General features: G+C 47.4%; 1 protein-coding gene across 1 annotated transcript; it reads left to right on the top strand.

Annotated features, from left to right (window-relative positions):
- The first annotated feature begins 15,710 nt into the window (after positions 1-15,710).
- LOC147737549 (uncharacterized) lies at positions 15,711-37,839 on the top strand. Its single transcript, XM_086936380.1, has 2 exons — positions 15,711-15,736; positions 32,207-37,839. The coding sequence occupies exon 2, from the start codon at positions 33,321-33,323 to the stop codon at positions 35,136-35,138; it is 1,818 nt and encodes a 605-aa protein (XP_086792506.1). The 5' UTR covers positions 15,711-15,736; positions 32,207-33,320; the 3' UTR covers positions 35,139-37,839.
- The last annotated feature ends 34,250 nt before the right edge of the window (positions 37,840-72,089 follow it).

The following is a 72,089-nucleotide window of genomic DNA, read 5'->3' as shown; positions in this document are numbered from 1 at the left end:
GTAGTCAGGAAGACCCTCCAAGCGTAAATTCTGTGCCCTCCAGGCATGGCGTAGCTGGGTGTATTTGAAAAGCTGCGAGTGATGGAGCCCATATTCTGCTTTTAGGTTCGCGAAGGGTTTCAGTTCTCTTTAGCGATCACATCCCCTATCGTGGAAATTCCAATATCGTCCCACCGCTTGAAGCCTGTAAGCTTATGTAGCTCAGGGAGCCACTTGCAGTGCCAGAGTGGTGTCTGCCGGGTGGGCTTCTTATCCCAACCCGTGTGCTTCTTGGCCTTACTCCAGGCCCAGAGTGTGATGATCGTGGCCGGGAGCAATGACTTCTTCGTAGGTCCGCCATACAGATATGACATCAGATTATGTTGGGATAGTTTGTGTCGCTCCAGAGCATATGTAGGGTGATCTGCTGGAGCATGGAGCTATTCGTTAATGGGGGTCCTATAGGCCCATATCATTATTAAACTCAGATAGTAAAATCTACTCTAAGCTTATCGCTAATAGGTTAAATGATATGATGCCAGACTTAGTCTCTTTAAGACAACATGGATTCATACAACATAGAGGTACGGCAGATCACATAAGGCGGATTGTATCCCTTTTGGATTGGTCGCAGAGTACTCGCTCCCCTGTTGGTGTGGTCCTGTTGGATGCTGAAAAAGCGTTCGACAGGGTCTCTTGGAGATTTATGTGGTCTGTTCTTGCTAAAAAGGGGTTTCCAGTGGAATTTGTCAGGGCAATCCAGACACTGTACTCCCACCCGTCTGCTGTCCTCAGGGTTTCCGGGAAAACATCAGGGAAGGTATCGATAGCAATGGGGACGAGACAGGGCTGTCCCTGTTCCCCCCTGCTGTTTGCGTTATATATTGATCTGTTTATTGTCACCCTGGAGAGGAATATCGCAATTATACCCGTGCATATAAACAATCGTGATTTTAAAGTTTGTGCGTATGCAAACCACATTGCTGTACTGACATCAGATATTGCTACCGCATTACCTAATATTATAGTGGAAGCTGAGGCGTTCGGCCGATTCTCCGGTTATAAATTAAACATTGAAAAGACACAGCTTATTCATTCGGAGGCCGGCCGGCCGGCCAGATAATATTAAGTTTGAAAAGGAGGCTATTTATTTAGGTATAAAGATTACTGCTAATATTGAGGATATAATCCCGGCAAACATGGATCCCATTATACCTTCTACTAACAAAATATTAGATAGAATAAACAATTTAAAACTCTCACTTCTTGGGCGCAGCAATGTACTAAAAATGCTCATTTTTCCTAAGTTTTTGTATTTATTTCGGACTATCCCATTTCTTATACCTACTTATTACTTTTCCCGAATGGAGAGAATGTGTTCGCGATTTCTTTCATCGGGCTCGGAGAGCATTTAAAAAATGCACGTTACCCAGAGAGAGAGGAGGCTGGGGGATCCCGAATTTCCAGATGTATCATTGGGTAGCGATATTGTGTGCTTATACTACCGGAAGATCCAACTGAGGATTTCTCTGCTCCGTCTATTTATGAGATGCTTTTGGGGGCCGAGGCAAAGCAATGCTTAAACCGTATTATCGAGCCAAGTTATTATAAAAAAACTAAATTTAAGATCCTTTATACTGCTTATGTTACATGGAGGACGATTAAAAAGAGATTAGGAATAGGCCCGAATATAAATTTTTATACTCCTCTCCTAAACTGCTCTCTTCTCCCAGACATATTTCATGACCGGGTGATGTTCAGGTAGCAAAATTTGGGGATTTGTAAGATAATTGATTTGTTTCAGGGGAATTATTTTGCCTCTTTTGACCATTTAAGGGAGACTTATAAGCTGCAGCGCACGGATTTCTTTAAATTCCTTCAATTGCGCAGCTTCTGTGATCAGAAGATATTTAAAAATGTGATTGTAGTTGGGAAAATAGCAATCATCGAAGTGATTAAGGATAGGCAAAAAATGGGGCCTTTATATCAATTACTTTTGGAGAAGGTAGAGGATGATTTAGAGGTCTGTGAAGCCAAATGGCAAAATAAATTGAGCATAGAGCGTGTTGATTTGGAGAGAAGTATCGAAATGGCCACTAACGTTTTATTGAATGGATCTTTGATTAGTCAACATTTTATGTCAGTTTTTGAACAATACTATACGCCAGGTAAACTGGCTGAATGGAATTCTGGGCGGGGACTAATTGTAACCGATGTGGCCTGTACGCAGCTGATGCTGCTCATGTGTTTTTTCCGTGTCCTAAGTTGTTTCAGTTTATTTCTGATGTAGAGCTTTTTCTAACGAATAGTTTGGGTATCCAAGTAAAGTTAACGGCTCCTCTGGTTATTAAAGGGATGTGAAGAGAGTATGCATTATAAGGCCTCCGCTGTAGAGGAAGGTTTAATTTTTATATGTATGTCTGTGTATCGCTCATGTATCACGTCTCAATGGCTCGATGTGGAATCACCAAATTTTATCAAGTGGCAAACCAAATTACTGTCTATTTATCACCTTGAGACTGCACTGTATAAAATTAAGGGTATTAGGAAGAAAACTTTTGGGTATAAGTTATGGTCTCCAATTACCAACTGGATAGGATGGCGTGGTGGAGTCCTACGGAGTCAGGGTGGTCTCCTATGCTGATGATACCCAGCTAGTGTTTTCCTTTAGAGACCACTCTGACTCCGCGTTCTCCAACTTCCGCCTGTGCCTCAACAACATCAGTGGTTGGATGTCTGAAAACCATCTAAGACTCAATGCAGACAAAACAGAGGTGCTGTTTTTTAACCAGAAAAACTCCATCCCCTCCTCCTGGTGGTGGCCCGCGGCACTTGATCCCGCTCCCTCTCCCGTCCACTCGGCCCGCAACCTGGGTTTCCAGTTTGACGACTCCCTTTCATGCAAGACTCAGATTAAAAAAGTGACCTCTGCATGCTTCCTGAAGTTGCGCATGATTAGAAAAATACTCCCCTATCTCCCTCTGGACTCCCGCCGTACAGTTACCCATGCCCTCATCACGTCCCACCTGGATTATGCTAATAGCCTCTATGCTGGTGCTCCCCAATACCTGATTGACCGGCTGCAGATTGTGCAGAATGCGGCGGCCAGACTGATTGGCAATATTCCCTATCGTCAATCAGTTGCCGCATATCGTAAGGAACTGCACTGGCTGCCTGTGGCCAGCCGTATCCAGTTTAAGATCCTCACTCTGACTCACCGAGCCATCAACGATCGCGGACCAAACTACTTGAAAAAACGTGTTTCAATATCCCGTTCCATCAGATCTCTGAGATCCAATGACCTATGCCTTCTGATCTCTCCCCGTTTCAGACTATCCAGAATGGGTGGCAGAGGGTTCAGTGTCATTGCGGCAAAACTATGGAACGCGCTGCCAGTCGATCTTAGATTCTGTCCCTCCGAATCCATCTTTCGGGCCAGACTCAAAACTTGGCTCTTCTCTGGACTCTGATTACTACGCTACTTCCCCTTCATGCTCCTCTCCTCTCCTCTGGAGGTTCAGGTTCTAGCGCCGGGACACCCCTTCGGTGGTAGCTGTGCGCTCTACAAACTACATAAAATAAATAAAATAAATAAATAGGATCTTAAAGAAGACTGGTGCATTATTGTTATCGCATTCGGTTATTTATTTTTGTATCTTACGTGTGTCATCAGCAATGTTAAAATGGTATGGAGATTTGTCTCTGTCTACAGTGGATCTATGGTGTTAGGTTACAAATGTCTCAAAAGCAAAGTGGGGAAAATGTCTATTGATATGCAAGAACTTCTTTCTTTTTCTATGCTGTCTGTTCGCTGTTATAAAACTCAATAAAAAATAAAAAAAGAGTCTGGGGTCAACACACACAGGGGTCGTGGATACAGGTTTTGTTTAGTATTGCTATTGGTGGCCTGGTCTTACTAAATAGGCCAAGGACTTTCTCCTCAAATGTGACATCTGCCAGCAGAGGAAAGGTTCAACCATAGCACATCCACCTCAGACACCCCTATTGATCTCAGACAAGCCTTTAGCGTCCACTGGGACGCTGCAAGATGATGGAAGTAAGAGAACAACAATGGCCGACCCTCTGTTGTGAGAGACTGGATCTGACTCCCATGGCACCCAGAGGAGCAGCCCTGCCCCCAGTGAATATTAAGAATCTACAAATGTTCACAAGCGAAGGGTTGTGAGAATCTGCGCATTCTATCCTGGAAGTTGGGAGGGATTAGAACACCCACAGCACAAGGGAACCAGAGGAATTATTACTCAAGGATGAAATCTGTCTTGAGAGACACAGCACCTTTGCACACAGTGACGGTTCTCCAATGTACAGGTGCAGAGTTACAACGTAGTGCTTGTAAAGTTCACTGTAGTACTCCTGGAAAGCTGCGCTGGCTTCTGGTCTCCAGATGTACCGCTTGAAATGTTATGTGAAATCACCTGAGGACTTCTAATCCCAGCAGCTCCTTTCAATCAATCAGTAGATTTGTAGATTCAAAGAGCGCTTCTTGTCACCGGTGAGGGACTCCAGGTGCTTCTTGTCACCTGTGGGGGTGTCCAGGTGCTTCTTGCCACCCGTGAGGGTATCCAGGTGCTTCTTGCCACCCGTGAGGGTATCCAGGCGCTTCTTGTCATCGGTGAGGGTATCCAGGTTCTTGTCACCGGTGAGGGTATCCAGGTGCTTCTTGTCACCTGTGAGGGTATCCAGGCGCTTCTTGTCACCGGTGAGGGACTCCAGGTGCTTCTTGTCACCTGTGGGGGTGTCCAGGTGCTTCTTGCCACCCGTGAGGGTATCCAGGTGCTTCTTGCCACCCGTGAGGGTATCCAGGCGCTTCTTGTCACCGGTGAGGGTATCCAGGTTCTTGTCACCGGTGAGGGTATCCAGGTGCTTCTTGTCACCTGTGAGGGTATCCAGGTGCTTCTTGTCACCGGTGAGGGTATCCAGGTGCTTCTTGTCACCGGTGAGGGTATCCAGGCGCTTCTTGTCACCGGTGAGGGTATCCAGGTGCTTGTCACCGGTGAGGGTATCCAGGTGCTTCTTGTCACCCTTGAGGGTATCCAGGAGCTTCTTGCCACACATGAGGGTATCCAGGTGCTTCTTGTCTCCCGTGAGGGTATCCAGGTGCTTCTTGTCTGCCGTGAGGGTATCCAGGTGCTTCTTGTCACCGGTGAGGGTCTCCAGGTGCTTCGTTCCCTTGTCCTCTGGCGGCTGATGCTGGTCCCGGCAGCTTCTTTAAATCAATCAATCAGTTGATTTGTATATTCATAGAGCGCTTCTTGTCACCTGTGAGGGTATCCAGGTGCTTCTTGTCACCCGTGGTGGTGTCCAGGTGCTTCCTGTCACCCGTGAGGGTATCCAGGTGCTTCTTGCCACCCGTGAGGGTATCCAGGTGCTTCTTGTCACCTGTGAGGGTATCCAGGTGCTTCTTGTCACCGGTGAGGGTATCCAGGCGCTTCTTGTCACCGGTGAGGGTATCCAGGTGCTTGTCACCGGTGAGGGTATCCAGGTGCTTCTTGTCACCCTTGAGGGTATCCAGGTGCTTCTTGCCACCGTGAGGGTATCCAGGTGCTTCTTGTCACCCTTGAGGGTATCCAGGTGCTTCTTGTCACCCTTGAGGGTATCCAGGAGCTTCTTGTCACCCTTGAGGGTATCCAGGTGCTTCTTGTCTCCCGTGAGGGTATCCAGGTGCTTCTTGTCTGCCGTGAGGGTATCCAGGTGCTTCTTGTCACCGGTGAGGGTCTCCAGGTGCTTCGTTCCCTTGTCCTCTGGCGGCTGATGCTGGTCCCGGCAGCTTCTTTAAATCAATCAATCAGTTGATTTGTATATTCATAGAGCGCTTCTTGTCACCTGTGAGGGTATCCAGGTGCTTCTTGTCACCCGTGGTGGTGTCCAGGTGCTTCCTGTCACCCGTGAGGGTATCCAGGTGCTTCTTGCCACCCGTGAGGGTATCCAGGTGCTTCTTGTCACCTGTGAGGGTATCCAGGTGCTTCTTGTCACCGGTGAGGGTATCCAGGCGCTTCTTGTCACCGGTGAGGGTATCCAGGCACTTCTTGTCACCGGTGAGGGTATCCAGGTGCTTCTTGTCACCCTTGAGGGTATCCAGGTACTTCTTGTCACCCTTGAGGGTATCCAGGCGCTTCTTGTCACCGGTGAGGGTATCCAGGCGCTTCTTGCCACCCGTGAGGGTATCCAGGTGCTTGTCACCGGTGAGGGTATCCAGGTGCTTCTTGTCACCCTTGAGGGTATCCAGGTACTTCTTGCCACCGTGAGGGTATCCAGGTGCTTCTTGCCACCGTGAGGGTATCCAGGTGCTTCTTGTCTGCCGTGAGGGTATCCAGGTACTTCTTGTCACTGGTGAGAGTATCCAGGTGCTTCTTGTCACCCTTGAGGGTATCCAGGCGCTCCTTGTCACCGGTGAGGGTATCCAGGCGCTTCTTGCCACCCGTGAGGGTATCCAGGTGCTTGTCACCGGTGAGGGTATCCAGGTGCTTCTTGTCACCCTTGAGGGTATCCAGGTGCTTCTTGTCACCCTTGAGGGTATCCAGGTGCTTGTCACCGGTGAGGGTATCCAGGTGCTTCTTGTCACCCTTGAGGGTATCCAGGCGCTTCTTGTCACCGGTGAGGGTATCCAGGTGCTTCTTGTCACCGGTGAGGGTATCCAGGTGCTTCTTGTCACCGGTGAGGGTATCCAGGGCCTCACCGGTGAGGGTATCCAGGCGCTTCTTGTCACCGGTGAGGGTATCCAGGCGCTTCTTGTCACCGGTGAGGGTATCCAGGCGCTTCTTGTCACCGGTGAGGGTATCCAGGTGCTTCTTGTCACCCTTGAGGGTATCCAGGCGCTTCTTGTCACCGGTGAGGGTATCCAGGCGCTTCTTGTCACCGGTGAGGGTATCCAGGTGCTTGTCACCGGTGAGGGTATCCAGGTGCTTCTTGTCACCTGTGAGGGTATCCAGGTGCTTCTTGTCACCGGTGAGGGTATCCAGGCGCTTCTTGTCACCGGTGAGGGTATCCAGGTGCTTCTTGTCACCGGTGAGGGTATCCAGGTGCTTGTCACCCGTGAGGGTATCCAGGTGCTTCTTGTCACCCTTGAGGGTATCCAGGCGCTTCTTGTCACCGGTGAGGGTATCCAGGTGCTTCTTGTCACCCTTGAGGGTATCCAGGCGCTTCTTGTCACCGGTGAGGGTATCCAGGTGCTTCTTGTCACCGGTGAGGGTATCCAGGTGCTTCTTGTCACCGGTGAGGGTATCCAGGGCCTCACCGGTGAGGGTATCCAGGCGCTTCTTGTCACCGGTGAGGGTATCCAGGCGCTTCTTGTCACCGGTGAGGGTATCCAGGCGCTTCTTGTCACCGGTGAGGGTATCCAGGTGCTTCTTGTCACCCTTGAGGGTATCCAGGCGCTTCTTGTCACCGGTGAGGGTATCCAGGCGCTTCTTGTCACCGGTGAGGGTATCCAGGTGCTTGTCACCGGTGAGGGTATCCAGGTGCTTCTTGTCACCTGTGAGGGTATCCAGGTGCTTCTTGTCACCGGTGAGGGTATCCAGGCGCTTCTTGTCACCGGTGAGGGTATCCAGGTGCTTCTTGTCACCGGTGAGGGTATCCAGGTGCTTGTCACCCGTGAGGGTATCCAGGTGCTTCTTGTCACCCTTGAGGGTATCCAGGCGCTTCTTGTCACCGGTGAGGGTATCCAGGTGCTTCTTTCCCTTGTCCTCCGACTCTCCTCCTCCTTGGATCATGGCAGTCACCACAGGTTCTCCTCATCCTTCCTTTATTACAATCGTAAAGTGCGCATCTCATACCCTTGTCATTGCATCTGACGTGTGCACCGAGAGCCTGAGTGACGTCTCACTTCTGAAATGTTTTCTGTGATATTTATTCCATTATCTGGCTCCGTTGTTGGGCGGTTACTGCTCTTCATCTTCGCTCATCTTCCTCTTGCTGCAGTGTGTGCGTCATGATGGAAACATCTGCTTTTCTGAGTCTTCCCCCACCTCGTCTCCTCCTCACTCTGACCCCTCCCTCTGACTCCCAAAGGCACTCTCTTGAATTTCAGTTCATTTATCCACATAATACACTTTCACTGCATAATTATAGGTAACTCAGGAATGGTGCAATGTGGAAGCCGTTAATCTTCTGCTCGTTATATTCTATTATACAACACTGTTCTGGTTTCATTTCATATTTCTTTTTACCAAGAATGTGTTTCCCGGCTTTTTATTGACGTTTCCGTTCCGTCCTTGTGTCTTTGAACAGCAGTGCCTATGAGTGCTTGTTTGTGCCTATGAGTGCTTGTTTGTGCCTGTGCCTATGAGTGCTTGTTTGTGCCTATGAGTGCTTGTTTGTGCCTATGAGTGCTTGTTTGTGCCTATGAGTGCTTGTTTGTGCCTATGAGTGTCTGTATTTCCCATGAGTGCCTGTGCATGCCTCTGAGTGCCTGTGTGTGTCTACCAGTGCCTTTTTGTCTCTGTGTATGCATGTGTATTCATATGTGTGTGCCTATGAGGGCTTGTGTGTGTGTATGAGTGTCCAAGGGTGCCTACATGGGACTGTATGTTCCTATTAATGCCTGTATGTGTGCCCATGTGTGCTTTCGGGTGCTTTTGAGTGCCTGTGGGTGACTGTGTGTTCCTGTGTGTGTCGACCAGTGCCTATTTGTGTTTGTGTATGCCTGTGCATTCATATTTGTGTGCCTATGAGTGCATCTGTGTGCCTGTGAGTGCCTGTGTGTGCTTATGTGTGCATTTCAGTGCATGTATGTGCCTAGGTATGCCTATGTGGGACTGTGTGGTCCTATAAATGCCTGTGAGTGGATGTACGTGCCTAGATGTAACTGTGCATGCCTATGAGGGCTTGTGTGTCCCTATGAGTGCCTGTTTGGTCCTCTGTGTACCTATGAGCGTTTGTACTTAAGTGTTACTGTGCATGCCCATGTCTGCTTGTGTGTGCCTATGACTGCTTGTGTGTGCCTATGTGTGACACTGAGTGCCTGTGTGAGCCTATGAGTGTCTATGAGTGCCTATGTATGCCTATGTGGGACTGTGTGGTTCTATGAATGCCTGTGTGTGTGCCCTTTTGTGTGCCTGTGAGTGCTTGTGTGGGTCTACCAGTTCCTTTTTGTGTCTGTGTATTACTGTGCATTCTAGTGTGTGTGCTTGTGAGTGCTTGTGTTCATCTGTGTGCCTGTGTGTACCTGTGTATGCATGTGAGAGCCTGTATGTGTCTCTTTGTGCATGTGCATGCCTATGAGTTCCTGTGTGTGCCTATGTGTGCCTCTATGTGCCGATGTGTTTTTGAATGCACTTTTGAGTGCCTGTGAGTTTTGTACCTGTGTGTGCCTGTGAGTGCCTCTGTGTGCCTGTGTATGCATGTGAGTGCCTGTGTTTGTCTCTGTGTGCGTGTGCATGCCTATGAGCTCCTGTGTGTGCCTATGTGTGCCTCTATGTGCCCATGAGTGTTTGTATGTGCCTTTGAGTGCCTGTGAGTTTTGTACCTCTGTGTGCCTGTGAGTGCCTGTGTGTGCATATGTGTTCCTGTACGTGCCTATGTGTGCATGTATGCAACTTTGAGTGCCTGTGTGTTTTCTACCTGTGTGTCTCTCTGTGTGCCTGAGTGCCTGTATGTGCCCATGTGTGTTTGTATGTGCCTCTGAGTGCCTGTGAGTTTTGTACCTGTGTGTGCCTATGAGTGCCTGTGTGTCCCTGGAAACAAATGAACAGTGGCATTTGCAAGCTGCGTGAGAATTAATTCAAACACTAGCTTCTGTATTTTAAAGATGTTCTGAGGCGGTGTGGACTGGATACAAACCATAACATTTACTACTGTATGCACATTTATCAGCTCTACACTGCTATATAGTTCTCCCTGTCTGGTGTGTGGTTGTCCCTGTCTGGTATGTGGCTGTCCCTGTTTGGTATGTGTCTGTCCCTGTCTGGTTGTCCCTGTCTGATGTGTGGTTGTCCCTGTCTGGAGTGTGGTTGTCCCTGTCTGGCGTGTGGTTGCCCCTGTCTGGCGTGTGGTTGCCCCTGTCTGGTGTTTGGTCGTCCCTGTCTGGCATGTGGTCGTCCCTGTCTGGCATGTGGTCGTCCCTGTCTGGCATGTGGCTGTCACTGTCTGGTGTGTGGTTGTCCCTGTCTGGTATGTGGTTGCCCCCGTCTGGTGTGTGGTTGCCCCCGTCTGGTGTGTGGTTGCCCCTGTCTGGTGTGTGGTTGCCCCTGTCTGGTGTGTGGTTGCCCCTGTCTGGTGTGTGGTTGCCCCTGTCTGGTGTGTGGTTGCCCCTGTCTGGTGTGTGGTTGCCCCTGTCTGGTGTGTGGTTGCCCCTGTCTGGTGTGTGGTTGCCCCTGTCTGGTGTTTGGTTGTCCCTGTCTGGTATGTGTGGCTGTCCCTGTCTAGTTTGTGGCTGTCCCTGTCTGGTATGTGGTTGCCCCTGTCTGGTGTCTGGTGGTCCCTGTCTGGTGTGTGGCTGTCCCTGTCTGGCATGTCGTTGTCCCTGTCTGGTGTGTGGTTGTCCCTGTCTGGTGTGTGGTTGTACCTGTCTGGTGTGTTTTTGTACCTGTCTGGTGTGTTTTTGTACCTGTCTCGTGTGTGGTTGTCACTGTCTGGCATGTGGTTGTCCCTGTCTGGTGTGTGGCTGTCCCTGTCTGGTGTGTGGTTGTCCCTGTATGGTGTGTGGCTGTCCGTTGGCTGGCGTGTGGTTTTCCCTGTCTGGTGTGTGGTTGTTCCTGTCTGGTGTGTGGTTGTCACTGTCTGGCATGTGGTTGTCCCTGTCTGGTATGTGGCTGTCCCTGTCTGGTGTGTGATTGTCCCTGTCTGGCATGTGGTTCACACTGTCTGGAGTGTGGTTGTCCCTGTCTGGAGGGTGGTTGTGGAGGAGGTATGGGGTGACTGTATAGGAACAACAATCCATAGTTGACGGATCAACAAACCTAGCCTTGGGAAAGTGTTCACTTAATGAGTGGAACACATCCCTGTCTTGAGAAAAGAAAATTCTTTTCTTGAGTCCCCTCACTCACCAAGGGTTACCCCTAGGTGTCATGCTTCATCATTGGGGCCATCCCAAACAGCTACTGTCTGGGGCGTGCTGCGACTTGTGGATTTACGTAGGAGCAGTTTTTTGTTGACATATGTGTGGTGTAGTGTAGGGGAGTGGTGCAGGTGACATTAAAAGTTACCTAGCTAGTGAGCCTATTCTTTATTCTTGCTCCTAGTTGGTAAGGATTCAGAGGAAGGGTGCAGAGGAGGTGAGGTCACATCATCCTTATCAGAGATTTACCCTAAAATAGCTTCACGTTAATGGCTCTCCAAAACTCTGAGCCGCCCACTTCACCACAGCAGGTCTTAAGGTCGCTCAGTGTGTTTACTTTATGTCACCACCAGGAAGATCTGCCGCTTTATTAACTTTCACTTTCCACAATGAGCTGCTTCTGTTCTGTTACTCTGCCTATTCCATATCACCCTGAATAGTGGCCATTGAAGTGAGATTTTCAGATCTGATTTTTGTATCAGAGTCCCACTGTTTTGACTTATTTTGTGTTTTTTTTAAATCATTTTTTTAATTTTGTCTTCTCATTTATTCAGCGTGCTGTCTGCAGCTGTCCATATCATTCTGGTGCTGGGTGCTGAGGATCACTGCCTGGGTGTTCAACCCTTCACCCCGCCATGCCCACCTGCCACACGGACTGCCTGGAGCGGCCCCTCTCCAGGGTCTTCGGCTGCCTGGCGCACTGATTGCCAGGTATCCCTGGTGGTTCCTGCTGGTGCCCGTGGTGCTGGCTGCAGGGCTGGGAGCTGGGTTCTACTTCTTGCCCAAGAGGCTGTCCAATGACATCAATGAGCAATTCACTCCCGTCATGGGGCCCACCAAGAGCGAGAGGGCTGTTATAATAGACAACTTCCCTACCAACGACTCCGGGCTCTTCTCGGCACAGAGGCTGTACACCGAGGTCACTTACGCCTCCCTCACTGCGGTGACCAGAGACAACAATAATATCCTGACCCCTGCCGCCTTCGAGGAGCTGCTGAGGCTGGACCGGATGGTGAGAGCTCTCCATGCGACCAGCATGAACCTGACCTTCGAGCAACTCTGCGCCCGCAACGGGGACTCCTGCGTGCCCCCAACCCGCTGCTGCACGTGGTGCAAGGCAACCCTGCTGCCATCCAGAGCCTCAACATCACTAAAGTAAAATAACAAACTGTTTGGAAAGCATACACGATTTAAAAGACTGTTCTCATCACGTTGGGCAATTTTCAAATCACCTGTCATTCACCCATGCTCACTCGAATAAGGAAGGGACGAGATATTTGTAGTTAAATGGCGACAGGCTAGCAAGAGCGCTCACTTTACAGTACACATTGCTGCATATAACAAACACCAGTACTCCTTTTCGGCGAACAATTTTTTCAACAAAGTGTGTCCCAACACGAGCACACGCAGGTATGATATTTTCATATTCTCATAAAGTTGCAGTACAGTATTAAAGCAGATTTCTTAAATCCTAACTTAGTTGTCAAGAAGACGTTTGATCAAATCACTGTTGCACAGAAGGACACAGAGAAAGGCTATTGTCATGCAGCGTTTCAAACCACACATCTGCAGTTTCAAAACATTGTAAATCACAGGAAGCGCCTTTACTAAGCTAATGGTACTGCGCCCAAATGGTAGATTTGTCTTGATTTCTCTAAAGAAGGAAAATGATGATCTTCAAATGAGTCACTATACACTTACTATTATAAAAGCTTCAATTCTCTTGAGTGCCTTATTTTCCTTTTCTTAGAGCTTAAGAAACACTGTTTATCTCTTCTGAGCACTGCAAATAAAACAAGTGGGAGCGGTGGGGGGAGTGCGGGAGAACACAGCTGATTCCCTTGCGGGAGCGAGCAAACATATGTTGCCAAAGCTCGCACCTGCATGGGAATAGCCAAACGTGCAAGCATTGCCATTGAAAGCAATGCAATGCATGCACGTTTGTAACGATTTCACTAGGTCTTTTTCCTAAGAAGCGCATACGCGCTGCGTAGGCGAGACCTAAAAAGGGTTTAAATAATAGGGAAAAGTAACTGTTATGTGTTTAAGTCCCTAATATTTCGTCGACATGTTTCGAGGTGTCCCCTAAACCTCTTCTTCAGGACCACATGGGGCCCAGTCCCATGTGTACCACACCGTGACAAACCTATAATAAAGAATATTGTAATACAATCAATACAGATGCACACCTACTACGTGGGCATCAAATAAAATACATACAGCTTAATTAGACTTGTAGTACTTATTTTTAGCCAATAATGAGCCTCATGGTCAGCCAGGGTGGAGGGGCCTGTAGTAACCTTGACTCAGCATCCCTCCGTCGCTATGACTTGCTCATTCCCAGGGGTCCCTGCCAGCCCTGCCTGGTCCTTTCAGCCCTGCCCTGCCCAACACTGCTGTGTCAGTCCTGTCCTGCCCAGCTCTGCCCTGTCAGTCCTGGTCCTGCCAGCCCTCTTCTGCCGTGCCAGCCCTGCCCTGTCAGTCCTATCCTGCCAGCCCTGCCCAGCACTGTCCTGCCAGCCCTCTCCTGCCCTGCCAGCCCTGTCCTGCCCTGCCCAGCACTGCCCTGGCCTGACCAGCCCTGCCCAGCACTGCCGGCAATACCCTGACAGTCCTGCCACGGCCTGCTCTGCCAGCCCTTTCCTGCCCTGTCAATCCTGCCTTTCCCTTTCCTGCCCTACCAGCCCTATCCTGCCCTGTCAATCCTGCCTTTCCCTTTCCTGCCCTGCCAGCCCTTTCCTGCCCTGTCAGTCCTGCCACGGCCTGCTCTGCCAGCCCTTTCCTGCCCTGCCAGCCCTTTCCTCCCCTGTCAATCCTGCCTTTCCCTTTCCTGCCCTGCCAGCCCTTTCCTGCCCTGTCAATCCTGCCTTTCCCTTTCCTGCCCTGCCCAGCACTGCCCTGCCCTGACCGGCCCAGCACTGCCGGCAATGCCCTGACAGTCCTGCCACGGCCTGCTCTGCCAGCCCTTTCCTGCCCGGACAGTCCTGCCACGGCTGCTCTGCCAGCCCTTTCCTGCCCTGTCAGTCCTGCCACGGCCTGCTTTGCCAGCCCTTTCCTGCCCTGTCAGTCCTGCCACGACCTGCTCTGCCAGCCCTTTCCTGCCCTGTCAGTCCTGCCACGGCCTGCTCTGTCAGCCCTTTCCTGCCCTGCCAGCCCTTTCCTGCCCTGTCAATCCTGCCTTTCCCTTTCCTGCCCTACCCAGCACTGCCCTGCCCTGACCTGCCCAGCACTGCCGGCAATGCCCTGACAGTCCTGCCACGGCCTGCTCTGCCAGCCCTTTCCTGCCCTGTCAATCCTGCCTTTCCCTTTCCCGCCCTGCCAGCCCTTTCCTGTCCTGTCAGTCCTGCCACGGCCTTCTCTGCCATCCCTTTCCTGCCCTGCCAGCCCTTTCCTGCCCTGTCAATCCTGCCTTTCCCTTTCCTGCCCTGCCAGCCCTTTCCTATCCTGCCTTTCCCGTTCCTGCCCTGCCAGCCCTTTCCTGCCCTGTCAGTCCTGCCATGGCCTGCTCTGCCAGCCCTTTCCTGCCCTGCCAGCCCTTTGCTGCCCTGTCAATCCTGCCTTTCCCTTTCCTGCCCTGTCAGTACTGCCACGGCCTGCTCTGTCAGCCCTTTCCTGCCCTGTCAATCCTGCCTTTCCCTTTCCTGCTCTGCCAGCCCTTTCCTGCCCTGCCCAGCTCTGCCCTGTCAGTCCTACCCTGCCCAGGTCTGCCCTGCCCAGCTCTACCCTGTCAGTCCTGCCCTGCCAGCCCTTTCCTGCCCGCAGACGCCAGCGTTTGGAGCCAGGGCCGGGACAGGGCAGAATGACACGCCCATTACCGTGTTTATCCACAAAAGCGTTCACTGCCGAGTTGACTTTTTAATATTAGGGTCTCTTTTGGAACATTTGTGCCAGAGCTTAATATTTTTAATTAGGTTAAACCGGGCTTGAGAGAGAAAACTCGTGTGAAGCAGAGATGGTGAATTGTGACAAGTTGTTTGCGATAATTACATGGCCTGATTGTTGTCCTGATTATGAATATCTGGGCAGCATATTGTCTTTACGTTTGTGAAAGTTCGGACGGGGCCTTGAAACGCCACATGATGACGTGTAGCTGCATAGTGTGACTCGGCAGCAGTGGAGAGTCACCTTCTCAAGTGACGTATTCTATACATTAAAGGGACAGAAATGGATCAGGACATTTCCCTCATTCTGAGGGATGAACACGAGCCTCGTGTGTAGCGCCTCGTGTCTGGTGTGTGGTATTAAAGCGCCTCGGTCCGAGCCACAGTCCTGACCCGGGGGGGGGAAGGGGGGGGGGGGGGGGGTAGTAGGGTAGGGAGGGCACCTCTGGGCAGGTCCAGGGGAGCAGTGTCTCTCTTCGGGGCCTGTGCATAGCGCCCCGAGGCTCAGGGCGGAGTCAAAGGCGCTGGATGGGGTGGAATGAACTCTGGGCTCCTCTGTCCTTAATGAGAATCCATCACCGAGAGACCTGTCCAGGGGAGGGGCAGAGGAGGCGAGGCCTGTCCAGAGGAGGAGAGTCCTGTCCAGAGGAGGAGAGGCCTGTCCAGAGGAGGGTCAGCGGAGGAGAGGCCTGTCCAGAGGAGGAGAGGCCTGTCCAGAGGAGGAGAGGCCTGTCCAGAGGTGCAGAGGAGGAGACGCCTGTCCAGGGGGGCAGAGGAGGAGAGGCCTGTCCAGGGTTGCAGAGGAGGAGAAGCCTGTCCAGGGGTGCAGAGGAGGAGAGGCCTGTCCAGGGCTGCAGAGGAGGTGAGGCCTGTCCAGGGGTGCAGAGGAGGAGAGGCCTGTCCAGGGGTGCAGAGGAGGAGAGGCCAGGTGAGGCCTGTCCATAGGGGTGCAGAGGAGGTGAGGCCTGTCCAGGGGTGCAGAGAAGGTGAGGCCTGTCCAGGGGTGCAGAGGAGGAGAGGCCAGTCCAGGGGTCAGAGGAGCAGAGGCCTGTCCAGGGGGCAGAGGAGATGAAGCCAGTCCAGGGGTGCAGAGGAGGAGAGGCCTGTCCAGAGGAGGAGAGGCCTGTCCAGAGGAGGGTCAGAGGAGGAGAGGCCAGTCCAGAAGAGGAGGGTCCTGTCCAGAGGTGCAGAGGAGGAGACGCCTGTCCAGGGGAGCAGAGGAGGAGAGGCCTGTCCAGGGGTGCAGAGGAGGTGAGGCCTGTCCAGGGGTGCAGAGGAGGTGAGACCTGTCCAGGGAAGGCATAGCTTGGCAGTTCGGGCTGGACTGTTCCCATGAGGCACAGGGTCAGACTGATTTGCATATGGCTATGTCTGAACTGGGGTGGCAGAGTGGGCTAAAGAACGGTGATGGATTAAACCCAGATCTGTTGACTGGGTGTGAGTGTTTGATTGGTTCAGATGCTCCGTCCATCACCACCCCCTGTTTGTACCACAATGTATTACATAGCACTATTACTACTCTAATAGATAAGTGAAACTATCGCAATCTAGTTCATGGTTGGAATCAAAATGAAGAAAACATGCGAGATAGAATCCCAGCACTTTTTTTTACATAGAGCTTAATCGGATGACAATCCTGTCTTATCCAAGTTAAAAATGCGCTTAAAAGAGGAATAATAGTGTTGATCTCATAATTTCTCTGGGAACTTGGATTGTGAACTCAAGATGTCTGTCACGATTAAACAAACGCAGTTCAGCCTTTCCTGTCACTTTACTGTTGTATAACATGGGTACTCAGCAAAGGATGGTATCTTCTGTTCTCTAAAGCGTTATCCTCGCTGACCAAAAGAGAAGCAACACTAATTATCAAATTCAACACAGCAGTAGATGGACTTAATGAACTTTCAGAAGTGTACCATCTTTAATCGATATCACAATTACCACACACAGTTTCTGCAAGCATAGTGAGCGAGTACCAACCATCGCTGGTTAGTGCAGATTTACACAATATAGCAAAGTCAGAGACCGGGCAGAAGAGGGTACGTGGGGTCTGCCTGTCTTTTAGCGTTGCATCCAGAAATGTTTTTTCCTCAAAGTATTGGTTTTACTAACCATGACAATATAAATACCTAAAATATTAATAATATGCAGAATAAGACTCACCCCTTGCCATGCTTGCATCAAACTAGGAAACGAGAACATGAATCAGATGGCACAGAATGGGATGTCACAGCCAATGGTCCCAGCCCAACTGGCCTCTGTGACGCGCATTCACAATCAAAGGCAGTTAAATCGGAACACGCCTTCAGTCCCGATGGCCCCACAGCCCCATACAGAATAGAACGCCTAATTCTTAACGAATTCAGGATTTCAACAAAATTCTTCAGTGATTAACAATGATTTTCCACAACTTCCACCTACACTAGGAGTTTCTACTGGACTGAATCAGACACATTGACTGTGCCTGAGATGGTAGATAGGTTGCATGCTTGGTGCAGTCCTAGAGGTCACCCATAGTGGCCCTTATGTAGAAGAAGTAAATGGGAATCCGGCATCTCTTTTAATCAATAAATGTGCCTCCCGTTCCACGGTCAGACTGACGGGAGCGCCCAACCCACCCCTCTTGGGAAAGGAGTCCAAGTTGTAGGCATTTCTAATAAACAACTGATGAGCTGTCAGCAAATGTTCCCGTACAAATTGTGTCAATGATGAATGGACACAAACTTAAACTGTGATTAAGATCCAGTTAATGTTAGGGAATAACCTTGTGAAATGACTTGTGTAATTTACTGTACACCGGATGGTGTTGGAATTCAAACACAATGTGAAGACTAAATTACATTCGGCAACTCGAGAGTTAATTTGTTTCCAGGCTTTACATAAGAGTATTTAACTCCAGATTTAAATTGCACAGTAAATCAAGAGGCTTGGAATTTTACAGGAAAGAAATGTGAATTGATTGAAAGTGCTGAGCCAGCTTAAATCACGGTGAAACCGAATACAGTGTGTCCACACACTCCTCAGTACAACCATACATGTGAAGCAGAGGAGGGCATATACCTGTCATTGATAACATTTTTAAGCAAGGCATTCTAAAAGAAGAGATATGGAGCCCATGTAACTCTACTATCACGGGAATTAAATAAACAGGTAGAAAAAGGAATATAGTAAAGGACCTGAGAAGAATTAATACTATTGTTGTCCCATGTCCCATGCAAGGTCCAATGCCAATCTCCTGCTTTAAGGTGAAGAGTCATAATTAATTACTCATTTTGTAGGTCTGTTTTATAAAATTATATTTTGTTGTGCTATGTTTTCATGAACATTCATTGATTGCTGTCATTTTTACCTCATCATGAACATGTCAATAATGTGTTCTCTCTGTCTAAAAACTTATCAAATGTACTGTTTTGGGATATTTGTTGCAATTGTTTTATTTTACCCTTTAAAAAAATGCAGACTACATGTCACTCCTCTTACTGATTTTGTACGTAAGAACTTTTCCTTGATTTTGAACTAAGCAGATTCTATGTCAGTTTGCTATTTGATATTATTGAAAAAGGTTTTCTTATTTCTTAGCACACATTTGTTGTGGTGGTCTGTCTATTGACTTTACATCTAGAGTTATATCTGAGTCTGGCTTTTGATATAATTTAAAGGTTAACTGTATGTGATCCTTCTGCAAATATTATGATGATTATTTCTCTGACTAAGTAACCATTATTTTAAATCTTTAATTTGACCGTACTGCTTGCTGTAACTCCAAAGCTAAATGCAAGTGCCTTTACCAAGGGAACGGTCCTTTAAAGGCAGTATTGCCTGCTACGGCTGACTATAAGGTCATTACACTGTTTGCCCCATGAGGGCAGAATGTGTTAATTAATAAAACAAAGGTGTCCCAGAGACTGAGGGGGTTGAAACACCTCCGGTACTCTGAAACCTTTGTTTCACAGTTGTTGCTGTGAATGTTAAACAGTTAACAGCCGCATGCTGGACCACAGCGGTTAAGCTGTGAAAGGAGGCTGAAGTCAGACCCTGGTTCTGCCTGGGCTCGGCTAAGCTGCTTTTCATCATTCAGTTGAGCCGGGAGATGAGCAGAACCCCCCCTCCTTCTTAGATACCAGTGACACTGCGAACTATGGGAGGAGGAAGGGGGGGTGGCTCCTGTGCCCTGCTGCAGGCTCTGTCTTCTCCTGTCCAATCCATATATTTCAGAGAGGCAGAGGCTGTGTATTAGGACATTGTAATGTTGAGAGCAGCGGGCCTATATCAGGTTGTTACATTGCTCAGCATTCGAACTCTGCATCAGCTTGAACTTGAATTGTTGTTACTCAGAGACCATGGTTTGTATAAATCTAAGAGTCTGGTTGACTGATTTATGAACGGTGGGCAGAATTATGTACAAAGACTTTAACGTACCCATGCAAACCAGATTGTTTTGATCTGCAAGTTTCATGGTCTGTAAATGGAAAGATGGGGGTTATGAAGATGTGGACTGGGTTGTTAGGGTTTGTTCTCTGAGAATCTGGGTGCACTCTATATTCACAGTGACCTATTCCAGCAAAGGATCATGGTTCTTGAACCCAAAAAAATATGTATTCATAACCAGAGTTGCTTCGCAATGGCATCCAGAGAACAAGAGATTATTTTGTTTTGGAAGTTCAGGACGGATATTTGTAAAATGTGATGAAGTGTGTTTGTCGTCTGACGCAAAACTATTTCTTTACTTTCTTTCAAGATATTCTGGGATGACCAGGCAGTGCAGCGTGGCTGCCACCCTCGGATGAAATAAATATAATATAACTGTCAGGTAAGGATTCCTATTACTCTAAGTTTCCTTTTCCCCTGTTTCTTCTTTCTCTATTCCCTTTCTTGATTTGTTTTTATTGTCACTTCAGCTTCAACATTTGACTCCCTCTGTGCACTATTCTTGTTGTTATCAAACTTCTGATAATCACCTGATGGAGCCACATTCCTCCTGGAAATGTTGGGAGTGTAGTACAGGTCCAATTCTTTTTAGGTCAGTTTTGCCCAGCAGTTCCTTAACAATTGGCATATTTGACTCCTCTTCCAGACCACATGATACCATCCTCCCTCTGTCTGTTCTTTCTGCGTATTTTCTCTCTGGATTTGACTTCCATCTCTTTGCGTCCTCCTATTCTGCCCTTTTTTGTCCTGTCTACTACAAGCAAAAGACACAGTACATGTGTGTGGACACACATGCACACAGGGCTTGCTTTAGGGTGGTGTCAGGATTCACAGAGTCGCCTCTATTAGCCTTCCAAGACGACGATTTGGCTCTTTGGCAATGCCCCGTTTTACTCGGGCTAATGTCTGGTTTCCCTGCCCCACAGGAAGACAACAGCAATAATTAGGAAATGTCCCAGTGAACAGAAAAAGAAACTGCCTAATATCTGTATTAAGAAACTGCCCAATATCTGTATATAGTTTGGGTGGTGCGCCCTCTAGTGATTGTAAAGAAGCTGCGTGCTTCAAACTGCGCACTTCAACGCAGATTTTGAACCAGCAGCTGTTCCTTGCCGCCGCTCCGTGTCAGGAATCCATGACGGGGGCTGTCGGAGTTTAGGAGCAGATTAGTGTTAGGTAAACACTACCGGAGGTTTCCTGGAAACGCAATTCATGAGAGAATTTCGTGTTTAGCTGAGCGCTCTCGTTGGTCCTGAGAGGCTTCAGCAGGAGAAGGAGTTCACAGAGCTACAGCGGCATTACGGCTAACCAGGGATTACAAAGGTCGTATTGACATCTCTTTATACTGTGCCTAGCTGTACGTCGAGGATACTTTGAACACTGGAGAGTCCGACTGCAGTGAGGAAAAGGCTTCCCTTTCGAGAGACATTCTGCAGGAAAGACAGTAAGGTCGCAGCACTCAATGTAAATTGTTGCAGTTGTGGTAAATAAAATTACCTGGTAAAGTTCAATAAAATAGCTTAATCAAAATAAGAGACACAGAGTCCGTGGCATCTGAGTTTTAAGGGGTTTTATTCCATAAAATGGAATTGTATGGTCCGGACCAGGATATCATGTTCCTTTCACCACTGGGGTTCAGGAAGGGACAGAGCAATGCTTTATTAACAAGGTACAATATTTATAGTTCATTCATGCAGAAGGCGTAACAGCTGAGAGAAGCAAGATAGGAAACATGTGCGTAGCAATACGTAATCAGAAGGCGTGCACTAGGGCGTACACGGGGGTGTGTACTAGAAACGTCACATAAAAGTGTCACAAGTGGGTGGATACATAGCAGAATCTTGCAGTGTCAGCCGAAACTATGGCATGGATGCGCGCGCAGCTGCATGACGTGTGATTGACGTGAAACTGGAGGGTGCAGGGGACTTGACATTTAGCGCTAGGATTAGAGACAGAAGTCTGGTGGGTCAGATCAACTTGTTCCTAAAACATATCTGGTATCTTGTGTTTGGAGTACATGTTGCTGGAAACTAAAGTCTATCGGGACAGAGGTTACTTGTCACTAAGGCTAGGAGATGCATATATTTCTTTAAGTAACTGGAGTTTTCTATGGAAATTGGTACAGTAATACACTTGCATGGAGACGGAAAGACTGGACTGTATCTATTGCAGGCAGGATATGTTTATCCTACTCGTTAGCTAGGAATGTGGATTCACGGAGCAGAACTGATAACTTTGAAGGCAAAATACCATCTTGGCAGGCAGGGTGGCTGAGCCAGGCCCCGCGCTGCTTGGCAGGAAGGAAGGCAGAGTTCAGAGATGCAGGTGGGGGCTGCCGTTTTCAGAGGCAGAAATCAGGAAAAGGCTCGATGGCAGGCCTTCGCCAGAGCCATGAAAACATGAAAGTGCACCATGTAAAGACGGTGGCACGGCATACTTAGGAACTGAATTATTGATCCATTCATGGCGGATCTGAAAGAGGACATGTTAACGTTGGACGCAAATGTATTTGCGTCTTCATAGAGGGTTGTGGAGGGAACTTACATGCACTTGAAGCACATACATGTAGCCGTTGGGGTACGTAGTAGGGGACACAATTGAGCATAAAAATTCATATTACCTCATTCCCTCCTTGTCCCCTACGGACCCTTCATGATATATCAATCTTCATTAATCCATCTATTTGTTCATATAACATCATTTGCTCTTCCTTTTTCTGACGGGAATTTGAACTTGAACTTGAATGGGGAATACATGATGTGGCGCACAATCCGCAAATCGATGGCCCACATTGTAAACATAGGCAACAACTGAATACTATGAGCAATATGATACCTAGAAATGACAGTACTTTCCATCCCCATGCAGAGATTACATTCCAGAACCAACCGGACCATGTCCAGGAGCCTGGATTCTGATGTATCAGATGAGCTATTTCGTGAAGCCTAGTGATGGCTTTGTAAACCGATGGTGCGTTGTCTGGAATGAAAACGCAACAGTTCGAGTGGATGACGGTACAAGCCCCGCCCCTATCGGCCAGGATGACGTCAAGGACAAGACGATTTTGAAGAACTACGAGTCTCATAGCAGACTGTTCCTCTGTTAGGTTACCTAGGGCAGAGGTAGTTTCATTCACTACAGCTTCAAGAGTTCTGGTCAATCTACATATCAGTTTACTATTCGAGACAGTACCTAAGTAGGGAAAGAAACCTTTATTGAAATCTGTATATTGCTCCCATGCCGTTTCAGTATAATCAACAATCGGGAGTTCTCTCTTGTGTCTAGTATGTACTAGGTGGGAGTTCCTATGATAATCAGGTGGGGCTAGAAAAACAGGTGGCAGAAGGAATGCAATGTAACAAGTACCATCCCAATCTAGGGGTAAACGTATGTATGCTGTATGGCCACAAACAAAATAAGAATGACGGGAAGCTTTGAATGTAGACTTGCCTTTATCACTGAATTCGACTACAGTAGTACATTCGCTGTGACCTAGGTGTACTGAACCATTCTTTCTGACACATAGTTCACCCTTAGCTGGTAATACTGACATAGAGGGTAAGTCTGGCTTGGTTTCGGACTCGACATTCAGAATCATGAGGTTAAGTGTAAAATTACCTAATCCATATACTTCATTTTCTAGATCTGTCCCTGTCCTTTTGGGAAAACCCTCCTTGTCAGGGAAACATACTTTGTGCAGAACAGTGTTCAGATTTCCCCATACCCAATTGCCTTGGTAAACTGCGGAATCAGAATCTAAGGAATTAATTAAACTAAACCATGCACCACAGGTGCCATTGTGTGTGAACGGGTACGGAAAGAGGGGCAGAACTCCCTTGTACTTCTGATAGGGAGGGAGTCGGCCACATATCCAACAATTGGTAGCATTGCTGGTCTGATGGGAATGGTGTAACATACTAATGAATGTATTGTTGCGCAGCGCAAGTCTGTATGACAATTCATGCGGGGGCAATTCACTGAAAGTGTGCTCGACAGTGACATTTGAAGTAGAATGTGTACGCTTGAAAATAGGGTAGTGCAAGTTTAACAGTATACTTGCAGCAATAATCATAAGACTCAGAAAAAACATAATCAATAATGTCACTATGCAGTGACTGCGGCGTGATTTACAATATTCACGTTTCTTGAGCTGTTTCTGTCTATCTCTCTCTCTATCGGGGTCTAGCGGGAACATGTCAGAATCAGGTTTAACCGATTCACCTGAGGAGGACTTAAACAATTAAACTGTCTGACTTACTAGACCGTAATTTGGATTAATTTTACTGATGCAGAGTTTTTCTAGAAAAGGGGATTTTGAGTCACTGGTTTCAAGGCAGTCTTTTGGGTGTTATCAAAGATTTGGGCAAAGAGAAAGTTCCAAATTGTCCATAGAATTTCCTTTTCGTCCTTCGAGCCGGATAGCAGTCCTCGTGGTGTGTAGCACAGGCTTCGGCGTCCTCCAATGCGGCTTAAGGGGGCTTGATCGGTCCAAAGTTCCGCTCATAGATAACATCTCCAGGGACTATGGCAGGCTCCTGGACTTAGGTGTTGTCAGGGAAGGCGGTGGCAACCTGTGAATGAAGAGAGAGTAGTGCAGACATCAAGGAAGCCAGGTAATCTGTCAGCATGTTATGGTCAACATCAGATATTATCTTGGCATAGGAGATAGGCCTGTTCTGGAATGGGCTGTTCTGGAATGGTCTGATTATGGCTTTCTACAAGGCTTGCTGTAGTATAATCTGGGACTGGGTACGCTTCTGTCCATCTGGTTAGTGCACACACTACTAAAACATACTTATAACCTTTACATCTGTCCATTTGGATATAATCCACCTGGAGGACTTCAAAAGGATGGTCAGGAGGATGACATCCACCTTGCTCTACTGGAATGCCTTTACCTGGGTTGAACTGACAACAGATCATGCAAGTACGCACTTTCTGTTTTGCTGCTGCTCGTAAATGTTTATTGAACCAAAGGTTTTGAATACTGTCTAACATGGCTTTTTCTCCTAAATGTGCAGGACTATGTGCTGTGTTAATAATAACTTGAACCATAGAGTTGGGGAGAAACCATGTGGCTTTTCCCTTCGTCATCCATCCCTGTTCTGTCTGGATCCCTCCTAGTTCAGTCCATTTCCTGATTTTGTCTGGTGTAGCATGTGTCTGTATGTGAATTACATCTAGGGCGGGATCCTTAACTGTCATGCAATGAGTTGGCGTCGGGACTATTGTCTTTGTCAAGTCAGGTGTGTGAGTCTGTGCTGTAAGCTTGCCTGTTCGGTCTGCCAGGTCGTTGCCCTGGGAAATGTTGTCAGTGACTTTAATATGTGCTTTACACTTCATGATGGCTATTGCTGTAGGCAAATGTATTGCTTCTAACAGAGCTTGAATAAGGGAACCATGTTGGATCTTGGCCCCATGAGAGGTCAGGAAACCTCTTTCTTGCCAGAGTACACTGAAGTCATGTACGACTCCAAATGCATAACGGGAATCTGTGTATATGTTAACTTTCTTGTTCTTGGCTAGAATACAGGCTTGGGTCAGAGCAATGAGCTCTGCCGCTTGGGCTGACAGGGTGTCAATATGATGTGTTTCTATGACATCAGTTTCTGTTGTTACTGCATATGCAGCCACTAACTCTCCTGTACTTGTTCTCATACATGAACCATCCACATAAAGTGTCAAGTCTGGATCTGGTAATGCGGTGTCTGTCAAGTCTTGTCTGGGTTTCGTCGTAATGGTAACAACTTCAACACAATCATGTGCCAAAGGGTCTGTCATATTTAATGGCAAAAGTGTAGCTGGATTCAATGTGTTACAGCGTCTTATTTCTATGTGTGGCTGAAATAATGTCAATTCATAACCTGTCAGTCGTGCTATAGTCAAGTGCTGAGTCTGTGTACGGTTTAAAAGAACTTCCACGGAATGTGGAACTTGTACTGTCAATTGGTGTCCTAACACTATAGAATCACTTTGTCTGATTGCTAGAGCTGTTGCTGCGACTGATTTCAGGCACGCAGGCAAAGCCTGGGCTACTGGATCTAATGTACTAGAGAAATAGGCACACGGTTTGTGTGACCCTGCTTGGTCTTGAGTGAGGACTGACAATGCAGTACCTTCACGTTCTGTGACAAAAAGTGTAAAAGGTTTGCTGTAACATGGTGTCGCTAAAACTGGTGCTTGACATAAAGCTTTCTTTAATTCGTCAAAAGCCTGTGTATGTTCCTGAGTCCAAGGGAGGACAGTCGATGACGCTGCCTCCTGTGTTGTCAACTGTATAAGTGGCTTGGCTAGAAATGCATACTGAGGGATCCATTGTCTGCAATAAGAAGTGACCCACTAAGACATTGTGTTCTCGGCTGTGACATATTTACAATTAACTGGATACGGTCGGGTGTTAGCTGTCTCCCCCATTTGGACAGCAAGTGTACAAGGTACACACCACTTGCTGTGCACTTTGAAAGGGACAGTCTGTAAAACCTTTAAAAAATTTAAAGCTACGTCCACTTAAACTGAATCAGAAGAGATACTGGCTACCTGGATGAATTGGAACACTGAAAAAAGCATTTTTCAGGTCAGTTACTGTAAAGAATGATGCTTCAGAATCAATAGCAGTCAGTAATGAAGAAATGTCTGGGACCACTGGGTATTGTGGTACCACACATCTGTTCAACCACTAGTCTGTAAACTGGTGGTGCATTAGGGTCTGATCGTTTAAGGATAGAAAGGACAGGTGAGTTACATATATTTTAGTCAGTCTTCACCACCCCCCCATGTGCAATGAGTTCGTCAACAATCTTTAATAAGGCCACTATGGCATCAGGTGGTATCTCGTATTGTCGTATACGTGGGAGTACTACTCCTGCTTTGAAAGTGACACGGTGTGGTGTTATGTTCATGTGACCTACGTCAGTTGGACCTTGTGCCCATAGGTGCTTTATACCTAGCAAGTTTTCTGGACATGATTTGGTAAGTACCAAGTCTGTGGCACGTGACAGTGGACCAACTCCAAGGGAAACTGGCTTTGACCCTTACTCTACCCTCTCTAGGCTGTTTCATGAGAAAGATTGGTAGTCTGACTGCATATACTGCCTCACTACTCTGAGAAGCAGCCCCCACCTCTAGAAAGATGTTCGCGCTCAGAGCTTGAATCTGATCCAAGCATAATCAAGTAAAAGCCGAGCTTCATTGCGATCTAAAATTGAATGACTGCCAAATGTTGATCTCATCGCAGGAGCAAAGCTTCCTGCCAATTATCCTGTTTACACTACTGAGGGAAAAACTATTTATTTGCAAGCATGCTCTTATCTGAAGTCAATGAAGCTAGCTGCAAGGAAGAGCCTGACTCAGCTGGAGAACAGCCAATAATTGTCCGCGGAAAAGAATTGGAGGATGGCTCCAAGAGGCAGTAGCCCTCCCTTTATATAAACATCATTTACTGGGAACCAGGCCATCTCGGTCTCGGACGGACAACACATTCCTTGTACGTCATAACATACCTCTTCCCAGGCCAGAGCTTTTCTAACTTTAACTGAAGCAAACCTTTAAAACGTTAATTAATAAAGACATATATTTTTCGGTAACTGAGTGACATGCTAGCATTTTAAAAATAATTCTGTACTGCTACTAGCTGCAAGGGAAACAAAACATTCATGGCATGGAAACACACCATATTTTACCTTTTTTTTTTTTTGAAAATAACATGTCGAACTCCTTAATTCTGCATTGCATAACCAATATTTTCATAAGTAAGTGTGCAAACTTTTCTATTCTACCTATTAAGAGGGCCAGATTCATACTTTTTCAAAAGGCCATGTTTTCTAATTTTAGTGGGGACTGTTCTCTGCACACATCAATTGAAGCAGCCTGTCAAAGTACATAGGTCAGTCTTAAAACTAAATGCAAATTAAACTAATGTAGGGGACACATAGCAATACATTAAGATGGTAGTGTATTATAGCTATCAAAAAGGGCCATGTTCATTAATTTCACAGATAGCCATTTTCCTAATTGAGTGGGATAACTGTCACACGCTATTCTAAAGGGCAGCTTGCATTGGGAAAAATATTCTGTAGAAACATTCCTATTTAAAAAACACACTGTTCTATTACACTAATAAAAACGCATTCTATGAAGGGTCTGATTTATATTTTCTTGTCAACCCTGAAAACATCTAAGCACCCTCTGTGCAAAACCCTTATCTCAATTCGACTGGTCTATTTACAACTTTACCGTCTTCTGAGGTAAACACATTAAATCAAGTATTCCAAGACAAAACCCTTCACAAAAACACTCCTTTACCCTCCATGCAACATTTTACCATTCAATCTGCAAACTGAATACGCCCATTGGATAACATGGCAAATCGCACCCCCGCACAAAACATGCTTTTTCCACCACCTCCACAGCTCGGATCCTTTTCAAATTTTGTATCACAGTAGTCCAAGCTATTCCCTAAATCCTCACCAAAAAGCAACCAAATCCCTCCACTGGAACGGGTACGAATTTCCGCTCAAAAACACGCCCCCCCGCAAACACCAAAAAACGCTAAAATTCCTCAACACCTTGTCAAAACAAATACTGCCTTCTCAATCCAAGAAATTAACCCTTCTTCAAAACATTTTCTCCACGCACTTGAAAGAGATCCAGCTCTCTCCTGACTAACGCAATGATAACATGCTCTGTACAAGCCATATCCACATGGCGCTATTCACAAGCCATATTTACAAGAAAGTCAACAAGTCCAAAAATGACATGCTCTTCACAAGGCATATTTACAAGGCGAAATGCACAAGGAACACAACAAGTCTAAATGAGAATATGCTCCTCACAAGCCATATTTACAAGGAGCTATTTACAAGAAACTACACAAATCTTCCTAGTCTTAGTGAAATCACGAGCATTGAACCCTTTCCTGGTTCTGGATCATATATACAGTGGGGAATTGCTACATCTTCCACGTCCTGCTGAAGCTGTTGGAGCTGGTCTGCTGATGGGGGCGGAGGGAAATCTGCGTTTACGTGGTCCGGTGCGGGCTCTTCTAGATAGGCGGAAATAAAAGCCTCAGATGCTGTCGGCTTCTTTCTACATACTCTAAAGGTACAGGTGCCATTCGCGACTTACGGGGTGTTTCTAAGGGGGTCACTTTTAGCTAGTTCTTCTGAGAGGACCAGTAACAACGGCATTTCTTTCTCTATCAGCCTGTTCTGCCTTGACCTTGTCTAGTTCTCTCTGCTTGATGAATTTCTTTTTCTGTAAGTCTATGTGATTCTTAATGCCATAATTCTATGGCGTCTTTCTGTGACTGTCGGGCTTTCTTTTTCAATAATGCTTCCTCTACTCTCATGATGCACTCGGCATCCCATGTTCCTAAAACAGGCCATCTATATTTCTCTTCTAAGTGTTTGGTATAATTGACCCACAAGTCTAAGTACAGTATGGCATCTAAGCCATGCTTGTGGTACATAAAGTGCCCTGGAGTGTCCCTGGGTGGAACAGGCACTGCTTCTTCTAGAATCCCCTTTCTAGTTCCCATCTGTCGTAACTTACTGAACAGCGGCATTTTTGAACCTTGATACTTGATACTTACTCGAACTTGAACACCATAAATACAATATACACAGTAATGCAGATCAAACAATCACTCATACCACGACATTAAAACACATTTAAACATTTCGAACAGAAAACCACATATTAACTAGTAACATTTACTTGATGTACTGCTAAACAGCACAGATACACTGCTAAACAGTGCAGACCGGGTCTGTGTACCCAAACTCGTCTTGACCGGGGCAAACTAATGCACCCGTCTAGATGCGTCCCCAGCAACGGTACTCACCGGGAAGCACGGAATCGGAAGGCCTCGGAAAACTCGACATTGGACTGGACCCTGGACTGGACTCGACTTGCGACGTAGATACTTCGGAACTTCGGAACTGGTGGGCCTCAAGACACCTCGGACCTTGCACTCTCGGCTGGACTCGGGTTGGGATCCTCCGCACTCCTCACCGCCTCGTCTGGGTGTCGATCGCAGTCTCAGTCACCTCCGTTGGCCTGAGGGAGGTACAGGAAATCCTGCGGATGCGCATGAGTGTCCGTCCGGCTGTGGCAGGGGACTAGGCCTGCAACGCACCGCCGGCGAGTAAGGTGGGGGAGGGTCCCATCTGGGGTGCCAATTTATGTGGTAAATAAAATTACCTGGTAAAGTTCAATAAAATAGCTTAATCAAAATAAGAGACACAGAGTCCGTGGCATCTGAGTTTTAAGGGGTTTTATTCCATAAAATGGAATTGTATGGTCCGGACCAGGATATCATGTTCCTTTCACCACTGGGGTTCAGGAAGGGACAGAGCAATGCTTTATTAACAAGGTACAATATTTATAGTTCATTCATGCAGAAGGCGTAACAGCTGAGAGAAGCAAGATAGGAAACATGTGCGTAGCAATACGTAATCAGAAGGCGTGCACTAGGGCGTACACGGGGGTGTGTACTAGAAACGTCACATAAAAGTGTCACAAGTGGGTGGATACATAGCAGAATCTTGCAGTGTCAGCAGAAACTATGGCATGGATGCGCGCGCAGCTGCATGACGTGTGATTGACGTGAAACTGGAGGGTGCAGGGGACTTGACATTTAGCGCTAGGATTAGAGACAGAAGTCTGGTGGGTCAGATCAACTTGTTCCTAAAACATATCTGGTATCTTGTGTTTGGAGTACATGTTGCTGGAAACTAAAGGCTATCGGGACAGAGGTTACTTGTCACTAAGGCTAGGAGATGCATATATTTCTTTAAGTAACTGGAGTTTTCTATGGAAATTGGTACAGTAATACACTTGCATGGAGACGGAAAGACTGGACTGTATCTATTGCAGGCAGGATATGTTTATCCTACTCGTTAGCTAGGAATGTGGATTCACGGAGCAGAACTGATAACTTTGAAGGCAAAATACCATCTTGGCAGGCAGGCTGGCTGAGCCAGGCCCCGCGCTGCTTGGCAGGAAGGAAGGCAGAGTTCAGAGATGCAGGTGGGGGCTGCCGTTTTCAGAGGCAGAAATCAGGAAAAGGCTCGATGGCAGGCCTTCGCCAGAGCCATGAAAACATGAAAGTGCACCATGTAAAGACGGTGGCACGGCATACTTAGGAACTGAATTATTGATCCATTCATGGCGGATCTGAAAGAGGACATGTTAACGTTGGACGCAAATGTATTTGCGTCTTCATAGAGGGTTGTGGAGGGAACTTACATGCACTTGAAGCACATACATGTAGCCATTGGGGTACGTAGTAGGGGACACAATTGAGCATAAAAATTCATATTACCTCACAGTAAACGCGCATGAGCTACAGCGCAGCATTAACAAGAAGAGTATTCCCCAGGACATACCCCTCTTGCGCTTTCCCTGTACTTTCCTTTTCCCTATCTTTCCTTCCTAGTCCCCTTTTGCGCGCTTCTGAGGAAATTCTTTGGAGAACAGTTCTACAACCCTGCACCAATTGAAGTAAGCTTATTCTAAAGCAGAACCCCCAAGACAACATCTGGCAGAAGGCTTCACAGGTATTAGTTTAGTACTTGGGAAAGTAAGAAGGGAGTTTAATAGAGAGACAGAGTTTAATGTAATGTATGTTTCTTCAAAGATAGAAGCCTTGCAAGATACCTATTATCACATATAGAAGAGTAGCAATTGCCCTGGCTTGAACTGGTAGGACAAGTTTTGATTTACTTTTAAGAAAGACAGTTAAAGTGGAAGAAGGTTTGTGGGTTATTCTCTCTCTCCCAACTCTGTGTATTAGGCACCCCCATTGGAAAAACGACTAGTCCTCAGAAGTTGCGGGTGACAGCTGAAGCCAAGGTTTCTCTTCTCTTTCCACTTCCCCTTTCCCCCCCCGGCTGGTGTGATTTGCTCTTGAAGTGAAGATACCAGTGGAGGGGTGATTGAGACAAGCATCACTACTGCCCCTGCAAAGAGTTGGAGCGCTTGACAGGTGGTGTGACCGGTGGAACTGCACCTGGTGCTGACCTTGGGGGCACTGTATTTAGAAGTAACTTATGGGTTCACAAGCATCTACTGAAGAGTAGGGGTGGGCGGAATTTGAGTAGTCATGCTTCGCAAAGCTTCGCGAAACGGTAAAAAATCTCCGCGAGCACGCAAAAGTTCAGCAAACACGTGGAATTGCTTGTTCCGCCCGTTCGCGTTGCTTTTTTCCTGTTCGCGAATGCTGTTTGCGTGCTCGGGGAGAAATATCTCGCAAACACGCATTTTTAAAGCACGAACAAGCAAAAAATTCAACGAAACCGCAGATCGCAGAATTTTTGGCAATTCCGTGTTCTCTGCAGAACCTGTAATTACCCAAATTCCGCAAATTTCACGACACGAATTTACCACCCAGGCCTACTGCAGAGTTTCCTATGCCGGACCCCTGTGGTGAAAGTGGAAGATAGCCTTTTTTCTCTTTCCTCAGTTTTGTGTTTTTCTTTTCTTGACCCTTTTTGGTTTCCTTTACTGTTGTGCTGTTCAATAAAATGTCCCTTCCTAGATCACTGGAAAAAGGAATAGATTAACAGTCTAGGTGGGCAGGGGAGTAAATAACATCTAGTAATTTATTACAAGAATTACAAATATCTCACTATGACGCCAGCCATTGCCACAGAAATTGCAATTTGATAGTGGTGGCTGCTTCTGAGAATCTGTATTTCTTTCTTAAATATTTACTTCTTTTGCTCTCAGATACTTCATTTCCAGTGATCCCAAGCTCCCGACCTACACTGTTTCACCACTGTCAGAAATGCAACTCAAACTGATTTCCTATCTTGTTTTTGTTAATGCTTTCTTTGTGCAAAGTATAAAGTCACAGATATTTTGTCTTTGTGTTCATTGACAATTTTTTACTCCATTTCTACAGGTGACAGAAGCATGAACAGAAAAAAGAAGGTTTAAATTTAGTGAAACACAACGAAAAGGATTATTTCAAGGAAAGTTAAAACTTTCTCGAGCTCTAGAGAAGAAACACATTCTATGTGCCAGGAATGGTGAGGATGTTGAAGCGGAAGAAACTGGTGAATGTGAAAGTTGTCAAATCCCTAAAGGAAAATTATCATAAATGTTTACCAAGTGTCAGTAACTGAGATTAAGGAGAACATTGGCCACAACTGATAACCCCACAGTGCACTTGAGAAAACTCAGTGTTGTAAATTCTGTTTGATGGTTTATGAGAAATGCTTTGGAGACCTAAACCCTCCCCAACAGATCAGCATCCGTAGATGTGTTGTGATGTGACAGAACCGTCAAAAAGACTAATATCCCCGATTTACAAGTGCAAGCTATTGACTCCGTCTCCTGTGATTCAGAGGAGGGAAAAGATTGTTTAAAAGAAACAAATTGTAAATGCTCTTTCTTAGATGTCGTTTCGGCAAAGATGCCGGATTATCATTTCCAATATAGGAAGATTTTCCCCCACCAACTCTGTCTCTTGGGTTGACCCGAGTAGTTTCAAAGTGTCCTGTAACTTCCAAAGTGGATCATGTACTTGTCTTAGCCACTGAGCAAAAAACGTATATAATGGCACAGAAAGTATAAAAGGGGCCAGTGTTACACTATTGATAATTCTTAAACCAGCCTGGCATGCCCTAATTACCTGCCATTACTTGTATGAACAAATGTACTTAACAGGCAAACACTAAAGCCCAAAGACCTTATCAGTGCCTTTAAAACTCCTAAATCAAATGTGATAAACTAGAATCACTAAATGAAACTAATTAAACTTGAGAGAATTCACCCGGGCATAACTTGGAGAAAATGAATCCATGAGAGGCCTCTTAATCAATACAAAGGGCTCCTCAGTGAAAGTTTATAAGACAAGTTAGATAGGTGCCTTTAAAGGTAGGAACATGATCTCCTGGAAAAAACGATAATTAGTTAAATGCATATGTTAAGAAGAGCATCTGAAATGTATTTTAGAAGGTCATGCTGAGTTGTAACAAACAAGTACATGATCAGAAATCATACTCAGTCTTAAGATGGCATGTATCCAGGAACAAACCCAACTTGGAGAAACAAACAACTCGAATAAGAGCAATGGATGTGAGAACAGCTTTAGTCATCAATCCCACCTCACTAAACATGAGAAAACTAGCGCTGGACGAAAACCCTATCAGTGTCCCGAATGCCAGAAAGGCTTCACTCGCAAATACAACCTTACTGTACATGAAAGAACCCACACTGGGCAAAAACCGTATCAGTGCTCTGAATGCTGTAAAAGCTTCAGTAGCAAATCCAATCTCACTTTACATGAAAGAAACCACACTGGACAAAAACCTTATCAGTGCTCTGAATGCCGCAAAAGTTTCAGTAGCAAATCCCATCTCACTTTACATGAAAGAAACCACACTGGACAAAAACCTTATCAGTGCTCTGAATGCTTGAAATGCTTCAGTCAGAAATCCAACCTTACTGTGCATGAAAGAACCCATACTGGGCATAAACCGTATCAGTGCTCTGAATGCCAGAACACGTTCAACCAGAGATCCAGTTTAATTGAACATGAGAGAATCCATACTGGGCTCAAACCCTATCAGTGTTCTGAATGCCAGAAAGGCTTCACTCGCAAATTCAACCTTATGGTACATGAAATAACCCACACTGGGCATAAACCGTATCAGTGCTCGGAATGCTGTAAAAGCTTCAGTACCAAATCCATTCTCACTTTACATGAAAGAACTCACACTGGACAAAAACCGTATCAGTGCTCTGAATGCCTGAAACCCTTCACTCGCAAATCCAATCTCGCTTTACATGAAAGAACCCACACTGGACAAAAACCGTATCAGTGCTCCACGTGCCAAAAAAGCTTCAGTTTTAGTGGCAGTCTGATTCAACATCAGCGAACTCACACTGAACAAAAACCGTATCAGTGCTCTGAATGCTTGAAACGCTTCAATCGCAAATCCAATCTCACTTTACATGAAAGAACCCACACTGGACAAAAACCGTATCAGTGCTCCACGTGCCAAAAAAGCTTCAGTTTTAGTGGCAGTCTGATTCAACATCAGCGAACTCACACTGAACAAAAACCGTATCAGTGCTCTGAATGCCTGAAACGCTTCACTCGCAAATCCAATCTCACTTTACATGAAAGAACCCACACTGGACAAAAACCTTATCAATGCTCTGAATGCCGGAAAAGCTTCAGTCAGAAATCCAGCCTTACTGTACATGAGAGACGTCACACTGGACAAAAACCGTATCAGTGCTCTGAATGCCGGAAAAGCTTCAGTCAGAAATCCAGCCTTACTGTACATGAGAGAAGTCACACTGGACAAAAACCTTATCAATGCTCTGAATGCTGGAAAAGCTTCAGTAGGAAATCCAATCTCACTTTACATGAAAGAACCCACACTGGACAAAAACCTTATCAGTGCTCTGAATGCCGGAAAAGCTTCAGTCACAAATCCAGCCTTACTGTACATGAGAGAAGTCACACTGGACAAAAACCTTATCAATGCTCTGAATGCTGGAAAAGCTTCAGTAGGAAATCCAGCCTTACTGTACATGAAAGAACCCACACTGGGTATAAACTGCATCAGTGCTCTGAATGCCAAAACAGTTTCTATTCCAAATCCAGTTTAACTGTACATCAGAGAATCCATACTGGGCTCAAACCGTATCAGTGCTCTGAATGCTGTAAAAGCTTCAGGCACAAATCCAACCTTACTGTACATGAGAGAACACACACTGGGCTCAAACCGTATCAGTGTTCTGAATCCCAGAAAAGCTTCAGTCATAAAATAACTTTTACCCAACATGAGGGAACTCACACTGGGAATAAACCTGATTAGCTCTCTGAATGCTGAAAAAGTCAGAAATCTGGTCTCACTCAACCTGCAAGAACTTACCTGGAAAAAACCTCGTCATTGTTCTAAATGCCAGGGAAGCTTCTGCTGGAGATTCAATTTCATTCGACAAGAGAGAACGCACAAAGAGAAAGAAAATGACCCGTGCTCTCAATGTGACAAAAACTTCAGTTGTAAATGTAACCTTTCTACATAAGCGAGCCAATGTGGGAGAATAAAAGGTGCTCAATGTCAATCCTGAGGAGGAGCTTTCAGCATCACAAAACCTTTACATGAAGCAGCCACAAAGACACTGCTCCATTGATTGTCCAACAAACCGTCTACTGAGAAAAGCACACAGCGAGGGATGGAAATGCTTGAATTAACCTTATTCCTTTGTAACTATTTGTGGCCTCATTCCATTCAGTGTGTTTTGTTGCCTGAGTGTTTATAAGCAATGACTGACCCACAAAGGCCATTTGATACGGAACCAACGCATGTTCATGTCTGTGCCACTTACGGCTGATCATTGAGAAAAACTAAAAGTGATGGAATGACTGGTAGTTGATCTCAGCACCATCCCACCACATCATTCTCTAGTCTTTGTGCAACTACAGATAAGGCCAGCCATATGCAAACCATTCTTGGCTCCACCGTAAATAGTCCTAATGACTTCTGTTCCGAGTGGACATGGCCTCGTATTCCAAAGATCCACTTCAGCGCCCTCTTTCTATGTCCTTTTTGCTTCAAATGGACCTGCTTCCCATCTGCTGAGGACAGTTTCACAAGCTTTACAATCTCATCAGATACACTCAAAAGAGTCTCACAGATAAGCAGGCCTATTCATAAACTACTATAGGACGACTAAAATACAAGAAAATGCGATTCACAAAGTATGTGCTGTCGTTCTGCCTCTCCTATCTTTTTCTTTGTGGAGTTGTCTGCCTCGACTGCAGAGTTTCCGCACACGTTTATATACTTTTTGTAATAAATGCGAGAGGGGGCAGAGTGGGAGTGGGTGTAAAATGGGAAATATTTATGAATAAAGGGGAGGGGCTAAGGGAGGAGTAAGGAGGGGTGTAGGGACAGACAAGCACTCACCCACAAAGGAGTACACCTATTGCTATTTACACACCACACCTCTAAAGTCAAAACAGTTGTAAATGTACCCGAGCTCGGGGTCCAACATCACACATGGTCATCCACTGGAACTGCGACACACTCCCATTAATAATAACGGAGGTACGGACATAAATTAAAACGGCATTAAATTAAATATTTTAAACTAATTAAAAATCTAAACAAATGTCATTCAAGGCAAAAAAATATCTAAAAAGAAAAAAATTATTATTTTACAATGTTTTATTTTTAACATTTGTTGAATTGCAACACTAATATAACATTCATTTTTAGTGAAGTATAATTACATATGTTATAATTAATGCCCAACATCAAATTTCAGGTTATTTCAGGCAATCAGGTGACACCACGTTGCAGAGATTTTCATATTTTCAATCCAAATAATAGACTAACATGTCCACCACTCAACTTAATTTCAATTTTCACTATACTAATTCACCACTAATCCTTTAATGGGTTCCGTAGTAGTGTGCTACTCTCCGAAAAAGTGCTTTGATGCCTCGTGAGGGGTAATAAGCACCATATGCTTACAATTACAATACAATACATTTAAAAATTATTAATACATATTATAAATGTTAATTTAGGTGGGACACCTTTAATTAAACCATAATACAAATATATCTTCTATATATTCAACTTGGGTGGAGGTTTCCCTGTGTAAAAAATATAAAGAATATTTAAATTGTTTATTACACTTGGAAAAAATATTTTTATGTTAAATACAAATGTAAGTGTTATAAACTAAATTAAAAAATGCTACAATAATAACTCACAGTTTACTTAGAGATTTAATTGATTTTAAATGTAAAAAAAAGTTTTTCTTACAGATCTGTTTCAAAAATCCCAACTAGCTAAAATCATCGGATTTTCTTATTATGTACTCCGAATGACTGATTTGCCTTATTCACCTCTATTCGGAGGGGTACATCCCAAAAAAATCATGTATAGAATTAATTGAAAGTATTTTTAAATATATGTCATTTTATAACATTCTTTTGAAGGTGGGTGTAAAGGCAAAATACATAATTCTATTTTATCTTTATTTTCAAATGGGTTTGTTTTTTAAGTTTTAAGTCTCTCTCTCCATTATTTTCCATGGGAGGGCTTTGCATTCCCAGTGGTTGGCTATGTATGGTGCTGCACTTTCTATTGCTCCACTTTGGCCAAAGTAAGTTACATTTGTACATTTTACTCCACCTCTGTTTAAGCGTGTGCAGATGTTCAAGTCCACACTTTTGAGTAACTTTATCGTAATGGTGAATAGCTAAAACTAGCAAAGTTACTCTACAAGCATCCTTGTATGTATAGATTACTCACAGGTGTAAGGTACCTCTGTGAATAAGCTCGAGGTGTCCAACTCAACCTGAGTGCTTCCTTTTTGTGGTAATGGTAAAGTGGACGCGGGCACTTGGGCTGTTATTAGAGCAAATGGGATGGTCCTGCGCAAACACCAGAGCACTCATCCGGTGTGTTTGTTTGGCTGGGGAGCGGCGATGAATACTTTGAAGTAATTTTCCTGGACTTGCTACATCACTCGCCTCCTGAGGGCCTCCTGTAGCAGCAATTTATCATATGGCTGAGATACCCGCCACCCCCTCTCAACACAATCCCCAAAGGAGGGAAACCGGAAACAGTTCTTGAAGTTTTTGGAAGAGGGAGGGAGTGACCCTCCCCGGCCGTATTTATTAAAACAAAAAATTAAACGTTAAACAGTTTCATATTAATGTACAATTTCATAACCACATTGCGATGTTTGGCTAACCTTAACAGATTCTCTAATACAGAGGTTCTCCTAGCCGAACTAACAACCTACAAAACATTTTCTTGAAATAATGAAATTGTACATCCTAACGTTTAAGGGCCAACGGCAAGGTCGTAACCGGTGTCAAGATCCCTAACCAGAAATACCCCCCCCACTTGGGAGGGGCGACAGCACTGAGGCGTACCCCAAGTGCAACTACCAATTTCCCTTGACTTGACGGGGGCCCCAATAAACTCGACGCCACTTAAAGGTCGTTCGAGGACTCGTGTGAGTATCTAGAAGGTAGCGTAGACCTCCCCCCAAACCCCACACAACTTACCACATCTGCCGTCGCAGACGTCACTGGCCCCGGGAAATTCCCCAGGAGGGGGCTGTAACCCCTCCTACACAGGAAGGGGCCTTGACCGCCTTTCCTTTCCTTCCGGCGGCCTCTCCTTAGACAGGACCGCCTCCCCGTTGAGGGGCCAAAGGCCACCTCTCCCGAGCGCTCCCATCCGTGTTGGGTGACGCCCACTCATAGGGATCTTCCAATTACTGCTCACCGATCATGACCTTACCGCCCGACCAAAATAAATACGACAATGCTAACTAAACCAACAATACATTGGCCACTATGACCCGAATAAGCATGCTTATAAACGGACACTAAAAACCGAATATCTTTAATCACAAAACATACATAAAATCGACCAACTTTATTACACACTCAATATCAACATGATAATACCACAACCTGTAAACGAAAATAGAGTTATCGATCTATTTTAAAACGACTGGCTGTCCTCAGGGGCTGGTGGGTGGGTCAAAATTGGCTCTTCGTTCCGTCTCGAGCTCACGTGCAGCGAGGAGGTGCAGCTTCAGAGCACAGGAACAAGAGGATGTCTTCCGGTCTTGCGTCCCTTTTTATCCGTCTTCAGGGCGGGCGTAAACCCGCCCCTGCCTGCCCCGAGGGCGTGGCCAGCCGCGTCAGTGTCTAGGCCAGCCCACTCTAGGGCGGGAAAGAGCGCGCCCCGGCTACGCCGCTTCGGGCATACCAGCCGAGACGCGCCTCCCGCCCAAAATGGCTTCCCGGGGGGATCGAGGTACTCTGCCATACGTTCGGGGGGACCGAGTGGTCGCCCCTTTCCATATGGCTGAGATACCCGCCACCCCCTCTCAACACAATCCCCAAAGGAGGGAAACCGGAAACAGTTCTTGAAGTTTTTGGAAGAGGGAGGGAGTGACCCTCCCCGGCCGTATTTATTAAAACAAAAAATTAAACGTTAAACAGTTTCATATTAATGTACAATTTCATAACCACATTGCGATATTTGGCTAACCTTAACAGATTCTCTAATACAGAGGTTCTCCTAGCCGAACTAACAACCTACAAAACATTTTCTTGAAATAATGAAATTGTACATCCTAACGTTTAAGGGCCAACGGCAAGGTCGTAACCGGTGTCAAGATCCCTAACCAGAAATACCCCCCCCCACTTGGGAGGGGCGACAGCACTGAGGCGTACCCCAAGTGCAACTACCAATTTCCCTTGACTTGACGGGGGCCCCAATAAACTCGACGCTACTTAAAGGTCGTTCGAGGACTCGTGTGAGTATCTAGAAGGTAGCGTAGACCTCCCCCCAAACCCCACACAACTTACCACATCTGCCGTCGCAGACGTCACTGGCCCCGGGAAATTCCCCAGGAGGGGGCTGTAACCCCTCCTACACAGGAAGGGGCCTTGACCGCCTTTCCTTTCCTTCCGGCGGCCTCTCCTTAGACAGGACCGCCTCCCCGTTGAGGGGCCAAAGGCCACCTCTCCCGAGCGCTCCCATCCGTGTTGGGTGACGCCCACTCATAGGGATCTTCCAATTACTGCTCACCGATCATGACCTTACCGCCCGACCAAAATAAATACGACAATGCTAACTAAACCAACAATACATTGGCCACTATGACCCGAATAAGCATGCTTATAAACGGACACTAAAAACCGAATATCTTTAATCACAAAACATACATAAAATCGACCAACTTTATTACACACTCAATATCAACATGATAATACCACAACCTGTAAACGAAAATAGAGTTATCGATCTATTTTAAAACGACTGGCTGTCCTCAGGGGCTGGTGGGTGGGTCAAAATTGGCTCTTCGTTCCGTCTCGAGCTCACGTGCAGCGAGGAGGTGCAGCTTCAGAGCACAGGAACAAGAGGATGTCTTCCGGTCTTGCGTCCCTTTTTATCCGTCTTCAGGGCGGGCGTAAACCCGCCCCTGCCTGCCCCGAGGGCGTGGCCAGCCGCGTCAGTGTCTAGGCCAGCCCACTCTAGGGCGGGAAAGAGCGCGCCCCGGCTACGCCGCTTCGGGCATACCAGCCGAGACGCGCCTCCCGCCCAAAATGGCTTCCCGGGGGGATCGAGGTACTCTGCCATACGTTCGGGGGGACCGAGTGGTCGCCCCTTTCCATATGGCTGAGATACCCGCCACCCCCTCTCAACACAATCCCCAAAGGAGGGAAACCGGAAACAGTTCTTGAAGTTTTTGGAAGAGGGAGGGAGTGACCCTCCCCGGCCGTATTTATTAAAACAAAAAATTAAACGTTAAACAGTTTCATATTAATGTACAATTTCATAACCACATTGTGATGTTTGGCTAACCTTAACAGATTCTCTAATACAGAGGTTCTCCTAGCCGAACTAACAACCTACAAAACATTTTCTTGAAATAATGAAATTGTACATCCTAACGTTTAAGGGCCAACGGCAAGGTCGTAACCGGTGTCAAGATCCCTAACCAGAAATACCCCCCCCACTTGGGAGGGGCGACAGCACTGAGGCGTACCCCAAGTGCAACTACCAATTTCCCTTGACTTGACGGGGGCCCCAATAAACTCGACGCCACTTAAAGGTCGTTCGAGGACTCGTGTGAGTATCTAGAAGGTAGCGTAGACCTCCCCCCAAACCCCACACAACTTACCACATCTGCCGTCGCAGACGTCACTGGCCCCGGGAAATTCCCCAGGAGGGGGCTGTAACCCCTCCTACACAGGAAGGGGCCTTGACCGCCTTTCCTTTCCTTCCGGCGGCCTCTCCTTAGACAGGACCGCCTCCCCGTTGAGGGGCCAAAGGCCACCTCTCCCGAGCGCTCCCATCCGTGTTGGGTGACGCCCACTCATAGGGATCTTCCAATTACTGCTCACCGATCATGACCTTACCGCCACAGGTCCGGATAGTTGACCGGCTATCCGGACCCCCCACAAAGCTCCTACCTAAAGGTCATGCTTTAACGTTTTTTAACCATGCTAAGAAGTCTCCTATGAGTAACTCATTCCCCACCCGAGACAAATGCACACCATCCCCCGAATACATACTGTCATCATTAATACAGCCATGCGAAATAGAATGCAATGTCCCGGAACGGAACAACCTATTCACTTTGTTATTAAGCTTTCTAACAGACTGATTCAAAGCAGGAATAGAAATAGCCCCCCGCCACACCTTTCGTGGGATCATATGGGACCACGCAATTGTGCACCCCGGAACTCTCCTCGCCAACCAACTTACAGTGGAAAGCATTGCCTCCAGGAGAAGTCGTCTACCGGTGGTGACCAAATCATTGCCCCCTAAATGCACTATGACTATAGACGGCGGTGACCTCGTCCGCCCTAACAAATCCTCAAAATATGCTTGAAACTGGTCAATACAGAGACCGCCTCTTCCGTAGAAGGACACCCTGTACCCGTATTCCCCAGCTACGTGAATCATGTCACCTGCTTTGAATACGTCCGCGGCACGCCTCACGTATGAGTGGCCCACGACCCACACCTCCATTTTCACAGCCGGTGATGTCTGACCGCTGGCCCGGTGTTGGGTCGACTGCATAGTCCGCCCCGCCTCGTAGGCTTGCGCAACTGAAAACCAAACAAAAACAAGAGGCGTGAGTACGTCATTACAGCTTTACAACATGTGCAACCGCACATACCTCTTATAACAATTGGAGGACCAACGCCCCACTCGTTTCACTTGTTCAACATTAAGACCCCTGGCTGTAGCTTCCGTAGCAGCCCCTATCCGAAAGGAATGGGTCCCAAACTCGCCCGGGTTCAAGCCCGCAGCGGCAATTGACATCGCAAGCACCCGCTGAAACTGAAACTTCGTCAGTGGGGTGGCGTCCGCGTGTCTCAACAAGGTCCCCCCCCATAATGCCACCCTTCGTGCTAGGTAATCTTCTAAACACTTTACCGGGCACATGGAGGACCCGGGAATCCTGCGTATGATTATGCAGTCACCCATCCCGTCTTGATCGGTCTTGGACCTGACAAAGGAGACCGTCATTGCCTCTCCTCTGATCTGAACGTGTTCTTGGCACAAACCCCCTGCCACATCCTGTTTGTTCCTTGCCACCAGTTCGCTTACTCGCATCGCCCCGTGAAATGCTAGCGTAAAAGCGGCTCGGAACAACACCGCCTCAAACTGAGATGAACATGTGGCAGGGAGTGTAGCCAACAACTGGGCCAACCTATCCAAACCTATCGGGCGCCTCTCATCTACTCTGCGACCCTCAAGGCGTTGCCACCCACGCAGCGCTTTCTGTACAATGAAAGACGCTGTCGGGTCCTGGATACTATGAGCCCTGGCAACAAAGGAAATAGCAGCACGATGCCTCTGGGCCGTAGCCACAGATTTCCCAGCCCTACGTAAGGACATCAGAAAATTCACTACCCATTCCTCGTGGCCCCAAAGCCTCTCTCTATCAGTCCCCAAAAAGGCTAAATAGGACCTAAACGCCCCTTCATATGCTTTCCTCGTCCGTGGTGCTAGACTCTCTCCCACGAGGTGACGAAGTTCGGGGCACCGAGAGAACAGAGAGCTTCGGGGAAGGGTGCCGGCTCTGGGTCCGCTGAGGGAAGGAAACCCGAGAAAGCCTGCATATGAAAACGAGACAGTGCATCAGCCGCCCGATTCAGTACCCCTGGGACATGTTTTGCTCTGAACAGCACATTCAGTTGCATACACAGTAAAACAATTTCTTTGAGCAGTCTTAAAATCAGTTTACATCGTGCTGCCTGACTATTGATGCACTCGACCACGGTCATATTGTCAGACCAAAATATCACAGAGTGATCTTTGAACCCTTCTGGCCAGGTTATCAGGGCCACCAAAATGGGAAAAAGTTCCAGGAAAGCAATATTACTTGTCAGACCATTGTCATGCCACCATGTCGGCCACCTTTGTGCCGACCATTTTGTGCCGAAGATGGCACCAAAACCTATGCTACCAGCTGAATCTGTCCATAGCCCCAGCTCTTCAGAGGATACGGCTGGTTTGTTCCAGATGACTCGACCATTAAAGTCCGCCAGAAATGCTAACCAAATACGCACGTCCTGGCGGACCTCAGCCGATAGTCTCGTGCGATGATGGCCCTCCTTTAGGCCGACCATAGCTTGGGCAATTGAACGAGAAAAGGGGCGGGCCATCGGTATAACTCTCAGGGCAAAATTCAACTGTCCCACCAACTGCTGTAACTGATGCAGCGTAACTTTAGATCCATTTAGACACACTTGCAGGGCTGCCCTGAACTTCCACACTTTGTCAGGTGGCAAACGAAAACAACCTTCTCTGGAGTCTAACTCGATCCCCAGAAACTCGAGGCAAGTCGCAGGACCCACCGTCTTACCTGGTGCCAATGGCACACCAAACTGCTTCATTAATACACAAAATTCGGCCAAGGCCCGGCCACATTTGAGATCCCCGGCTGCCCCAAGGAACAGAAAATCATCAAGGTAATGCATTACATGTTGGAAACCCGTCTTCTTTGTGAAGACCCATTGTAGAAAACTACTGAATTTCTCGAAATAAGCACAAGATATAGAGCACCCCATCGGCATACACTTATCCATGTAATAATAACCCTGAAACATAAAACCTAGGAGACGCTGATCGTCCGGGTGTACCGGGAGCAACCGGAACGCTGACTCGATATCTGACTTCGCCATCAGCGCCCCGGGCCCCAGGCGATTCAAAATGGCTACGGCCTCATCAAAGGATGCGTACCGCACCGAACACACTTCTGGGTCTATTGCATCGTTCACAGAAAGACCACGTGGAGCTGACAAATTATGAATCAGTCGAAACTCACCCGGGTCCTTCTTGGGGACCACCCCTAAAGGAGAACAAACAAAATTCTGTACCGGGGGTACACTAAATGGGCCGGCGACCCGACCTCGAGTAACCTCTTTCCGGATCTTTTCCTGAACCACGGTCGTATGTTGCAGGACGGAAAGTTGATTTTTACACTTCTCCACGCCCTGAAAGTCCCCTACCGGGATGCGGAAACCATTCGAAAATCCGTTCCGCAGCACCCCAGCAGAAGTACGATCCGGGTATTCACTGAGCCAGGGATTCATCGCCAAGGTATCAATCGGGGTAGGTAAAGGCGCCCCTCGGACTACGTTAGACCTGTTTGGCGCCTCCTCTCCCCCCGTTATCACCCGTTTTGGCTCTGCACGTGGACTCAGGATGGGACGACCCGCACCCACTACATTCATGTTTAAATTTACACGATCCCTGGGGCCTGGTACATTTACCTTTGTTGAAATTGAAGCAGAACCCCCTTTTTCCTGTATTGCCGGCAGGTCTCGAGTAATCGTCGGTACTCGTACCTGACCGAAAGGGCGTCCCCCCATAATGGCGGGAGGATTCGCCAACATTACTTCCTACCAATGGCATTTTCAACATACCTGTCTCCTTCATTTTATCCCATGTCAAAGAATCATAACAATCCCATGTTAAGCTTTTATTATGCTCTTTTGCCTTTCTAAAAAGATTATCGTAACAGAACCAATGGTTACCCTGGTGCGATGTCGAGTACCCCATGATTCTTGACTGATAGGTCGGCAACTCGGAAAGCAACTCGGGCCTACGTTCCCCCAAGATTGACGTAAAAATTCCCCATGCATTGCCCCAATTGCCGATAGTCTCATTTACTTTAAAGGCGGCCATTTTTGCGCGCCAAACACTCGGATGCATAAGATCTTTCTGACCCTTAACATGCTCCACCTCATAATGATCAACAAGCAACGAGAAGATGTTCACGTACTCCCCCGCCCAAATCTTCTCCTTAATTGCCAAAGGCACATGTTGACCCAACCTTTTTCTACGAGAGGGTGCTGACTCATCCCTCGCAATCGGCAATGGCCGCTTACCTGCACCGGACGCTGCATCTGCGGTCGCAATCGTCCCTTGCGGCTTGTCAACAACTGCAACCGGCGCGGACGCCTTGGCTGCATCCCGTTTCTCGCGTAATTGCTTCATCAGCGCCTGGGCCTCGGCAGCCGTGGCGCCCTCCCTACTGTCGCCCAACCACGCTGCAAGTTGTGCTGCCAGCTCGGGCGGCATATCCTCGTTGGACACCGGGGTGACCACCACAGGAATCGGATTCCCCTCCACTGGTACTGGGGTTGGCGCTTCGAGCGGGGTACAGGGAACCGGGGCGTCTCCCCCAGCCGGTCCCCTCCTTGGCCTCTTGGCTCTTCCTCCCGGAGCTGCTCCAGCCGACGGACGCTCCGGCCCCCCTTCCCCGTCTCTCTCCGCTACCCGCTTCTTCAGCTCAGTCATCTCTTTCATGAGGACCCGAACCATCTGTTCGGTCGTCATTCTCTTTCCGCCTTTCTTGGGCATTTCTCCGACAGAGTATCTGTAAGACAAAAAGAAAGATTACAACGCTCAAAATTGGCTCTTCGTTCCGTCTCGAGCTCACGTGCAGCGAGGAGGTGCAGCTTCAGAGCACAGGAACAAGAGGATGTCTTCCGGTCTTGCGTCCCTTTTTATCTGTCTTCAGGGCGGGCGTAAACCCGCCCCTGCCTGCCCCGAGGGCGTGGCCAGCCGCGTCAGTGTCTAGGCCAGCCCACTCTAGGGCGGGAAAGAGCGCGCCCCGGCTACGCCCCTTCGGGCATACCAGCCGAGACGCGCCTCCCGCCCAAAATGGCTTCCCGGGGGGATCGAGGTACTCTGCCATACGTTCGGGGGGACCGAGTGGTCGCCCCTTTCCATTACCGTAGTAGGATCAGGTCATTTCTCCATGTTCTTAACAATGTTATCGTGATTTGCTTTTGTATTTTCCCTTCTCTTCCAGTTACCTAATTTTGTTGGTTTCACCACAACATAAGCACAGAAATGTACTTTGCTTTTACCTGGTTCTGAGGTCTTATCCTTTCTATAAATTTTTATACAATGAACACCCTCGCTGTACGGCTACAGTGTAAGCACAGAGAGCCCAAACCCTGAGATTCCTGCACCTTGATATGCCTTTATTAGTATCCTTTCCACTTTGATAAGTGAGATATGGGTTTGAATCGCTGAACAACCTTTAACCCTGCTGTGATACACCTTGGCGGTTACAAGTTTCATGTTTGAACCTCCAGCGGGAGCTCTAGTACGCTGCTTGTCTCACACCACGTTCCATGCTTTGCCTCTTATCATCAACCTTGGACCATCTTTATAACATTGGAAGCTCCGAAGACTACGCAGCTGTTGTAACTGCCTGAAGTTTCATAGATTTTGATGGCCGTGAATTCAGGTTCAACTTGATGACCCAACTCTACTCTGTGGGAATTTTGCACTTCATGACACTTCTGCGCATCTCGTCAGCTTCTGGAACTGATTGAGCCCAAAACATTGCATCAAATTCCAGTGTTGATCATCACCAGACATCGGACTTACCAGTGCCCCTCGAGCATGGCTAGCGAGGTCCCTTACTTTTTTCTATGTGACTTCCTGATTGATTCAGTGGATCTGCTTTTTTTCTTCATTTTGCTTTTTTTGTGGTTTTGAACACACAACTAAATGAGTACTTTATTTCCTTTGGGACAGTTGTTTTTGCTAATTAATAACCCTTAATCTACTGACCTGGTTTTAATTTTCCCTCCTGAGTAATTATTAAATAATCCTGTTTCTCTAAACTTTGTTTGAATTTTGAATTTCTTTGTCTCTTTTTTCTCCATTGTATTGAAATTTGTGACATCCACTGTTTTGATTTATCTTTGAGTGTGGCCTTATTACTCAAGCCACGTTACCAAAAGCGAGCTAGTGACATTTTAGTGGAAGACACATTTACCTTTGCCGACCATAGTAGGGAAAAGCATAGCAGGCTGATTCCAGGAAGCAGATCAACTACCTGACAACGGTTACTGTCTTAGGTGGAATCTGCACCCACTGTAGATGCAAAAAGTAAAGATTATGAGGGAAGCTGTTGGTAGATGTGCCCACAGTATCTGAGACTACCACCCTCTCTCGAACAGTTGAAATAGCTAAAGATGCACCCTGTCAGACATTCATGTCTCAACATCTAAGGCCGCCCACTCATGTCATACAACGGTCGCACTGTTACCTGAGTCACTTTACACTGTGATGTGTACAAGCATTTTACGTAAACAAGTTGTGTTGTGCGTTGTGCACAGGCATCACCCCCTTATATGTATGTAAATGAGCTTCTGTCGCCAGACACCCAAGGCTCCCATCTCTTCTAGTGCAGCTGATAACGTGAGCACTGTAAGGTAATCACAAACAAGGGCTATATTGAGAAATAATCAACTTCCAGGTCACACAGCTGTGGTTATGTAGTTCTTTGTTAGTTTTCAATTTATGTTAATTTCCAGTAATTCTCCAGGTTACATTTTGCTCAGTTTATCACTTTCTATCGTTCTTTGCGCTCCATCAATTAAAAATTTGAGGTTTTTCATAGGATATATTGTTAGTGTTCATTGACCTTGTCACAATCCCTTCATTCTCGATTTGTCAGCATGTGTTTTGTCCGTCTGCTGTTCTAGGATGGGCCTTCTCAATGCAGAAGGAGCTGTAATAGAAATAATGCATCAGGCATATATGAAATTGTCAGAGCTACAAATTGTGATCGAAAAGAGTTGAAAGTGTACCTCTTTAAAGATTATCATATCATGACGCTGAAGGAACCAAAATTTCTATCATAGGACTATACTTACCAATAGCCCATAAACCATATTTACAAGTAATAAGTCAGTCGGCAATGGAGAAGGTTCAATCGTTTATTTTGAAAAATAGGCCCTACACAGGGGAGTCTAAGTCTACACGACCCTCAGAGGTGTGCAGAGAAGACTGCCAGAATACAATAAATACAAAGCATATATACGTTTCACACACAGTATGATATCACCTAACATGGCAACGTACTATTTGTCAGAGAGCCAGCAGGAAGACCCATATAAGGCACAATAGATTGCTAGTAGCTGAGCATAAGCTATTCTGGGGGCAGGTCAGTAGGTGCCTCCCTATCTATCTTGGTCCCATGGAGTACAGGAACGAAGACTGCAAGAATGTGCGCATCCTACAAGGAGGGCAGGTGTGACCTTGAGTTTCTTCGAGCTACAAACTAACAAGCTGTGCTTTTGCCTAAGCTCCCATCTCAGTTCTGTAGTCAGAAACACATCACGTGGTTTCAGAGAAACCGAGCACGGACAAGCAGGAAACGAAACTAAGATGGCGTCAGTTATACCAATAGGCCCGATATTATACAAGAGCTTCTCGCGTCTATATGCTAAGGATACAATGGAAACATTACACTACTACAGGCTTATATTGGGTACATTAGGCCAGTATATGGACCATTGAATTCTATATCACATCAGACGGCCCTTTTGGCGTGATGTAGCCAATATAACTAATCTATTCCAAGCATATACCTTTGTCAATGTGCATGAGGTCCGAGACCTCCTTTTGGGTCATTTGTCTATCAGTCTTGTTTTGTCGAGAGACAGTCAATGCTGAAGTCAATTTAGCTGCACAAAAAGAACAGTAAGCTGGTCTGCAATGGAGGCACAGGCAACAAGTGAATATTATGCCAAGAGCCCCAGCAAGGATCATGAAGATCTTCCAACCCCAAGTGGACTAGAGGCTCCAAAACCATCCTGTGAGGGACCAAGTACCAGTGTCGGCATGCACCTCGGTAGCCAGCCGATGCAACTTCTGAATGGTGAGGTGGATAGTGGGGGCGGAGTCAGGTATGTAAACACAGCAGGAGCTGCCGATTACGCGGCATGCTCCTCCTCTATCTGCTAAGATGACGTCAAGAACCATCCGGTTAGTCAATATCCCAGTAGTAGTTTGAACAACGTTATCCACTACCCTAGCTAGGCGTCTCACATCTCGACTAGTGAAAATCGGGCCCCATATGGGGAACAGACCCTTTGCTATGTCCGTGAATTGCTGTAAGGCGGTATCAGTCTGGTCAGTATCTTCCGTATTATAACTTTGAATACTTCTATTAGAATCTACCTCTCTCCTGACCAGTTGGTGCGTCTTGTGATAGTCAGAAGGAGCTATGTACACAGGGGGGTAAAGAAAAGAGAGGTAACACCTTCCTGCCCAACCTTGTGGAAGCATAAGCATTTTCACCGCATACAAAATACACGTTAGGTGGGGTTATCAATGGCGGAGTACTATTATTGTGCAGAGTATACGTATAATTGCACCCACTATTCTCTACTCTAACATGGCCTCGTCCCTGTATACAAAAGGTGGAGGTACTATTCATAATAGGTATAGGCATGGCTTTAAAATTATCATTAGTGACTTTTCGTTCCTGAAAATGCTGAAAGTACAGAGTAGAATTAAATTGTTAAAAATCCTGCATTTCTTCTATTAACCAAGTGAAATTTTCATAGGCAGTATAAACATTCATGCAAGCATTTGGGTCTAAAGATCCTTTGCCCCCATTCCCCGTTTCATCAAAACCTTGGTGCTCCTTAACCCCTTAAGTGCTGCCTCGGTGCATTGGCCGACGGCAGCACTACCTCCCCAGTGCTGCGCACGACCATTGGACGTCCATTCAGCACTAGTTCCAATGGACAGCGCAGCACTGGGGAGGAATGTTTAATAGCATCTATGAGGTTAATATATTTCAATATAGCTTCATAATCTTTCTCAGTATACTTTTTGGGTTCGGCTATGTAATGCAGGTACATAAGGGACAGTAACTGAAACCAAGCTTCACAACTAGCTAAATGCGATAAGGGCAAGGAAATAAACAAATCATGTTGATGCATTACAGATGGGAGTAAACCACAGACCCAACAGTTTGACTTATTTGTAGTACTATGAGTCTGATGCAACATTTCGCCATCTCGGCGACTGCAATGGAATGCTGGAGCCAGGCAGGGATAGAAACAATGGCCGATCTGTATGCAGACGGCGCCTTGCTCACGTTCGACCAGATGAGGGCGGACACGGACTTGCCAGCGGGTCAGTTCCTGCTGCATGCCACTATAGTGCGCACATACACAGCAGCTTGGGGAGACATGTCTGAAGAGTTGCTGACGCACCTTCTCATACAGTATTTACACATCATGGGAGGTGGGACACACGTGATACATTGGCTTACACAGGCACTATTGACGCACACGGTCTGCACCCTCCAATCGCTGAGAGATAAATGGGCGGCAGATAGAGGCAGGGATTGGTCGGACAAGGAGTGGGAGAGAATCCTGGAGGGACCCAGCAACATCCCACGTAACTCCCGCTTCAAGGTCAATCAATTTTACATCATGCATAAAGCATGTGATGTGATGTGATGGGGTTTTTATAACGCGCAGGTTGCACTCCACGGAGCATCTTTGCGCTGTAGGAAGAGATTTTAAGAAACCTGGTCAGTTGGAAGGGAGGGGGGGTATCTAGATTAAGTTTTTACATTGCTGTTCGGAGAGATTGAAAATCCAGGTTTTGAGGGCCTTCCTGAAAATTGTTTCTGTGGGGATTTTACGGAAATGAGAGGAAAGAAGGTTCAAGGCCCTGGAGCCTAGTACCGCCAAGGATTTTCCTCCTTTAGTCTTAAGTCTGAATTTGGGAATGATGAGAAAATTGGATCCTTGGGACATGAGGCATCGCGTGGGGCTGTAGCGTTTGAACATTTTCAGTATATAATTGGGTCCCTTTCCATTGAAAGCCCTGAAAGTGATCAGTAGAATTTTGAATAGCACCCTTTTATAGATGGGCAACCAGTGTAGGATGTTCATTGCTACTGTAGCTGAGGTTCTCTTTTTCCATCCCAACACTAGTCTGGCTGTGGCATGCTGTACCATTTGTAATTTGTGGCAGACTTCTCTGTTGGTCCCTGCATATAGGCTGTTACAGTAGTCAATGCGGGAAGTGATGAGGGCTACTGCAACCGTTTTTCTTGCGGAGATGGGAATAAGGTCGAAGAATTTCCTGAGGCCTTTGATAATTCCAAAGCGGGTCCCTGCTACGGCTATGGCTTGCTGTTTAAAACTTAGGGAAGGGTCAAATTTGATTCCTAGGTTACGGACTGAGGAGGCGGTACTTGGGGGGGCAATCACATCCCCAGGCCACCACGATAAGGGGTGGAAGATATTTCCTTTGCCGACAGGTAGAATTTCGGTTTTCCCGGTATTGCACTTGAGGTGATTTAGGTTCATCCATCTGAACGTAGCGGTGAGTCAGTTTTTGAGCTTGGTTTCGGCTTCACAGGAGTCATTCTCCAGCACCAAAATGAGCTGCGTGTCGTCTGCGTATGCAATGGTATCTATACCAAAAGATGAGATGAGTGTGATTAGTGGGGCCATATATATATTGAAAAGCGTTGGGCTCAGGCAAGAGCCCTGAGGGACTCCGGAGCTAACTAACTTTTCTTCCGACCTGTATTGTCCAAGAACCACTACTTGTCTCCTATTTGCAAGGAAACTTATTATCCAACTCAGTGCGGTTCCGGCAATTCCTGCCGCGGCTAGACGGTCCAACAGAATGGTATGGGACACAGTGTCAAAAGCCGCAGACAGGTCTAGCAGCACCAAGACTGCTTTCTTTCCCTGATCTAGAGCTGCACGGAGGGTTTCAGAGGAGAAGATTAAAGCTGTTTCTGTGGAATGTTGGGATCTGAAACCTGCTTGGTTGGGATGCCAGATGTTGTTGGCTTCCAAGAAGGCAGTGAGTTGTTTGTTAACAGCTTTCTCCGTAAGTTTGCAGAAAGCTGGAAGTAGGGAAATAGGACGAAGGTTTGTGAGGGTAGTAGGGTCAGGTAGTGTTTTTTTTTGCAAAGGTTTGACTGCTGCAAGTTTCCATTCTTCGGGGACCAGACTATGGTTGAGTGAGGAATTTATGATACTATTAATGAGTGGGTTTGCAATCTCTATTAGTGAATGGAGCACTAACGGGGGGCAGGGGTCAAAGGCAGATTCAATCGTTATTTTGCCATAGGAACGTCGGGATGGCCATGCTGCTCTCAGGTGGATGTGGACATACTCCACATGCTCTGGTCTTGTCCCAGGTTACATCCTTATTGGACGGCAGTGACGACCCTCCTGACCGAGGGGACCGGTTTCGGAACTGCCGCATACATGGGAGTCCTGCCTGCTCGGATTATTTAGAAGGACGAAACATAATAAGGTCCACTCCAGGTTTTGGGATCTGGGGCTTATCACTGCCAAGCGACTGATAACCAAGCGCTGGAAAAGCGCTGATCCGCCACAGCTCCGGCATTGGTACACCTCATTTCCAACTGGGCGGTGGCAGAGGAGGTAACCCTATGCAGGGAGGAAACGGCGGGACTAAGAGCCATACCAGTAGCGCAATCTTGGGGAGATGTCTTGCTCTCCTTCCGCCGGACATATGCTGACCAGGAAGCACCTCAAACACTACCCACTCCTACAGCCACAACTGCGTCAGCAACGTGATAATAGCGGCCATCTGGTGGAAATACTGGCGCGGCGGACACCATGGGCGTACCATGCAGGTGACGCGTCAGGCACATGACTCCCACCTCCTACTTGCGCTGTAGCATCACCCCCCCTAACGCACTGCCTAATATGACTGTCATCATATACCCCCACTCCAAGCGAAGCCGCCCTCCCTCTGTCTTAGATTCCCACCCTTTCACATACAGGGTCACACCCACACTGAGATGCACAGACATGAACCCTACCTACGTACTCTACCACACAAGTCACACTGGCGTATCCTCCCGTTTCTCCCTTCTCTACCCCCCCCGTTTTCCTGACCCATCAGTTTAACGGGGTGACCTATTCAGGTCCTTGTAGAGAGTTTCCTCCCGGATTTCCGGATTTCCTGTTCCACGGTCATCCCCCCCCCCATTTTGTTCCGCTCTTTACTCCTGTCCCCCTACCCAGTTATTTTAGTTGGAGGTTACACGGAGAATTGCTATCGGGACACCAAGGCTACACCAGTGGCCAGCAACCAAGAAGTAGGCGCACAATGGTATTATCAGAGTCTGATAGCGCGCACACTTGCGGCAGTGACGCCGACCCACACGGGGGTACCACTGGCGGAATCTGCAGAGCCGTGGTGAGACACGGAGCGTGGGATGCGGGAGGCCCCCCTGTCTGCACAGCCACGCAGAGATACGCTCGCATAGTGACGGGACAAGTACAACCTATTCTAGGGTACTGCCAGATACGCTCCAGGTACATATCAATGAGACACAACTAGATAATACCTGCCTTGGATCAGATATGGCGGAGGCGCCAATCACACAGAGATTGGTGTACCAGTTAACGGGCATAGCACACTGGAACGCACTTTGTAGAAAATGAGAAACTCTTGTATGGCAATAACAACCTTTTTATTCTAGCACTCAGGACTGGGGCACGTCAATGTTGCTCAGTACAGACCAGATTATGTAATTGAATAATACACTGCCTTGCTTGGGTTTGCTACAAGTGGTCCTTCTTGATTGGTTGATGTTTGTAATATCTCCTGTTATATTGTCAATAAAAATATATTCAAACAAAAAAAAGAGTCTGATGCAACATTTCAATGAAAACAATCTTGGCATACGTTTCTCGATGTCTTTCCTTATGGGTAGGCAAAGAATAGAAGTAATGCTCAGTCGGAGCTGGGATGGTACCTAATATTTTCTGTACAGGATACTGAAATTCAAGATATATAAACACACTCATCATAATAATAAAAATCAAAGTAATGAATACAACGAAGGCCACCTTCACTCTGGTGGACCATCCGGAAAACATTGGCACATTCTCAAAATACTGACGGGGTGCAAGGGAGCGTTCATCCTCCATGACAAAATGGGCAAAAGGGTACATTCTCTCTAAAAGTCTAAAAACTAAACTCGGATTACACCAATGCGCGCACACTGCCAGAGGATTCTTCTTCCCACTGAGGGATCTTCTCCCTGTGTCCTGTGTCACAGGCAGGCTCCTATCGTTCATCCAAGGAAAACCAAAACTAAATTTTCAGTGGCGCAACCGCGGCCCTTAACACAGTCTTTCTTTCTGAACAGAGCCACAAATTTGAGTTCCAAGCTCTCAACGTGTTCAGTCCAGTGTCTCGCTCAGTTCCCCAGAAAGCTAATAGCAGCCTCTCGACTCAAGTCTCTCCCTAACTCCTAACATCTGAAGCTGGGGTACCGCGCTGTTTTTGGGTCGCAAGTTGTATCGGAGGTGGCCGGGTTGTTCCTGGTCTTGAAACACACAGCAGCAGGGGCATTTGATGCAACAAGATCTTGAGATATTCCAGAAACAACAGCTTCCTTTTGGCCAGCTGTCGCACTCTCATTTGGAGTCAACACTTCGCTCTGTTGCCCTATCTCCTGGGCATCTGAAAACGGCACAACACTTGGTCTCCTCCCTCCTTCCTGCATTAGAACTCCTTCTCGGTTCTGCTGATAGAAGGGAAGGGGGAGAGGAAGCCGCTTGAGGTGAGAAGCATGAATCCAGTGCTTCTTCCCATCCACCTTAACTGCTGTTCAGGCTGCGAGCAAAATCTGGTATGGTCTGCTCCATCTCGGCTCCAAACTCGACTTCCATTGGTAATTCCGCATGAGGACCCACTGTCCTGGTTCCAGGCGATGTCCAGTACCCTCCGGCAGTGGCTGCAGCGCAGCGGACACTTGTTGATGAATAGAACGCAAATCTTTAGTCAAAGCGTACAGATAGTCGGTCATCAGAGGATAATCTATGTCTCGAAAAGAACGGGGTCTTGGGACTTCCCACACATTTGCGGGTCGGCCGAAAACCACCTCATAAGGGGACAATCCTGCTCCGGAGTGAGGTGTGACTCTAAATGACATTAGGGCCAGAGGGAGTGCGTCAGGCCACTTCAGACCAGTACTTTCACAGATTTTGGCCATCTTCAGCTTCAAAGTGCCATTGTACTTCTCAACTAAGCCTGCAGATTGGGGGTGTTGGGCTGCATGAAACTTTTGTGTAATCTGTAGCCCTTTGCAAATACTTTGCACAAGCAGGGCATTAAAGTGTACCCCGTTGTCCGACCAAATGACCCGGGGCAAACCGAATCTAGGCACATACTCCTTCACCGGGGCTTTTGCAGTAGCAATTGCAGTATTCTCCTTGGTGGGGTAGGCCTCAACCCATTCACTGAAAGCACATATCACCACCAATACATATTTGAGGTTATTTACTCTGTCCAACTGAATATAGTCTATCTGTATCACTTCAAAGGGCAAAGTAGGTGGGGCACAATTTCCACTCAAAACTGGCTCTCTTCCACTGGGGTTATGTTGTAAGCATACCATGCAATATTTTACTACATGAGCTGCGGTCTTGGGGATATTTGGATTGTTACATACTGGGTCTAATACTGCACAAATGCCTTTTGCCTCAATGTGAGCGGGACCATGAGCCATCACCACTACTGCGTAAACCAAAGCATTAGGCAGTAACCATCGCTGTTTTTCAGTCAAATCAATCCAGCAATCATTCTTGTCCAATTTCCCTATTTCCTGTTCCCATTTTAGCAACTCATCTGGTGTAGCTTCTTTCTGCAATTCTTTCACACTTTCAATGGTATTATCAAACAAAGATGTCTCCGCCACCCACCTGGCCGATGCACTAGGGAACATGGCTGCCCTTTTCGTCTGTGCAGTGTCTTTGGCTACCTGGTCAGCAAAAGCATTCCCTTCTCCAGTGGAGTCAGTAATCTTTTTATGAGCCCTGCATTTTACAATGGCTACCTTTTCAGGTAATGTCAAAGCAAGTAATAATCTCTCGATTAAAGGGCCATGCTGTATCTTCTGTCCATGTGTAGTGAGAAAACCTCTCTCTCTCCACAGCCGCCCAAAACTATGGGCTACGCCGAAGGCGTATTGGCTGTCCGTGAAAATGTTTACCCTTAACCCTTTGCTCAGTTCACATGCTCTTAACAGGGCTATTAGTTCAGCTGCCTGGGCTGAGTGATGAGAAATCCGTGCGGTTTCCACCACAGTCTTAAGGGTAGTGATAGCATAAGCAGCTGTTGTGGTGCCATCTCGTAACTTAAAACAAGAGCTATCCACATACAACTCCCCTTGGGGGTCAGATAAAGGGGTGTCGGTGAGGTCTACACGTCCCTTCGTTTCTTCTTCTGTTCTAAATATACAATCATGGACATCGTTCTTTTCATCATTTGAAGGGAGGGGTAGTAACGTGGCTGGGTTCAGAGTGGCACATCTTTTTATCGTAATGTGGGGTGCAAATAAAGTCAATTCATATCCAGTCAATCTAGCACTTGTAAGGTGCTGAGTCTTCGTTTGGTTCAAAAGTAAATCCACAGCATGCGGTACCGTTACTGTGAGATCAGTATTCAGGACTATTCCCTCCGATTGTCGGATGGCCACCGCTACAGCAGCTGTGGCCCTCAGGCAACTTGGAAGGGCTCTGGCAACATTATCCAATACTGCCGAAAAGTACGCACAGGGTCGTTGCTTACCACCAAAACCCTGTGTTAACACTGAAAGCAAGCAACCGTCTACCTCATGCACATAAAGTACAAAAGGCTTTCGGTAGTCAGGGGTACCCAAGACGGGTGAAGAACAGAGAGCAGATTTTAAAGAATCAAAAGCATCTTGACATTCATCCGTCCAGGGTAGGGGTTCATGCACATCTTTGGTAGTCAAATGCAACAAGGGTTTAGCGAAAAGTAAAAAATTAGGAATCCATTGGCGACAGTAAGAGGTTATGCCAAGAAAAGCACAAACATCACGTTGAGTACGAGGTACAGACATATTAGTAATCACAGATATTCGTTCCGGAGTTAATCTTCTCCCTGCTTTCGACAGTAAGTGGCCAAGATAAGTCACTTCCTGTCGACAATACTGAAACTTGGACAGGGAAACCTTATTTCCTTTAGCAGCCAAATGGGTCAATAATTTAACTGTGGCCTTTTTACAACCCTCCTCCGTATCGGAGGCCACCAGAATGTTATCCACATACTGAATGAGAACATTACCAGACGGTAACACTAATTCATCAAGGACAGCTTTCAAAGCTTGGCTGTAAATACTAGGACTTTCTGTATAGCCTTGAGGAGCACGACAAAATCTAAAGCTGCGGCCAGATAATGAGAATCCGGTTGTATGTTGGAAAAACGAGTTCCCCAACCACGACTTCCCTAACAACGAGGTCGCAACCATGACCTCGTCTAAACCACGATTTTTTTTACCACGCATTCCTTTACCACGATTTTTCGTGGTAAAGGAATGCGTGTTAAAAAAAATGCTTTTCAACTAGTACCCCGATCCACCCCCGCGAAAAACAAATTCCCCCCTCCCTAAATACAAACACGATCACTCACACCTCTTAAAATACTAACTCAAAACCCATAAATTTAATTCCCCTCTCCCTTTTAATAATCACGAAACCCCTCACCTCCTAAATACGATCTCAACCTCCATAAATCTAATTTCCCTCTCCCTTTAAATAATCTCGAAATCCCCCACCTCCTTAATACTAACTCAACCCCCATAAAACGAATTCCCCTCTCCCTTTAAATAATCACTAAAACACCCACCTCCCACACCTTCAAAACAAACACGATCATCCATTCCACTTAAATACTATACTCAAAACCCCTATAATCTAACCCCTAACCCCTACCCTATAAAAATTAACCCCTCTTACCCGTTCCTCTGTGACTGCAACAGTGACGCTCCTCCGAACTCCGCCCTGCCCGAACACTAGACCGACTCTGCCGTAACCACGCGCATGTGTGGTTACAGCCGAGTCGTTGTTCGGGCAAGTCGTTGTTCCGCTTTCGTGACTCCGGAACTCGTTATTCCGGAGTCGTTGTTCCGCTTTCGTGACTCCGGAACTCGTTATTCCGGAGTCGTTGTTCAGGATGTTTCCCTCCAAAAACATATCTGCTGTCGGGATGGATCGGATTGCTAAAGAAAGCATTCTTCAAATCGATCACCGAGCCGAAGGGGGAATCATAGTTAAGATAGCAGTAATATCGGGAACAACAGGATATTGTGGGACCACTATCTTATTAACCTCTCGAAGGTCGATTACAAATCGATATGTAACTTTATAATCAGGAGCACCATCAATCGGTGTCTTCTTCAAAATCGGTAGAATGGGGCTGTTACACACATTCGCAGCAGTCTCTTCGACCACTCCTCGTTTAATGAGGTCACGGATGATGTGCAACAGAGCTTGTTCACCTTCTGGTGAAATCTTATACTGCGGAATGTGAGGCAGTTGAGCATTGGGTTTCAAAGTAATTGACACAGGGGCTAATTTTAACAACCCCACATCAGTATCACCTGTTGCCCAAAGTGACCGAGGAATAGAGGCAAATTCAGGGGGAAGGCTTTCGTTCTTAGAGAAGCATTGCAATGTACTGGTAGGTGGCCGCTGCTTAGTCAAATAAACTCCATCAGGGGAGCAATAAATACGTGCATTCAATTTCTTCAATATATCCAATCCCAACAGATTCTCCCCACAGTTAGAAGTGAGAAGGAAAGGAGAGTCTACAGTAATCGGACCAACAGTGAAAGGTAAAGGTTTGGAAATGGGGCTAACAACAGGGATTCCTGAGAATCCGACTGACACATTTGTTTGCCCAGACAGAGCAGTCCCTGGAACCAGTGCACGGGCAACAGAACTATTCATTGCTCCAGTATCGACTAAAATTTTTCCCGATGTCCCCAGCAATTGTCCTTGTACATAAGGTCCTTCCTGATCAACTGGTACTGCTATCTGGTCCCTGGCTGTCTCATGCATAAGCGTGCCCATCACACCCGTCATCCTGCTAATCCTCATGGTAGTATTGCCTACTCCGGGGATCATCAAAGTAATTTTTCTGTGAATCACCATGTGACATCTCACGACGCATGCTATTTCGATCAACGTTTCCTCGACCTCTTCCTTGTCCTCCACTGGGTCCACCTCTGCCTTGCAGCAAGGGACTGTCCACTCTCCAGTGTCCCTCCTGCTTACAATAAGCACACTGATTTATCCCATTATTCGGGGGTCCTCCTCCCCTTGCTCTACCGGCTAGCGCCCTTCTAGTAAAAGAGCCTCGCCCTCCTCGGCCAGTATTCTGTCCCCTGCTAACCTGCTGTAGCAAAACTCTCATTTTCAAATCCTTAGCCTTTTTCTCAGATTTTTCTTTACTCTCGTTCTCTCTGTGTTCATAGTACTGAGCCATACTAAGAATCACCGAGGGGGCAGCTATAGTCCATGTACTTTCTGCAGCTTGGAGTCGAGTCATTACTTCAGGGAGCAAGTTGGTCACAAATCTATTTACAAATAATCGAATCCCTCCTTCCGTGGATAAATCCTGTCCACTAAAGTCTATGAATACTTTCTCAAATCGGGTAAAGAAGTCCGACACACTTTCATCCTTCTTTTGTCTACAAGCTGTCAGCTTATTCCAATCTACCTTTCTGGGGGGACGGAGAGTCTGCATATAAGTAATAATTTTAGCTGCTATGGTCAAAACTTAATCTCAGGGTTTATCCCCTGGTTTACGCTCCTTATCCCAAGTCTTAATCTGATCCCAGGTACCTCCAAGTTCAGGAACATGGGCAGTATCATGTATCTGCCTCCAAATACCCACTGGAATCAAAGGGCCGAAAAATAATTTGATATCGGCCAATGTCATAACTGCGGAGTTGACAGCTTCACTCAACTCCTTATATTAGGCCGTGGGGGTTTTATGGGGGTCAGGGAGCTGAGCTTTCAAAGTAAGGAACTCACTTCGTTTCCAAGGGGTATAAACCCATTGTTCTTGAAGGCGAGCGTCCACCCGAGCCCTAATCACCTGTCCACCACCATCTAGAATTTCGGGAAGCTCGGGTTGGAAAAGAGGGTGTACCTCCCTCATTGGATGTTGCATACCCCAATCAGCACATTTTCTATTAATTTGCTCTCGATACTGTACAAGGGTAGCAACATTTTGAAACACTTCTTTGGCTTCCAAATTAAATTTAAAAGCCCGGTCCCTAATATCAACTAATATCTGTGGAGCTATACCTTCTTCAAAACACTGTTCCCATAACTATATCAATCGAACTGCCATGTTTTCCAACGCCAGTTGCTGTGCAATGGGTTCGAGATCTTTCATGGTACTCCAAATATCTTCTAAAGTATAAATTGTATTCCGCATCCACTGGGATGCCTGAATCACAATAGATTTTCTTTCTTCAGAACCCAGTGACGACCTAGGGAAGATTTGATGATCATACAAATCCTCCCTAGGACGCCTGGGTGTGAGCTCCATGGACGCAGAACCTGTCCTATACGGGGAATCCACATTACCCCCTGTCGGGGTGATAGAAATACTGGGTGCAGGGGAGAAGGGACAGCATGGCCTGGTCTAAGGGAAATTAAAGCTGAGGTAGTTAGCCGGAGGGTAGGGGGTGGCAGCGTCGGGCCTGAGGGGGCCCGTCCATCGGGGCAGTGACGGCTGCGGGAGTCCCTATGGCCGGCACAGCCCTGTTCTACCCTGCCCGAACCAATTGCAGTGCTGGATACAACCCCTGAGGAGCATATGGAGGAGGCGGACGAGCATCAAGCAATTCATCCATCTCGTCCTCTTCCCCTGGGTGAGCTACATAACTTTTATCTGTCTCTAATCTAAACTATCTATCTATTTGCTCAATATTCTTTTCTACCTTCTCTTTTTCATAAGCTATGGCTTTCTGCGTAACCGTCTGTCCTGATTTAAGCTTGCCCAGTTTTTCCTCTCTTATTCATCGTCGCTTGGCTTCTTTCAACCATAAGTTCCAGGAATCAAACATCGACTGGCGGCTCTTTTTCATGAACAATTTATTCTGTAAATAATTTATGATTTTCTCGTCAAAGGACCCGGTTAGGGGCCATTGCAAATCAGACTTATATTTAGTATATTTAATCCAAAGAGTATTGAAGAAAATTGTGCTAAGACCATGCTTGACATACATATCAAAACTCGGACTACCTTCCGGATGGGCAGGCTGTCTTTCTTCCAGCCTCCCGCCTCGCCGGTAGCAACATCCAAAACATATTTTACTAAAACACGACATATCTTAAAGATTTCAACACTTCACCAACACACCACTTATTCTCGCATTCGGACGCGTCCTCTCACCGCATATTCATTCGAACGTTCAACATACGATCAATTTCTTCAGATCAGAATAAAGTGGTCAGAAAATAGAACGTTATTTCAAACAAATGACATGTCTTCCAAAACAAACAGAGCCCGTCGACTCCTGTTCGGGGAATCGATCACAACGGATTCCAGACCAACAATTATATCACCAAAAGAGACAGTCGTTAGACTGTCCTGAGATCACCCGACAGGCGAACCACGAACCCTCTTACAGACCATCCCACAGTCCTGTGCTGGTTAGGCCGGGCGTCTGGGTGCGAGGCTCCAGAATCCAAGCTTACCCAGTTGCTCCCATGGGACTGTCCGAAGAGAATTCGGGCGAGTTTTGCACCCTCTGTGCAGCACTAAGGCGTCGGGCGTTGTCTCAAGATCTCACCAAACGAGTCCGTGGAGCATCCACCCGTGCAGCCACTCCGCTGCCACGTTGGACCCCCATATTCCCTTGTGGCTCGGCTTCACCGACCACTACCAAATACAATTAACCGTTACCAAAAAATCAATTCTTCCAAGTGGCTTCTGAATCAAAACATACAGGACAATTCACTCACCTGGTGCACACAGGTTTGATTATGGATTCTCCACTGCCGACTCCTCTATCGGCCAACATGGTCAGTTCTCTCGGGTTAGGCCCATAGGACTCCGGCGAAGCAGCTGGGGAGGATACTGGGCTCGAGAGTGGAATTTTTCTTGTTTTCCTACCACAAACGGGTGTCTCAAATCAGGATCCTCTTTCTGTCCACCCACTCGGCCAGAACTCCTCCCTGTCCCTCTACTCCTGTTTACAGGAGGGGACAGCCCTATTGCGGAGTCCCGGCGGAGTCGCCAACTGAAGGAACCAAAATTTCTACCATAGGACTATACTTACCAATAGCCCATAAACCATATTTACAAGTAATAAGTCAGTCGGCAATGGAGAAGGTTCAATCGTTTATTTTGCAAAATAAGCCCTACGCAGGGGAGTCTAAGTCTACACGACCCTCAGAGGTGCGCAGAGAAGACTGCCAGAATACAATAAATACAAAGCATATATACGTTTCACACACAGTATGATATCACCTGACATGGCAACGTACTATTTGTCAGAGAGCCAGCAGGAAGACCCATATAAGGCACAATAGATTGCTAGTAGCTGAGCTTAAGCTATTCTGGGGGCAGGTCAGTAGGTGCCTCCCTATCTATCTTGGTCCCAGGGAGTACAGGAACGAAGGCTGCAAGTATGTGCGCATCCTACAAGGAGGGCAGGTGTGACCTTGAGTTTCTTCGAGCTACAAACTAACAAGCTGTGCTTTTGCCTAAGCTCCCATCTCAGTTCTGTAGTCAGAAACACATCACGTGGTTTCAGAGACACCGAGCGTGGACAAGCAGGAAACGAAACTAAGATGGCGTCAGTTATACCAATAGGCCCGATATTATACTAGAGTGAATAGCTTCTTGCGTCTATATGCTAAGGATACAATGGAAACATTACACTATTACAGGCTTATATTGGGTACATTAGGCCAATATATTGACCATCGAATTCTATATCCCATCAATGCATCAACAGTCCTCTCTTACTCTTAGAAACCATCTACCCTCTAATCACATGGTGACTCTTTGTCTTGAACCATGTGAGTTCTGATGCTTCTCAGCGATAGTCATGGTATACTGATAAGACATATATGTAAGGTTGTTAATGTTATTGTTATTTGTATTTGTGTAGCTCAACTGATACCCGGAGGTGTCCTGGCACTGTGTGAAGGCTGACAGAGGATTGAAAGGCGTGGGAGAGGATGGCAAGATCAGTTAGTAAACAGCCATGTTTTCAGTGCCTTCCTGAAGGCCAGAAGATTGGTCAGGCTTCACAGATATAATGGCAGAGCATTCCATGCCCTGGCCGCATTCCCAGTAAAGCTTCTTACTCCCCAAGTGGCTTTTTTTACCCTCTGGACAGTTATGAGTCTTGCCTCTGAAGACCGCAGTGTTCTATGAGGCGTATACCAGCGAAATCGTTGTTTTAAAAATTCTGGTCCGTTTCCCGGAAGGGCTTTAAACACCAGACAGAGGGACTTAAATTGAGTGCGCTTCCTAACCGGCAGCCAGTGAAGTTTTTTAATTTTGGCTGAGATTGAGTCAAACTTTGACGTGCCTGTAAGGAGTCTGGCTGCTGCGTTCTGCAGTATTTGAAGTTTGTTTAACGATGCCTCCTGGATTTTGAGATATAGACTATTGCAGTAGTCTAATCTGGACATTATTAATGCAGTGACGGCTGTTTGTTGCGCATGTTTGGGAAGCACTCATCTCTCTTACGATGTGGGGCAGGAAGCTATGTTGTGCATACTGTTTCTTTTGTGATTTCCAAACTCTCTGTGCTAAAACTTAGCAGAAGCAGCACATTGAAACCCTGTACATCAAGGTTCTTAAGATGGATTGCACAGCGTACCTTCTCTCTGTGTTTATCTATTCTCTATCACAGTTTTGCCCCAGTATGATAACAGTTTCTTAAGATGGATCGCACAGCGTACCTTCTCTCAGTGGTTAGCTGTTCTCTATCACAGCTTTGCCCCAGTATGATAACAGTTTCTTAAGATGGATCGCACAGCGTACCTTCTCTCTGTGTTTAGCTGTTCTCTATCACAGCTTTGCCAGGGCATGATAAACAGGGCAAGACTGAAGGCCATTTCTATGCACCACTCCCAGAGCCCCTCTCCCACTGTTTGCCATCGCAAACCACGGTGACTTCTGGCATGATAGTTCCATTGTGAAGCTAATTCAGCTTGGGGAGGAGCACATGGTGTGTCTAGTCTGAGCCTACTCCTGTGCAGGAGTAAATGGCACAAGAGTATTGCCACCTTAACCCCTTCCATGCTCATGACGAGCTCAGCTCGTCATGAGGCACAGTTGAGCTGTGCTGATGACGAGCTGAGCTCGTCATGACACCAGCAAAATGGCAATTTCCAGCACAGGGGAAAAATAACCACAGCAGCGATGTGGTTAAGAGGCGACCAAGTTGGGCTAGTCTCACCCTCACTTCATACAGGAGTAAAGGGCACAAGAAGGGTATCGCCACGTTAAAAGGGAGTACAAGTTGCATCTAGTCTGATCCTCACTGCATAGTCGAGTAAAGGGAACTATAAGTAGTATTGTCACAGGGACAAATGATGTGTTTAGTCTGATCCTCACGCCGAACAGGAATTAAGGACAAAAGAAGGGAAATGCAACCTTTTGGGCCAGGGCTCGCAAGTTGTGTAGTCTGATCCTCATCCCGAACAGGAATTAAGGACTCAAGAAGGGAAGGGCAACCTTGTGTGGCGGGGGCTTACAAGCTGTGTTTAGTTTGAACCTCACCCTATAGTGAAGTAAAGAGCACAACAGGGATAGTGGCACCATAAGTGGGGGGCACAAGTTGGTTCTAATCTGATCTCACCCCATACAGGAGTAAAGACCATGCTGCAGATTGTGGGATCCAGCAGCCAGGTCTACAGGGTTTAGATTACTAATCCACAGGTTGAAGGAATTAGTTGGGTGCACCATCACTGAGTAAAGGTTAAATGTAGCCTGCACAACCCACTGAGCATTCCTGCAGGTGTGGGACTCCCGCTCTCTGGGTTATTAACAATCCCCTAATAGGTTCAGGGACACTTTTAAGGATCATCAGAACAGGGTATGAATTGTGACATTTATTTTAAAATAGTTATTTTAAAATTTCTGAATCTAGTGCTCACAATGTTGTATGGTAACATCACAAAAGACAAAAATGAGACGTAGCTAAGCATTTCCAGAGCAGTGAAAACAACCGTGAAAACCTGTAATATCATTATCACAATTTATAGCCAAACACCCTCTGTGCTATCTCCAGGCGCTATGCTGGTTCTAGTAGAATCAATAAGTAATCTACCTATTTCTCGAGGTTCTGTGGTGGTGCGCTAACCTGGGACAACAAGATTTGTAGTCTGTCTGGAAAAGCTTTCCAGCTTTTTCAAGGGCAAAGACATTGTGTTTATTCAGAGACAAACATCGCCCGGGCGCCATTCAGTGCAGCCTGAGTCTCGGAGGAGTCTCGTCTCGCGCTTCTTCGTTTGAGGTGCAATCTGGCGCCAGACTATCTGGATCTGCGACCCTGGGGAAGTGTCCCTCTGAATCATTGGTCAGTTCTGGGTTTATAGCAGGTATTTTCCACTGATTCTTATTTTATGTTTTCAGAAACAAACAGGGATCTTAAGACTCTAGATCCAACTGGACTCTACTGGTTGGACGCAAAATATGTCACCTATGAAAAAAGCCCCAGAGCATTTGCGTCCTCATTAGCTCGTGTTTACTTTACAAGGGTCAACTTCTAAAACCTTGAGCTGCAGCCGTTGAGAGGATGGACTGGACTTGTGCCACCCGATAGGCTAACAATTAAGGCTCAAGGGTGGTTAGACATGGAAACCACTTTCACAAGTTCTGTGAAAGACCACAAGATGCTGACTGTGAACTTCAGCTCAGCCGGACTAAAGGAAATGGAAACTGAGGCTAAAATGGAACCGGCGCTGCTCGTGTTTAAGGACCTCAAACCTTGTACGAAAATAAAGAAGGCTAAAGCAAGTGGTTAAAATAAAAATAATAATAGAATTATGAAGGGGAACAGTCAGATTCAGTGTTTCTGACAGGCCTGGGATAACCTCTAAACTAAGCAGTCACTGAATGTGTTTTGCATAAGCTTGATCGTCATGGCTTCATGACACATTTAGAGAACAGAAGAATAGACTAGAAGTGCGCATTTGATGGACTCAGAGTTCATTACTGGTTGTGTGTTTAATAAGACATATTTTCATGCCAAAATGAAAGTGGTCTCTTCATTTAAAGACACAGGACCACGCCAGGTACAGTAAGGGTACTGCCACCTTATGGGGCACGCACGGTGTGTCTAGCCTGACCCTCACCTCGTACAGGAGTAAGGGGCACAAAGAATAGTATTGCCACCTTAAGGGGGGGTGCACGGTTTGATCCTCACCCCTTACAGGCACCAAGGGCACAATAAGGGCACTGCCACCTTCGGTGGGCCCACTGTTTGTTCCTCACCCTGTACTCCAAAGGTGCGTGATGTATGTCATCTGTTCTGCTCATGTGCAGGCGTGAAAGGCACAATGAAGATATTGCCACCTAGGGGGTGCACAGTGCGTCTAGTTCTTTAAATCCTCATGAGCGCAATCTTAATACGTTTGGAGGCTGCAAGATGGTGGAAGAAAGAGAACAACAAAGGCCAACCCCCGGATCTGGCTCCCATGGCAACTGGAAGGAGCAGTCCTGCCGCCTGTGAATAGTAAGAATCTACAAATGTTCACAAGTGAAAGATTGTGAGAATCTGCGCATTCTATCCTGGGAGTTTGGGGGGGGTTAGCACGCCCACAGCACAGGGGAACCAGAGGAATCAATACTCAAGGATGAAATGTGTCCTGAGAGAAACAGCACCTTTGCCCACAGTGACGATTCTCCAATGCACGAATATTTGCACTTGTAAAAGCATGCCGATGTGCAGGCGCAGAGATACTATTTGATGCTTGCAAACTTTCACTGTCGTTCTCCAGACGTACCGCTGGGAATGTCATGTGACATCACCCGTGGCTTCTGTTCTCGTTGCACCAAAATCTACATAGCAGACATTTAAGCACTTGGAACTATGAAGCTGTGAAAATCCACACAGAGGGCAGGTTTATCAAATAGTTGAGTCATCTTTGCGTCAAGGGCAACCTAACTACTAAGTAAGATTTATCAAGCCGCGCAAGGTCACCTTGCATGGCCGGGCATTGCTTGATAAATCTAAAGTAACGCAACACAGTGCAAATCGCTGCGTTGCATTACTCTGCCCCAGAGAGGGGTTCCATGGGTGGAGCAGGAGTGGCTCCACGCATCCACCCTTGGAGTTTGGTGCATTGCTCTGCCCCAGAGAGGCGTTCCATGGGTGGAGAGGGGGTGCTTCCACGCATCCATCCTTGGAGTTTGGTACATTACTCTGCTCCAGAGAGGGGTCCCATGGGTGGATCGGGGGTGCGTCCACGCATCCACCCTTGGAGTTTGGTGCATTGCTCTGCCCCAGAGAGGCGTTCCATGGGTGGGGCGGGGGTGCTTCCACGCATCCACCCTTGGAGTTTGGTGCATTGCTCTGCCCTAGAGAGGGGTTCCATGGGTGGAGCGGGGGTGCTTCCACGCATCCACCCTTGTAGTTTGGTGCATTGCTCTGCCCCAGAGAGGGGTTCCATGGGTGGAGCGGGGGTGCTTCCACGCATCCACCCTTGGAGTTTGATGCATTGCTCTGCCCAGAGAGGGGTTCCATGGGTGGAGCGGGGGTGTCTCCACGCATCCACCCTTGGAGTTTGGTGCATTTCTCTGCCCCAGAGAGCGGTTCCATGGGTGGAATGGGGGTGCTTCCACGCATCCACCCTTGGAGTTTGGTGCATTGCTCTGCCCCAGAGAGGGGTTCCATGGGTGGAGCGGGGGTGTCTCCTTGCATCCACCCTTGGAGTTTGGTGCATTGCTCTGCCCCAGAGAGGCGTTCCATGGGTGGAGAGGGGGTGTTTCCACTCATCCATCCTTGGAGTTTGGTGCATTGCTCTGCCCCAGAGAGGCGTTCCATGGGTGGAGAGCGGGTGTTTCCATGCATCCACCCTTGGAGTTTGGTGCATTGCTCTGCCCCAGAGAGGGGTTCCATGGGTGGAGCAGGGGTGCTTCCATGCATCCGCCCTTGGAGTTTGGTGCATTGCTCTGCCCCAGAGAGGCGTTCCATGGGTGGAGAGGGGGTGCTTCCACGCATCCACCCTTGGAGTTTGGTACATTACTCTGCTCCAGAGAGGGGTCCCATGGGTGGATCGGGGGTGCGTCCACGCATCCACCCTTGGAGTTTGGTGCATTGCTCTGCCCCAGAGAGGCGTTCCATGGGTGGGGCGGGGGTGCTTCCACGCATCCACCCTTGGAGTTTGGTGCATTGCTCTGCCCTAGAGAGGGGTTCCATGGGTGGAGCGGGGGTGCTTCCACGCATCCACCCTTGTAGTTTGGTGCATTGCTCTGCCCCAGAGAGGGGTTCCATGGGTGGAGCGGGGGTGCTTCCACGCATCCACCCTTGGAGTTTGGTGCATTGCTCTGCCCAGAGAGGGGTTCCATGGGTGGAGCGGGGGTGTCTCCACGCATCCACCCTTGGAGTTTGGTGCATTTCTCTGCCCCAGAGAGCGGTTCCATGGGTGGAATGGGGGTGCTTCCACGCATCCACCCTTGGAGTTTGGTGCATTGCTCTGCCCCAGAGAGGGGTTCCATGGGTGGAGCGGGGGTGTCTCCTTGCATCCACCCTTGGAGTTTGGTGCATTGCTCTGCCCCAGAGAGGCGTTCCATGGGTGGAGAGGGGGTGTTTCCACTCATCCATCCTTGGAGTTTGGTGCATTGCTCTGCCCCAGAGAGGCGTTCCATGGGTGGAGAGCGGGTGTTTCCATGCATCCACCCTTGGAGTTTGGTGCATTGCTCTGCCCCAGAGAGGGGTTCCATGGGTGGAGCAGGGGTGCTTCCACGCATCCACCCTTGGAGTTTGGTGCATTGCTCTGCCCCAGAGAGGCGTTCCATGGGTGGAGCGGGGGTGCTTCCACACATCCACCCTTGGAGTTTGGTGCATTGCTCTGCCCCGGAGAGCGGTTCCATGAGTGGAGCGGGGGTGCTTCCACGCATCCATCCTTGGAGTTTGGTGCATTGCTCTGCCCCAGAGAGGGGTTCCATGGGTGGAGCAGGGATGCATCCACGCATCCACCCTTGGAGTTTGGTGCATTGCTCTGCCCCAGAGAGGGGTTCCATGGGTGGAGCAGGGGTGCTTCCACGCATCCACCCTTGGAGTTTGGTGCATTGCTCTGCCCCAGAGAGGGGTTCCATGGGTGGAGCAGGGGTGTCTCCATGCATCCAACCTTGGAGTTTGGTGCATTGCTCTGCCCCAGAGAGCGGTTCCATGGGTGGAGAGGGGGTGTCTCCACGCATCCACCCTTGGAGTTTGGTGCATTGCTCTGCCCCAGAGAGGGGTTCCATGGGTGGAGCAGGGGTGCTTCCACGCATCCACCCTTGGAGTTTGGTGCATTGCTCTGCCCCAGAGAGCGGTTCCATGGGTGGAGCGTGGGTGTTTTCCTGCATCCGCCCTTGGAGTTTGGTGCATTGCTCTGCCCCAGAGAGGGGTTCCATGGGTGGAGAAGGGGTGCTTCCACGCATCCACCCTTGGAGTTTGGTGCATTGCTCTGCCCCAGAGAGCGGTTCCATGGGTGGAGTGGGGGTGTCTCCACGCATCCACCCTTGGAGTTTGGAGCATTGCTCTGCCCCAGAGAGGGTTTCCATGGGTGGAGAAGGGGTGCTTCCACGCATCCACCCTTGGAGTTTGGTGCATTGCTCTGCCCCAGAGAGCGGTTCCATGGGTGGAGCAGGGGTGCTTCCACGCATCCACCCTTGGAGTTTGGTGCATTGCTCTGCCCCAGAGAGCGGTTCCATGGGTGGAGCGGGGGTGTCTCCACTCATCCACCCTTGGAGTTTGGTGCATTGCTCTGCCCCAGAGAGGGGTTCCATGGGTGGAGAAGGGCTGCTTCCATGCATCCACCCTTGGAGTTTGGTGCATTGCTCGGCCCCAGAGAGCGGTTCCATGGGTGGAGCGGGGGTGTCTCCACTCATCCACCCTTGGAGTTTGGTGCATTGCTCTGCCCCAGAGAGGGGTTCCATGGGTGGAGAAGGGGTGCTTCCACGCATCCACCCTTGGAGTTTGGTGCATTGCTCTGCCCCAGAGAGGCGTTCCATGGGTGGAGAGGGGGTGTTTCCACGCATCCACCCTTGGAGTTTGCTGCATTGCTCTGCCCCAGAGAGGGGTTCCATGGATGGAGCGTGGGTGCTTCCACGCATCCACCCTTGGAGTTTGGTGCATTGCTCTGCCCAGAGAGGGGTTCCATGGGTGGAGCGGGGGTGTCTCCACGCATCCACCCTTGGAGTTTGGCGCATTTCTCTGCCCCAGAGAGCGGTTCCATGGGTGGAGCGGGGGTGTCTCCACGCATCCACCCTTGGAGTTTGGTGCATTGCTCTGCCCCAGAGAGCAGTTCCATGGGTGGAGCGGGGGTGTCTCCACGCATCCACCCTTGGAGTTTGGTGCATAGCTCTGCCCCAGAGAGGGGTTCCATGGGTGGAGCAGGGGTGCTTCCACGCATCCACCCTTGGAATTTGGTGCATTACTCTGCCCCAGAGAAGGGTTCCATGGGTGGAGCAGGGGTTCTTCCACGCATCCACCCTTGGAGTTTGGTGCATTGCTCTGCCCCAGAGAGGCGTTCCATGGGTGGAGCGGGGGTGTCTCCACTCATTCACCCTTGGAGTTTGATGCATTGCTCTGCCCCAGAGAGGCGTTCCATGGGTGGAGCGTGGGTGCTTCCATGCCTCCACCCTTGGAGTTTGGTGCATTGCTCTGCCCCAGAGAGGGGTTCCATGGGTGGAGCAGGGGTGTTTCCACGCATCTACCCTTGGAGTTTGGTGCATTACTGGTATACCTGGGAATGCGTCAGAAGCCTACACCTCCTGGGTGAGGTGAGATGGGGAACAAATCTTTAGTTCTCCTCTTTACTCCCTCTTTCTGTCCGTGCTGCACACACAGAAAGGAAAATGTCTCAGAGGATTGTTGTTTGTGCAGGAAAGTGCTTACAACGCAGGCTTCCTTGCACCGTGGTGCAGGGGTGCTCGCATTGGCGCTAGGCAGCACATTGTGCACCCGCAAAGTGGAAAGACAGGGATTTGCTGCATAGTGGTAAATACGCTCCACTGTGCTGCGCTGCATGAGTTTTTTCTAATGCTTATTTTCCATTTTCCCCATGGAGAAAGCCCTTCCCTATGCTCACCGAATCGAGGGGGATCTGTTGTACGGTGGGACAGGTCTAGATTGATAAATGCTCACAAACGTACAGGCTTGTGGGTATTCAGAAACCTACAAAGTGTAATATGCCGTGTATCGCCCACTCCCCACCCCTGCTCTACAGGAGACCTTGATCCCACCTCACCAATAATTTAGACAGGAAATGTAACATCTAAAGCACCCACTCTCTAGGAACTAGAATTCTTCATTGGGGATAAGTTGTTAAAAAATATAAAATCTGACCTCGATTTTATATCACAGTTTAAGAGATGGAAAGGAGATGGATCTGTGAAAGAACAGCATGACTGGACTTCTGCTCTCGGTGGCAACTTATGGGAAAAGCAAGTTATTCCTTATATTCTGCATTAAAACAAAAGAATGAATCATTAATATAGCGCACACTGCCTACAAAGGGCTCTTGACGCTAGTCTGATTTGTGGCTCTAAGGTAAAGTAATGCTTCTTAAGTACTGATTAATTACTGCAGATGATGGCAAGAGTCACCTGAGGACAATTGTGGCACAGAAGGGACCTTGAGCTGGAAATGTGGGGATTAAAGTCAAGGCTACATATAACCGCAAAGAAGAATCCTGTGTCGGAGGCAAGTTGAGACAGTGTCCCTCTTAAATCATGTTAAGAGGTCAGTGTGAGAGCACAGGAGGGGCAGTGGGTCCAATCTCATGACATTTCTGTAAAGCTAGACCGTAAACAATTGGAGATGTTTGAAAATGACTTTGATTCTGACCGAGGGACCCCTATGGACATAAAGATATAATTAAGGGGTGCGTTCGACATATCTCAGCTCTTTCCATA

This window comes from Lissotriton vulgaris, chromosome 1_1, assembly GCF_964263255.1.
Source record: "Lissotriton vulgaris chromosome 1_1, aLisVul1.2, whole genome shotgun sequence".
Lineage (NCBI taxonomy): Eukaryota > Metazoa > Chordata > Amphibia > Caudata > Salamandridae > Lissotriton > Lissotriton vulgaris.
Note: the sequence above shows the minus strand (reverse complement) of the source record. Positions and strands in the feature narration are given on the sequence as shown.

Bases quoted from the DNA above. Each gene is read 5' to 3' on its own strand.
- LOC147737549 (XM_086936380.1), top strand. From the start codon at position 33,321: ATGGCATGTATCCAGGAACAAACCCAACTTGGAGAAACAAACAACTCG.